Source organism: Scyliorhinus canicula, chromosome 13 (assembly GCF_902713615.1).
Source record: "Scyliorhinus canicula chromosome 13, sScyCan1.1, whole genome shotgun sequence".
In the NCBI taxonomy this organism is placed as follows: domain Eukaryota; kingdom Metazoa; phylum Chordata; class Chondrichthyes; order Carcharhiniformes; family Scyliorhinidae; genus Scyliorhinus; species Scyliorhinus canicula.
Genome location: NC_052158.1, coordinates 19850801 through 19922889, shown reverse-complemented (window position 1 = coordinate 19922889; position 72089 = coordinate 19850801). Strand labels below are relative to the sequence as shown.

Sequence of the window (72089 nt, the reverse complement as noted above, 5' to 3'; positions counted from 1 at the left end):
ACCCCTCTCCCCCCTCCCACCTTCGCTCCCTCCCTCTCCTCCCCCTCCCACCTCACCCCCCCCAACACACACACACCGCCCCCCCCGCCCCGTTGGCCGCAGTGTCCCCCCATTGGCCGCAGCGTTTTCGGAGAAGCCTTCCCCAGTCTGAGGAGACTCCGGGACAGTCCGCCCACCTCCTCAGCAGCCAACGTCAGCCAGGACGACTGGCTCATGACTAAAAAAAACTAGGGTCACGCCGTCGGGACTTCGGCCCATCCGGGCCGGAGAATAGAGGGGGTAACGGAGAATCACCAGTTTCGGTGCCTCGAGCGAGTCTCCGGCTTGCGCCGCGATGAACCAGACGGGACCGATTTCGCCTGTTGGGAGAATCGCGGTGAAAAAGTGGCGCGGCCTCGGAGAATCGCGCCCTGTATCCGCTGGTTCTAGATTTCCCAATTAGGGAAAATATTCTCCCTGCATTTTATGTGTCCAGCCCTGTTAGAATTTTATACATTTGAATCAGATCTCCTCTCATTCTTATAATCTCTGGTAAATACAGGCCCAGTTGAACCAATCTCTCCTCATAGGACAGTCCCGCCAATCCTGGTGTCAGCCTAGTGAACCTCCGCTGCACTCCCTCTATAGCAAGTATATATTTTCTTAGATAAGGAGACCAAACCTGCACACAATACCCCAGGTGTGGTCTCACCAAGGCCCTGCATAACTGCAGTAAGACATTCCTACTTCAGCACGGTAGCATTGTGGATAGCACTGTGGCTTCATAGCACCAGGGTCCCAGGTTCGATTCCCTGCTGGGTCACTGTCTGTGCAGATTCTGCACGTTCTCCCCGTGTCTGTGGGTTTCCTCCGGGTGCTCCGGTTTCCTCCCACAGTCCAAAGATGTGCAAGTTAGGTGGATTGGCCATGATAAATTGCCCTTTGTGTCCAAAACGGTTGGGAGAGGCTATTGGGTTATTAGGTTACAGGGACAGGGTGGAAGTGAGGGCTTAAAATGGTACAGTGCAGACTCGATGGGCCAAATGGCCTCCTTCTGCACTGTATGTTCTATGAAATCCAATCCTCTTGCAATGAATGCTGACAAATCATTTGCCTTCCTAATTGTTGGCTGCACTTTCATTGACAAGGACACCCAGATCCCTTCGTACATCCACACTTCGGTGCAGACCCAACCTGGACTGATGGGAAGCCTTACTCACCTGTATAGGTTCATTCCCTCACCTCTTCTCTCCCTCTCACATCGTAAACCAGCTACTGCTGTCAATGTTAACCTTCAAAAGGGAATTGGACAAATAATTAAAGGCAAGGATTATTATCGGAAGAAAAAAGAAAAATATCACTTCAGGAGCTAATTTGGCATTGGGAGGTAAAAGTAATTTTAGAAGTAGCTGGCCGCTGCAATGGAAGGTCATTTATTTCTGGGTGAATGAATGAAAAAGTGGTCAAAGCATTTCTTCCACAAAGCCTGTTTCTCTGGCGTCTGAGGACAATGGTGCAACGCCGCCCTCTGCTGGCCAGTGAACAAGTGGATGCGTGAATGAAAATGACAAAGGTGAATCACAGAAGGCGAGTAAGCAGACGGGAAGCACAGTGACACAGTGGTCAGCCCTGCTGCCTCACGGCGCCAAGGACCCGGTTTGATCCCGGCCCGGGTCACTGAACGTTGGAGTTTCTACATTGTCATCGTGAATAGAGGTTTATAAGATGATGAGGGGGGATAGATAGAGTGGACTTTCAGAGACTATTTCCTCGGGTGGATGTAGCTGTTACAAGGGGGCATTACTATAAGGTTCGGGGTGGGAGATATAGGAGGGATGTCCGAGGTAGGTTCTTTACTCAGATAGTGGTTAGGATGTGGAATGGACTGCCTGCTGTGACAGTGGAGTTGGACACTTTAGGAACTTTCAAGCGGTTATTGGATAGGCACATGGAGCACCCCAGAATGACAGGGAGTGGGATAGCTTGATCTTGGTTTCGGACAATGCTCGGCGCAACATGGAGGGCCGAAGGGCCTGTTCTGTGCTGTACTGTTCTATGTTCTATGACTGCGTGGGTCTTACCCCACAACCCAAAGAAGTGCAGGGTCGGAGGATTGGCCATGTTCAATTGCCCCTTAATTGGATAAAAAAATAATTGGGTACTTAAATGTTTGTCTTTAAAAAGGCTTGTATGCAGACACAGCAATTAATTAGGAAAGCTAATCAAATGGTATAATTTATTGCTAGGGGAATTGAACACAAAAGTGGGCCTGCTTCAGTCAGGCACCAGTGAGATCACATTTGGAGTACTGGTTAAGGAAGGATGTAAATGTGCTGGAAGCAGTTCAGGAACGTTTTACCAGACTAATAACTGGAGTGAGATGGGTGGGTTGTCTCATGAAGAAAGGCTAGACAGGCTTGGCTTGTTTCTGCTGGAGTTGAAGGCAACGTGATTAAAACATACAAGATCCTGAGGGGTTTTGACAGGGTGGATGGGGAGAGGATGTTTCCTCTTGTGGGACAGTCTAGAACTAGAGATCTCTGTTTTAAGGGATTGCTCATTTAAAACAGAGATTAGGCTAATTATTTTCTCTGAGGACCATGAGCCTTTGGAAAACTCTTGCTCAAAAGATGGCGGAAGCGGAGTCTTTGAATAATTTTATTCAAGAATGTTTATTAAGGTTTTGCATTTTAACAAACAACACAAATTTACAAAAACAATACATCGCCATGGGCAAGGACCAGCATGCATGAGGGGGGCAGGAGAACAACAATGTGACTGGCTCAATACAATCATTAGAGATAGCTAAATGCCTCCATAGCCCCACCAGAGACCAAGGGAGAAAGAGGATGAAGCCATGAAAACCTGATGAAATAGCACCGCTCAGCTCGCAATTACCATGAGAGCTCAGAATAGATTTTCCGTGCCTTGCACGGACGTGCACCAATATATATCTCCCTCAACTCTAGCAGTAATGACACACCACAGCCTCCTCTCCTCGGATACCAAACCCGTCTACACCCATGCAGGAACCAATCACGGGTTCTGCAGGTTACCACCCCTCGAGTGAAGAAATTTCTCCTCATCTCAGTCCTAAATGATCTACCCCGCATCCTGAGACTGTATCCGCTGGTTCTAGATTCCCCAACCAGGGAAAATATTCTCCCTGCATCTAGTCTGTCCAGTCTTGTTAGAATTTTATACGTTTCAATCGGATCTCCTGTCATTCTTCTCATCTCCAGGAAATGCAGGCCTAATTGAACCAAACTCTTATGAAAAGTAACGAACAAAGAAAATATGCGCCAACTCCAGTTGGGCAGAACGGTAGCATTCTGGATAGCATAATTGCTTCACAGCTCCAGGGTCCCAGGTTTGATTCCGGCTTGGGTCACGGCCTGTGCGGACTCTGCACATCCTCCCTGTGTGTGCGTGGCTTTCCTCCGGGTGCTCCGGTTTCCTCCCACAGTCCAAAGATGTGCAGGTTAGGTGGATTGGCCATGACAAATTGCCCTTAGTGTCCAAAATAGCCCTTAGTGTTGGGTGGGGTTACTGGGTTATGGGGATAGGGTGGAGGTGTTGACCTTGGGTGGGGTGCTCTTTCCGAGAGCCGGTGCGGACTCAATGGGCCGAATGGCTTCCTTCTGCACTGTGGATTCTGTGATAATCTAAAGGGGAGTTACGTTTGCCACACAACACAATACCCAGTCTCAGGCCCAGTACAGAAGCAGCATCATTCCATACATTTGTACAGAGAAGACCGGCATCAACTTGTTCAGATTATGACCAAATCTTCAGGTCACTGTCTGTGTGGGGTTCTCCCCGCGTCTGCATGGGTCTCACCCTTATAACCCAAAGAGATGTGCAGGTTAGGTGAATTGGCCATGCTAAATTGCCCTTTCATTGGAAAAAAAAGAATTGGGCACTCTAAATTTATTTTAAAAAGTAATGAACCTACTCGACCCCAGGACACATAACCTATCCAGCCCATCAAAGGAAAAAGGCCCAGATTCTTAAGTTCAAAATAAAAACCTGATCGGTTAGCTCTAACTGGGGGGCCATTCTCAATCCCAGTGAGGACTTAACTAACCCTGGCACCCAACACCAACCCAACCATCCATCCATCAACCCACCCTGACTCCACTAATCTTCATTATAAACGGGGCAAGGGAGTGACAAAAACCATCACCCTCCCATAACCACAAGGATTATGACACTCAATGACAGAAAGGAGTAAAATTGTGCACAGACCACATTTCACAAAATCAACTCAATCTAATTTTTACAAACAGAAGATAACAGATGACACCCGCCTCGTGCTCACACCTCACACGCCCTTGCAGGAGAAAAAAAACAACAATAAGTAATCAACAGCATAATCGCAAGGGAGTAACGTCCAAGATTATAGAAGAATTGCGGTATAATAACAGCATCTATGTTGCTTGAGAAGGCCAAAGCCAAGACAGGGTCATTGAACACTCCTCAGGATCTCGCAAAGATTCCAACAAACAAAGCACTTTCACTTCCACCATGCTGCCGCTCTGTCAGCCAAACCACCCTGGGCCCCAGCCGGGGGGATGGCTCAACAAACGGCCACCGCCAACCCCTCAGACAAGCACCAAGAATGGAACAGCACAAGGCTAGTGGTCAGCGGGCCCAAATGGCCCCAGGCCTCTCAAATCAAATACTCTGTGCTTCTTGAAGCCTGATGCAGCCAGCCTCCAAATCAAGATGACTAAAGCATGGCAACCACTTTTCATACTTTAAAAAAATTTTTTAGAGAACCCCATTCATTTTTTCCAATTACGGGACAATTTAGCATGTTCAATCCACCTACCTTGCACATCTTTGGGTTGTGGGGGGCAAGACCCACGGGGAGTATGTGCAAACTCCACACGGACAGTGACCCAGAACCGGGATCGAACCTGGGACCTCAGCGCCGTGAGACTGCAGTGCTACCACTGCGCCGCCCACTTTTTATACTCAATCGGGAACTCGCCTCCCACTTCTTGACAGGGATCAGGCTCACGGACACACCTTGTCCAGCCTCTGCCTCCCAAACCTGTCAGGATAGGCAACATGCCATACAACAGGATCTTTTTAAAAATTAATTTAGAGTACCCAATTCTTTTTTTCCAATTAGGGGGCAATTCAGTGTGGCCAATCCACCTAAGTTGACATCTTTAGATTGTGAGGGTGAGACTTGGGGAGAATGTGCAAACTCCACATGGACAGAGACCCAAGGCCAGGATGGAACCCGGGTCCTCAGTGCCGTGAGGCAGCAGTGCTTTCTTTTTTTTAAAATTTAGAGTACCCAATTAATTTTTTCTAATTAAGGTACAATTTAGCGTGGCCAATCCACCTAGCCTGCGCATCTTTGGGTTGTGGGGCAAGACCCACGCAAACACAGGGAGAATGTGCAAACTCCACACGGACAGTGACCCAGAGCCGGGATCGAACCTGGGACCTCAGCGCCGTGAGGCAGCAGGGCTGTGTCACCATGCTGCCCTATATAATAGGATCTTTACGACTCAAAGGGAACATGCCCTTTCGAATTCAAGCAGTCTCATGCACCTCCACCATTCTCCCAAGGATAACTCGCAAATCTTCAAACTGAGCTCTAAAGACCTGAAATACAGTCAAGATCCTCATCCAGAAAAACATACTCAATAGCGGCACTCATTCGGAAGCACACAGAGCGAAAGTCTGTTCACCGGCAACAATGCCACTGCAGTCTGGGTCCCCCCCCCCCCCCCCCCCCCCGCCCAGCCCTACCTGACTGCCACAATCAAATGAGGATTCCTACAATTTATCACAGTTCCTCTTCGCAAAAATACCAATCAGGATGCCCAACGCAAGACATATATCCCTGGAAAAGTTAAACATGAGTGCAGCACGGTAGTAAAATGGTTAGCACTGTTGCCTCACAGCTCCAGGGTCCCAGGTTCGATTCCCGGCTAGGTCACTCTCTGTGCGAAGTGTGCACATTCTCCCCCTGTCTGCATGAGTTTCCTCCGGGTGCTCCGGTTTCCTCACACAGTCCAAAGATGTGCGGGTTAGGTGGATTGGCCATGCTGAATTGCCCTTAGTGTCGAAATGTTAAGTAGGGGTTACGGGGATAGGATAGATATGCGGGCTTCAGTAGGGTGCTCTTTCCAAAGGCCAGTGCAGATGGGCGGCAAAACCAGGACACTGTGAACTAGGACAAAATAAAGGATTGCAAGATAAGCAGCAGAAAAATACAGTCAACTCCTTAACTTTGCAACAATCACATGAGACTCCGAGTTTGAATATTTTCAAGGCAAAGGTGGATAGATTCTTGGCAAAGATGGATAAATAAGGAGGATGCAAACTACGAGCAGAACGAATAATTGTCCGGTGACAATGGGAGGGAGCAAAATAATGGACGTAGTCAATTACTGGGTGGAAAAATACATAACTGCAGCAAAGATAAATCTAAAAATAGTTCAGCGTCCTATTGGTAACTCTGTGAATAGCAGTTCTATTTTTGATTTGTAAATCAGGGGAGAGCGCGAACGCAGTCCCCCACTACCACAAATTTTGCAGTCGAGTATCCCGCATTTGGGGACATCGCAGGCGTCAGCACACCCGAAGTGCAATGGGCTAGCCTCGTCCTGGGCGAACCACCTTCTTGATCATGGTTTCACCCCTGCCAGGTAAGTATGCTTAAAAACGCTCACAGCCTCCAAGCCCACACCACACATCACATCTTACACTCACACTTACTGCATTTACACCGCCAAACTATTACTTTACTGACAATATCCTCTCACCAAAAATGCCGGAACTTCTGTATTATTCTGACAAATGTTGGAGTATTCCTCTCTAGTAGGACATACGTTGCTTAAAAAGCCCGCTAAGCTCATTTGCATATTGTCCTTAAAAGGAGGTGAACCGCCCCTTAACGTACCTGTCCGTCAAACTGAGGGACCGTTTTTGGAATTAAAACCTCTGCCGAGTTTTGTTCAGCAAAGAAAGAATTAATTTTTCTGAAACTGGGAGAGACAGAAAAATTGAGTAGGGTATTTTTAGAGTCACGAGGATGATTGTTTTTAGAGACATGAGGAGATTATTGAGATAGAATCTGAGGAGGACTTTTTTGAGGCTTCAGGTTAATGTTAATGTCGATACAACCCCAGCACACACACACCCAACACACACACAGCGCCGAGGATTATATCATTATGAGTGGTATTGGCAGAGTGGGTAATCAGACGCTTTTCCCCACGGTGGAAATTTAATTACTTGAAGTCATACATTTTATGTGCGAGAGGCATGGTGGCGCAGTGGTTGGCACTGCGGCCTCACAGCGTTGAGAACCAGGGTTTAATCCCGGCCCTGGGTCACTGACCATGTGAATTCGCACATTCTCCCCGTGTCTGCGTGGGTCTCACCCCCACAATCCAAAGATGGGCAAAGTGGATTGGCCACGCTAAACTGCCCCTTAATTGAAAAAAAAAGAATTAGGTACTCTACATATATATTCAAAACAAATAATAATAATGTATGAGAAGCAAAGTTTCGAGGAGATGTGTGAGTCAGGTTTTTTACACAGAGAGTAGTGAGTGTGGAACCTGCTGTCCGGGGAGGTGGGGGAAGCAGATATGATAGTGATGTTCAAGAGGCATCCTTGGTAGGAGTAATCTATAGGTCCTCACACTGTAGTTTTACAGTAGAACACAGTATAAACCAGGAAATACAGGGGCTTGCATGAAAGGTACGGCAATAATAATGGGTGCTTTTAATGTGTACATAGACCGGAGGAATCAAATTGGTAAAGGTAGCCTGGAGGCAGAGTTCATTGAATGTATTAGAGATTGTTTCCTGGAACAGTATATTAGGAACCAACCAGGAGCAGGATACTCTGGTTTGGTTTTTAGGATCATGGGCAGGTTATTAAGAAGAATCTGAGAAGGTTTGTTTTGGGGCTTCAGGTTAATGTTCATGGGTACACACCCCCTGCACACACACATATACACAGCATACACAAGGGTACACACAACCCCAACCCGCGTACACACACCCGACACATCTACACACCCTCTCAGAGACACCCCCCAACACACACACACACACACACTCACCTGACACGCACACCTCTAACACACACCCCTGACAAACACACCCCGGCACATACAATCACCCTGACACACATACATACCAGACACACATTTGTTTTTCTTAATAAATTTAGAGTACCCAATTCATTTTTTCCAATTAAGGAAACTTTAGTGTGGCCAATACACCTACCCTGCACATCTTTTGGGTTGTGGGGTGAGACCCAAGCAGACACAGGGAGAACATGCAAACTCCACATGGACAGTGACCCAGGGCCGGGATAGAACCTGGGACCTTGGCGCTGTGAGGCAGCAGTGCTAACCACTGCACCACCGAGCCGCCCACCTGACATGCACATACCGACACACTCAACACACATACATACCCCCCACATACATCCCAACTCACACACACACACAACGCACCCAATACACACACCTCCACGACACACACCCCTGACACACACATACCCACACCCCCAGCACACACACACTCCCTCCACATGCAAACCAACACACACCCACGGTATATACACACACACACACAGACATCCAATGCAGACGCACAGACCAGCACGCACTCCCCGACTCATACAACTCCCCAAACGCATCCCACAACACACACACCCAACATGCACACACACCCTAACACACACATACCCCGGAACACACACTCCCAATGCGCACACACACACCCAACAACACACACACCCCTGACACACAGAATCGCACCGACACACACACACACCGCTGTCACACATATTTATGCATTGCAACACATACACTCCCGCTGTACCATCTGGGGATTCACCTAGACATAGTGGTAGGGCCCGTAAGGCAAGGAAGTTGGACACATAGTAAGTTGGCACGGGTGCAGGGCACAGTTTAGTTGTAGGGGCTAGGCCATCTGTATGTAACATTCACCATTAAACTCACTGTTGCACCTAACTTGTAATGTCCGTTGCCACGGGGCTCCTGATGGTGGCCGAGTGTTGCTGTGGTTGACGAGCGGTTAAACTTCGGTGCCGGGTGTGCAGTCCCTTCTGCCCCCCCCCCCCCCCCCCCCCGGACACCGTAGTCCTCGGCACTCCGACGCCAGCTACCCCACACGGGCATGTGATGGAGTGTCCCTGACCAACGCAGCGACCACCAAGATGGATGGTTCAGCTATTGCCATGAGCCAGATTTTGTCTAACGATTCTGAGCTCACAGCTCATCACAGATGAGCTATCATCATTCAACATGGCACTGATCGTGACTTCCGGTGGCGTGGGTGCGCAGGGGAGCCGCAGCGCGAAGAGCTCCCGCCGGTGGCCGCAAGTCGCGGCGTTTTCGGGGATTTCCCCGAACTTGAACGCACCTCCCAACTATCATCGGCCTTTGGGGCCGTCACGATCAGCCAGCGGGGCCGGTTTAAAAGCCGGTGAAGAACCCCGCGCGGCTGTTGGGCGGCGGGGGCTGAGGCGCTGGACTCAGCACAGCGTTGGGGCCAGAGCAGCGGGGGCGGAGCTACGAGGAGGCCAAGGAGGCAGGCCCGAGTCCAAGGCACCATGTAAGTGGGGTGTCCTACATCGGATGGCTCCCACCTAGGAGGAAGAAAGAAGGCTGAATCCTGGTCCCAGGGGAGTTCTGGATGAGGACAGGGGTGTTCTGGATGAGTACAGAGCAGAAAGAAAGAAAGCTGGAAGATTTAAAGAAATTTAAAGAAGTTTGGTGAAGTTTTTTTTCCCTCTCCTTTTCTTTTAAAAAAAGAATAATTCAGATTGATAAAGGACAGACGTGTGGAGGGAGAGAGAGGAGAAGAGAAAGAAAGTAAAAAAACAATAAGCCATACGACACGGTGGCACAGTGGTTAGCATTGTTGCCTACGGCGCTGAGGACCCGGGTTCGAATCCCGGCCCTGGGTCACTGTCCGTGTGGAGTTTGCACATTCTCCCCGTGTCTGCGTGGGTTTCGCCCCCACAACCCAAAAGATGTGCAGGATGGGTGGATTGGCCACACTAAATTGCCCCTTAGTTAAAAAAGGTAATTGGGTACGCTAAATTTATTAAGTTTTAAAAAAAAAACAATAAGCCTCTAAAGGACGCAAACAGCAGCGTCAAAGAAAGGAGGAAACGCGGGGTCGCCGCTGAAGGAGAAGACGAATAAAAGTGATGATAGGATGGCGGAAGCCGAACTGCAAGGCAGGGCCGCACTATTTACGGTGGAGAAGATGACCGAGGTGATGGCGGTGGAGCTGGAAAAACAGTTTGCGAGGCACATGGAGGCCTGGAAAAAGGAGACAGCGGTCGCATTGAAGTTGCTGGTGGAGGAGGCAATCGCCCCCATAATTGCCCCGATGAAGGTGGCGGTGGCAAAGGCATTGGCCGAGGTGAGAGAGCAGGGCGAGAAGATGAAAGAAGTGGAGGAAGCCATGTCACGGCACAGCGACCAGGTCACCTCGATGGGAGATGAGTTGCGGAGGGCTGTGGAGATTAATAGAGGTCTCCGAGCAAAGCTGGAAGACTTGGAAAATCGTTCAAGGCGGCATAATTTGAGAATTGTGGGCTTGCCTGAAGGGACAGAGGGCCCAAGCCCAACACAATACTTCGCTAAGAAGTTGGCGGAGCTGATGGGGGAGGGTGAGAGCTCCTCACAGTATGAGCTAGACCGATCCCATCAGTCATTAAGGCCAAAGCCCAAAGTGAACGAGGCGCCAAGGGCAGTAATTATCTGCTTCCATAAGTTTTGCGTGAAGGAGAAGGTGTTAAACTGGGCGAAGCAGAAGCGGGAGGTACTATGGGATGGTACTACGGTCCGGATCTACCAGGATTTGGCAGTGGAGTTGGCAAAAAGACCAGCGGCGTTTGGGCGAGTGAAGGCGACGTTGTATAAGAAGGGGGTACGGTTTGGTATGGTGTACCCAGCGAGGTTGAGGGTAACGTATAACGGCAAAGACTTTTATTTTGAGACAGCGGATGCGGCTGAGGCGTTCGTGAAGGCAGAAGGCTTGGGACAGACATGAAGAGCGGAACTGGAAGAGAGACTGTGGACTGTGTTTGAACAGCCGGAAAATGTATAAATGTTATAACTTTCTTTTTACGGATTTGTATTGTAATCTACTTCTCTTTGTATTGTTATAGAGTTTAAGTTAATGGTGGGTTGATGGGCGCTCTGTGTTGCGACAGTTAAATGTTATGTTAGTGAATTGAATGGGTTGGATTGTTGGGTTTGTTTTTTTGTTCTCTGGGACTGGGTGGAAGGGGATATGACTTGGTGGGGGGAGCCACCCGCACTAGCTAGCTAAAGTCAGCTAGTGAACGGAGGTGAGAGGAGAGGAGGGCTGCGGACATTGGAGCCTGGATAGCAGGTGTCAATGGGCCTACGAGGCGAGCGAGAGGGGGGGGAAGGTTGGATGCTGGGGGATGATGTTTCAGGGGGAAAGGTAGGGGGGGGTTTTGGTCGGGGGGAAGGGGTTCGATGTTAACAATGGACAGGGGCGGGTCAGGCTTATGGGGCAGGGCCTGGCGGTATTTTGATGGTGGATAAGAAAGGTGGGGTGTGAGAGACCCCCAGTCAGGATAGTCACGTGGAACATGAGAGGGCTAGGAGGTCCGGTCAAGAGGTCAAGGGTGCTTGCGCATCTTAAAAGTCTGAAAACCGATGTGGCAATGCTGCAGGAGACTCACTTGAGGGTGAAGGACCAGGTGAGACTTAAAAAGGATTGAGTTAGCCAAGTGTTTCACTCTGGATTTGATGGAAGGGCTCGAGAGGTAGCGGTGTTGGTCAGCAAAAGGGTACGCTTCCAGATGGAGGTAGTGGCAGATCAGGGGGTAGATATGTGATTGTGGCCGAGGCGCTGGACGGGAGATTAGTGGCGCTGGTAAGTGTATACGGTCCCAACTGGGACGATGCGGGATTTGCGAGGAAGGTGTTTGGAGCCATTCCTGACTTGGACACACACGAGCTGATTGTGGGGGGGGGACTGGAACCTGGTGCAGGAGCCAAGGTTGGACAGATCACGGCCGCGCTCGCTGGTCCCATCAGGGGGGGCAAAGGCGCTAGCTGGGCTAATGGTGGAAATGGGAGGGGTGGACACTTGGAGGTTCCTACACCCAGGGGAACGGGAGTACTCGTTTTTCTCAGCAGTCCATAGGGTATACTCGCGTATTGACGTTTTTGTGGTGGGAAAGGCTTTGCTGGCTGGAGTCAAGGGGCCGGAATACTCTGCAATTCCTGTGTCAGATCACGCGCCACATTGGGTGGATATGGTGCTGGAGAAGTGGGTAGTGCAGAGGCCGGGGTGGAAACTGAATGTGGGGCTTTTGGGGAACCAAGTATTCTGTGAAAAAATTAAAGAGGTAAAAAGGTAATTAATGTAAGATTCAACTGTACGGGTGAGGTGTCAATGGCAGTCGTCTGGGAGGCTCTAAAGGCGGTAGTGAGGGGTGAGGTAATTTTGTTTAAGGCCAGGGTGGACAAAGAGGAGAGGTTGGAGTGGCAGAGGCTAATAGATGAGATGTTGGAGGCAGATAGGAGTTACGCGGAGGATGGGGACCCAGCGATGCTGGGAAAGAGGAAGGAACTACAGGCGAGCTTCGACCGACTATCCACCAGGAAGGCAGTGCGCCAACTGGGATGAGCGAGGGGAGCAGTTTATGAACATGGAGGTCAGCTCCGGAGGGAGGCAGCAGCAAGGGAAATTCTTCAGGTAAGGGATAGGGCCGGGAAGTTGGTGATGGCTCCGGAGCTGATTAACAAGGTTTTTGAGGAATTCTACAAGAGGTTGTACAGGTCAGAGCCACCCGAGGGAGACCGTGAGATGCTGGAATTTCTAGATGGGTTGGAGTACCCGAGGCTAGAGGAGGGGGACAGGGCTACATTAGAAGGAGCAATACTGGAGCAGGAGATAAAAGACGCGATTGGGAGGATGCAGTCGGGGAAGGTGGCAGGGCCGGATGGGTTTCCGGTGGAATATTATAAAAAATTTAAGGATAATTTGGCACCCCTGATGGTAGGGATGTTTGAAGAGGCAATAGGGAAGGGAGTGCTGGCGCAAACCTTGGGGCAGGCATCGATTTCACTTAAAAAGGATAAGGATCCGACGGAGTGTGGGTCATATAGGCCCATTTCACTTCTTAATGTAGACGCAAAGGTATTGGCGGGTAGGCTGGAGGGGTGCCTCCCGAAGATGATAGGTAAGGATCAGACAGGGTTCGTGAAAGGGAGACAGCTGTTTTTGAATATTAGGAGCGTTTTGAACGTCGTTATGGCACCGGCGGAAGGGAAGGAAACAGAGATGGTGGTGGCACTGGACGCCGAGAAGGCGTTTGATCGGGTGGAATGGGGGTACCTAATGGCAGTGCTGGAACGGTTTGGGATTGGACCAAGATTTGTGAACTGGGTAAAGTTATTATACAAGGAGCCGAAGGCAAGTGTCCGCACGAACAATATCAGCTCGCGATACTTTTCTCTCCACCCGTGGGATGAGGCAGGGATCTCCCATGTCCCCCCTGTTATTTGCGATTGAGCCGTCGGCCATCGCATTAAGAAGTTCGGGAGCATGGAAAGGAATAGTGAGGGGGGGGGATAGAACATAGGGTGTCCTTGTATGCCGACGACTTGCTGCTGTATGTGTCGGAGCCGAGTGCGTCGATAGGAGGAATATTGGAGTTGCTGCAGGTATTTGGGTCTTTCTCTGGGTACATGCTCTACCTGGACAAGAGTGAGTATTTCGTGGTGTCTCAACCGGGGGTGGGGGCAGGGGTGGGGGGGCTGCCATTCCGTAGGGCAGGGACTCACTTTAGGTAATTGGGGGTGCAGGTTGCCCGGGAGTAGGGAAGGCTTCGCAGATACAACATCACTAGTTTAGTGGGGAGAATGAAAGCCGACCTGGCGAGGTGGGGTGGTCTCCCTCTGTCACTGGCGGGTCAGGTACAGGTGGTTAAAATGAATGTGTTGCCGCGATTTCTGTTTATTTTTCAATGCCTACCGATTTTCCTGCCAAAGTCTTTTTTCAGGGAGATTGAGGGAAGGATTACCTTGTTTATATGGGGAGGGAAGGTGGCCAGAGTGAGGAAGGGGAAGGCAGGCAGGGGGTTTGGGTCTCCCGAACCTGATGTACTACTACTGGGCGGCGAATGTGGAGAAGGTGCGGAGCTGGGTCAGAGGGGTTGATTCCCAGTGGGTCAGAATGGAGGAGAGTTCATGCAGGGGGTCGGGGCTGAAGGCACTAGCAATGGCCCCGCTCCCATTAGCCCCGGGAAAATACTCAGGGAGTACGGTAATAGCTTCATTGAAAATCTGGAGGCAGTTTCGCCAACACTTCGGATTGGGGGCAGGGTCAAGGGAAATGCCGATCCGGGAGAACCACAGATTTGAGCCAGGGAGGTGGGACGGAAGCTTTCGGAAATGGGAAGAGAAGGGGATTAAGACTCTAAAAGATTTGTTTCTTCGGGGTCGATTTGCAGGATTGAGGGAGCTGGAAGTGAAGTATGGGCTGGAGCAGGGAGCAGTGTTTAGATATATGCAGGTTCGAGACTTTGCCAGGAAGGAGATACAGAGCTTTCTGGAGGAAACGGCCTCCACGTTGTTGGAGGAGGTACTGACGACAAGTGGACTGGAGAAGGGGACAGTGTCAGCGGTATACGGAGCTATGTTGGAAAAGGATAAGGCACCACTGGAGGGGATCAAAGCGAAGTGGGAGGAAGAGTTAGGAGAGGTTATAGAGGAGGGGGTCTGGTGTGAGGTGCTCCAGAGAGTGAATGCCTCCACCTCGTGTGCGAGGTTGGAGCTGATACAGCTGAAGGTGGTATATAGAGCGCACCTCACGAGGGCGAGGATGAGCCGATTCTTTGAAGGGGTAGAAGATGTGTGTGAGCGTTGTGTGTGTGTGTGTGAGGGGGGTGGGGGGGACCCGCTAATCACGTTCATATGTTTTGGTCCTGTCCAAAGCTTGGGGAGTACTGGAAGGAGGTGTTTAGGGTAATTTCCAAGGTGGTGCATGTGAAGCTGGACCCGGGTCCCTGGGAGGCCATATTCAGGGTGTCGGACCAGCCAGGGTTGGAAACGGGTGCGGAGGCAGATATCATAGCCTTTTCCTCATTGATCGCCTGAAGGTGGATCCTGCTGGGATGGAGAGCGGCCTCTCCACCCTGTGCCCTGGAGAGGGGACCTGTTGGAATACTTGACCCTTGAGAAGGTTAAGTTCGAACTGAGGGGAAGCTCGGAGGGTTTCTACAAGTCATGGGCACTATTTATTATGCACTTTCAAGAACGGGATAACATTGAACATTAGTTGGGGGGGGGGGAAGGATGGGAGGGATGCGGGGGGAGGGGGCTATGTATGTTGAAGATGGCTATTGTTAATCCCTGATTCCTTTTTTTTCTTTGTCATTTGTTTATGTTAAGATGCAGGCTGATGTCTGGGCATGGTGGGAGGATGGGATGGTTGTTACTGTTATGGGGTTTGAGATATTTGTTGTTGGTTATTGATTGTTGTTGGGTGTAAATTCGGGAGAAAAATTGTGAAAAAGGAGGAGAATAAAAATATTTTTTAAAAAACATGGCACTGATCACACCCTCTGACACTGTCACCAATGTAGTGCTATCCCGTATTGCCGCAGTGGTAAGGTGATGTCAAATTGGAGCAGTGCACGCGGTGCGGGGGTTCTGGGGGTGGGGGGGCTGGTGGGGGTTGTGTGCTGTCCGTGTCGATGACGATGACGATGCAAGTGGTAGTGTTCAGCGCTCCCCTCCCACGCGATGCGTGAACCTTGCGGACACCAACGCATCGCGTGCCCGCTGTCCTCGACGGTGCCGTCGTGCAGCCTCCTGGACATTACCAGCACCCGGGTCGTGTCTGTGTCCTGCACCCCACACCCCACCCTGCTGCACGCCTCCTCCTTCACCTCCTCCTCCTCATCCTCCTCCTCATCCTCCTCCTCATCCTCCTCCTCTTCATTAGTGTTAGCACCGCTGCCATCGGCTTCTCCCTCCGACTCCTCCACCAGGGCATCTCCCCTCTGCATCGCGATGTTGTGCAGCGCACAGCAGACCACAACAATGCGACCGGCCCTCTCGGGCCGGTACTGCAGGGCCCCTCCGGAGCGGTCCAGGCATCTGAATCTCATCTTCAGCAGGCCAAAGCACCGCTCCAACACACCCCTGGTTGCTGCATGGACCTCGTTGTATAGGGTCTCTGCGTTGGTCTGAGGCCTCCGTATCGGCATCATCAGCCATGACCACAATGGATAACCCCTGTCGCCCAGCAACCAGCCCCTCAGCCGGGGGGGAGGCATCCCTCGAACATTGCGGGGATGAACGACTGCGCAAGAATGTAGGCGTCATGCACACTCGCGGGGAACCTTGCGCACACGCGCATGATACTCATGTGGGGGTCGGAGACCACCTGGATATTCATGGAGTATGTGCCCTTCCTGTTGGTGAACACTTCCCTGTTGCCTGCAGGCGGGTGCATGGGGACGTGAACATCATCGATCAGTCCCTGGACCATCGGTATTCCGGCCACCTTGGCGAATCCACAGGCTCGTGCTTCCTGATGTGCTCGGTCCTCGGGGAATGTAATGTAACGGTCCGCGATGGCCAACAGGGCGTCAGTCACGTCCCGGTTGCTTCTGTGGACCGATGCCTGTGAGATCCCAGATAGGTCCCCGCTCGGAGCCTGGAAGGAACCGGTCGCGTAGAAGTTTAGGGTCACCGTCACCTTGATGGATACCGGTATAGCGTGTCCTCCTCCCGTTCCACGTGGGGCAAGGTGCGCCACGAGGTGGCAGATATGTGCGACCGTCTCCCTGCTGAATCGTAGTCTCCTCCTGCATGTGAGGTCCGGTAGGGATTCGAACGACATTCGGTCACGGTACACCCTAGGCTTTGATGGCCGCCTGTGGCGCCCTGGCTCCACCATCAGTGGCTCCTCCTCCTCCACCCCCCTATCCACTTTGACATCAGTGCCCGCAGCCTGTGCCTTCCTCAGCGTTTAGGGGTCAATGTTCCCCTCGGCATCCCCCTGAACATCCCGGCCATGAGGGCCTGCAGCCTGCGCGGTGACGACGGGTCACTCCGCGGCCATCCCCTCTGCTGCAGCAGCAGCCCCTGCATCTGTATTCACTGTGGGCTGTCGCTGCCGATGCTGCTGGATGGCCAGCTGCAGTGCAGCGGCTCCAACCACTGCGGTGAACATCGCCGTCTGGTTGGCGTACATGATGACCTACAGAAGGGTGGTGGGGGGCAGAGAAACGACATGTTACACGGAGGTTCTTCGACACCTCGGCAGCCGGCTGCCACGGGATACCTGTGTGCCCCGGTGGCCTGGTCGCGCTGCTGACACGCGGCCAGCCTAACCCCTGGTCACTGTCTGCGTCCAACGATCAGTTAACAACGTCCTCCTCACCGCTGCATCAGTGGGCTCTGCCCATCAGCTACACTGCAACCTGCGGGCGTGTCCTCATCACCGTCCTGCCATGGCAGGGCGGCTGACATGTGGCATCAACGGATGGACGACCCACCCCACTCACTCCCTCTCCCCCCTCCCACCTCCACTCCCTCCCAGCCCCCCCTCCCACCTCCACTCCCTCCCTCTGCCCCCTCCCACCACTCCATCCCTCTCCCCCTCCCACTCCACTCCCTTCCACCCCCCTTCCACCTCCACTCACTCCCTCTGCCCCCTCCCACAACTCCACTCCTCTCCCCCCTCCCACCTTCGCTCCCTCCCTCTCCCCCCTCCCTCCCATCCCCCTCCCACCTCACCCCCCCAACACACCCCCCCCCCCGTTGGCCGCAGCGTTTTCGGAGAAGCCTCCCCCAGTCTGAAGAGACTCCGGGACAGTCCGCTCACGTCCTCAGCAGCCAACGTCAGCCAGGACGACTGGCTCATTTTTTTTTTCATTTTTTTTTTAAATATTTACCCCACCTAACCATAGACTATTACAAAATATTCCCTCTTAACAAATATCCCCCCCCGCCCGACCCCCCGCGCACGCTGTCCCTCCCCCCCTCCCCCCCCAAAAACAAACAAAGCAACAATTAACATCAAACATGAACTGCGAACAAATTTGCCCGCATTACAACCTTAAATGACCCACCACACCCGTTGTTGCCACCCCCCCCCCCCCGGGTTGCTGCTGCTGCGACCTCTGCACCCTATCTTTGAGCCAAAAAGTCGAGGAAAGGCTGCCACCGCCTGAAGAACCCTTGTACCGACCCTCTCAGGGCGAATTTGACCCTTTCCAACTGGATAAAGCTTGCCATGTCATTAATCCACGTTTCCACGCTTGGAGGCCTCGCGTCCTTCCACTGTATCAGTATCCTTCTTCGCGCAACTAGGGACGCAAAGGCCAGTACTCCGGCCTCTCTCGCCTCCTGTACCCCCGGCTCCACCCCAACCCCAAAGATCGCTAGTCCCCATCCTGGTTTGACCCTGGATCCCACCACCCTCGACACCGTCCTTGCCACCCCCTTCCAGAACTCCTCCAGTGCCGGACATGCCCAAAACATATGGACATGGTTCGCTGGACTTCCCGAACACCTGACCTCACCCCCAAAGAACCGACTCATCCTTGTCCCCGTCATATGGGCTCAATGTAGCACCTTAAATTGAATGAGGCTAAGCCTCGCACACGAGGAGGAAGAATTAACCCTCTCCAGGGCATCAGCCCATGTCCCATCCTCTATCTGTTCTCCCAGCTCCCCCTCCCACTTGGCTTTCAGCTCCTCTACTGATGCCTCCTCAGCCTCCTGCATTACTTTGTATATGTCCGATATCCTCCCCCCTCCGACCCAGACCCCCGAGAGCACCCTATCGCTCGCCCCCCTGCTGGGGAGCAAGGGAAACCCTTCCACCTGGCGTCTAGCAAATGCCTTCACCTGCAAATGTCTAAACACGTTTCCCGGGGGGAGCCCGAATTTCTCCTCCAGCTCTCTCAGGCTCGCAAACCTCCCATCTACAAACAGATCCTTCAGCTGCCTGATGCCCACCCTGTGCCAGCTCTGGAATCCCCCGTCCATGTTCCCCGGGATGAATCTATGGTTCCCTCTTAACGGTGCCTCCATCAGACCTCCCACTTCCCCCCTGTGTCGCCTCCACTGCCCCCAGATCTTGAGGGTGGCCGCCACCACCGGGCTCGTGGTGTACCTCGTGGGAGGGAGCGGCCATGGCGCCGTTACTAGGGCCCCCAGGCTTATGTTGCCACAGGACGCCCTAGGACGACTGGCTCATGACTAAAAAAACTAGGGTCATGCCGTCGGGACTTTGGCCCATCCGGGCCGGAGAATAGAGGGGGTACCGGAGAATCACCATTTTGGGTGCCTCAAGCGATTCTCCGGCTTGCGCCACGATGAACCAGACGGGACCGATTTCGCCTGTTGGGAGAATCGCGGTGAAAAAGTGGCGCGGCCTCGGAGAATCGCGCCCTGTATCCGCTGGTTCTAGATTTCCCAATCAGGGAAAATATTCTCCCTGCATTTTGTGTGTCCAGCCATGTTAGAATTTTATACATTTCAATCAGATCTCCTCTCATTCTTATCATCTCTGGTAAATACAGGCCCAGTTGAACCAATCTCTCCTCATAGGACAGTCCCGCCAATCCTGGTGTCAGCCTAGTGAACCTCCGCTGCTCTCCCTCTATAGCAAGTATATATTTTCTTAGATAAGGAGACAAAAACTGCACACAATACCCCTGGTGTGGTCTCACCAAGGCCCTGCATAACTGCAGTAAGACATTCCTACTTCAGCACGGTAGCATTATGGATAGCACTGTGGCTTCACAGCGCCAGAGTCCCAGGTTCGATTCCCTGCTGGGTCACTGTCTGTGCAGATTCTGCACGTTCTCCCCGTGTCTGAGTGGGTTTCCTCCGGGTGCTCCGGTTTCCTCCCACAGTCCAAAGATGTGCAAGTTAGGTGGATTGGCCATGATGTAGCCACCTAAGATGGACACTGGGCTACCAAAATGGAGAACTGCTAAGGCTGCAGGGTGAAAACAGTCTTAGTAAGGACAAGCAGTTCGCAGAAGGCTAATTAGCATTCTGCACGTACAAAACCAGTTTATGGCCAGGTGCAGGATCTCAGCTTAAGGTGTAAATGGCAACAACGATTTGCATAGTAATGAGGTGATCCAGATCTAGGCCCACACAATAGAAACATTTGGGTTTGAATGGATACTTTGAGTGGACACCCAGACGAAACGGCACCAGAAGTATCCATCACAAAGAACCCCAGAGACCGCCCTACCCATCGAGAAGAGGCCCTCAGATTGGGGGGTTTGGAAAATATCGATTGAGAGAAGACCCAATCGATATACAGCAGGTAGAGACCGCCCCGAAGAGGCACGGACTTTAGAGGGGGGACCTATAAAAGTAGACCCCACACATGGTCCGTTCTGTTGACTCCGGCCCAGATCTGCTGTTTTGCTCCGGCTCTGTTGCATCCTGACTCCGACCCCAGCCTCCAGATCCTGTCTTTCATCACCAGCCGTTGAGCACCAGCCATCATTCAGTAAGTGCCAAAACGACGCTCGCTACGTGACCCGGCATTGCTTATACTCTAGTCGACTATTAGTGAACAGAAGGTGCAGTCCAGAAAGGAACAAAGGCCTTATCCCCTGACCTTGCTGGTTCCTACTTAGATAAGTATTTAGTCATTTAATAGTAGAAATAAGTATTAGTCTTTAGCGTATGCATGTATATTTATTATATTGGTTATAATAAATATTAATCGTTTGAACTTACAGTTTTATTACTTTGAACCTGACCTTGATATACTTGTGAGGTGTCTAAATACGGCACCTGGCGACTCCGAGCAGAATTACACACACAGAGCTGTAGTAGTGTTAAGCACACGGCCTTTAAACGGAGACGTGTTAATACACTCCAATAAACGCGTAATACACTCAAGTAAAACGTGCAAGAATGATAAATTGCCCTTTGTGTCCAAAACGGTTGGGAGAGGCTATTGGGTTATTAGGTTACAGGGACAGGGTGGAAGTGAGGGCTTAAAATGGGACAGTGCTGACTCGATGGGCCAAATGGCCTCCTTCTGCACTGTATGTTCTATGAAATCAAATCCTCTTGCAATGAATGCTGACAAATCATTTGCCTTCCTAATTGTTGGCTGCACTTTCATTGACAAGGACACCCAGATTCCTTTGTACATCCACACTTCGGTGCAGACCCAGCCTGGACTGATGGGGAGCCTTACTCATCTGTATAGGTTCATTCCCTCACCTCTTCTCTCCCCCTCACATCGTAAACCAGCTGCTGCTGTCAATGTTAACCTTCAAAAGGGAATTGGACAAATAATTAAAGGCAAGGATTATTATCGGAAGAAAAAAGAAAAATATCACCAGGAGCTGATTTGGCATTGGGAGGTAAAAGTAATTTTAGAAGTAGCTGGCCGCTGCAATGGGAGGTCATTTATTTCTGGGTGAACAAATGAAAAAGTGGTCAAAGCATTTCTTCCACAAAGTCTGTTTCTCCGGCGTCTGAGGACAATGGTGCAACGCCGCCCTCTGCTGGCCAGTGAACAAGTGGATGCGTGAATGAAAATGACAAAGGTGAATCACAGAAGGCTAGTAAGCAGGCGGGAAGCACAGTGACACAGTGGTCAGCCCTGCTGCCTCACGGCGCCAAGGACCCGGTTTGATCCCGGCCCGGGTCACTGAACATTGGAGTTTCTACATTGTCATCGTGAATAGAGGTTTATAAGATGATGAGGGGGGATAGATAGAGTTGATGTTCAGAGACTATTTCCTCGGGTGGATGTAGCTATTACAAGGAGGCATAACTATAAGGTTCAGGGTGGGAGATATAGGAGGGATGTCTGAGGTAGGTTCTTTACTCAGAGAGTGGTTAGGGTGTGGAATGGACTGCCTGCTCTAATAGTGGAGTCGGACACTTTAGGAACTTTCAAGCGATTTTTGGATAGGCACATGGAGCACACCAGAATGACAGGGAGCGGGATAGCTTGATCTTGCTTTCGGACAATGCTTGGTGCAACATGGAGGGCCGAAGGGATGTTTCCTCTTGTGGGACAGTCTAGAACTAGAGATCTCTGTTTTAAGGGATTGCTCATTTAAAACAGAGATTAGGCGAATTCTTTTCTCTAAGGACCATGAGCCTTTGAAAAACTTGCTCAAAAGATGGCGGAAGCGGAGTCTTTGAATAATTTTATTCAAGAATGTTTATTAAGGTTTTGCATTTTAACAAACAACACAAATTTACAAAAATAATACATCGCCATGGGCAAGGACCAGCATGCATGAGGGGGGCAGGATAACAACAATGTGACTGGCTCAATACAATCATTAGACATAGCTAAATGCCTCTATCGCCCCACCAGAGACCAAGGGAGAAAGAGGATGAAGCCGTGAAAACCTGATGAAATAGCACCGCTCAGCTCGCAATTACCATGAGAGCTCAGAATAGATTTTCTCTGCCATGCACGGACGTGCACCAATATATATCTCCCTCAACTCTAGCAGTAATGACACACCACAGCCTCCTCTCCTCGGATACCAAACCCCTCTACACCCATGCAGGAACCAATCACGCGTTCTGCAGGTTACCACCCCTCGAGTGAAGAACTTTCTCCTCATCTCAGTCCTAAATGATCTACCCCGCATCCTGAGACTGTATCCGCTGGTTCTAGATTCCCCAACCAGGGAAAATATTCTCCCTGCATCTAGTCTGTCCAGTCTTGTTAGAATTTTATACTTTTCAATCGGATCTCCTGTCATTCTTCTCATCTCCAGGAAATGCAGGCCTAATTGAACCAAACTCTTATGAAAAGTAACGAACAAAGAAAATATGTGCCAACTCCAGTTGGGCAGCATGCTAGCATTCTGGATAGCATAATTGCTTCACAGCTCCAGGGTCCCAGATTGGATTCCGGCTTGGGTCACTGCCTGTGCGGACTCTGCACATCCTCCCCGTGTGTGCGTGGGTTTCCTCCGGCTGCTCCGGTTTCCTCCCACAGTCCAAAGATGTGCAGGTTAGGTGGATTGGCTATGATAAATGACCCTTAGTGTCCAAAATTGCCCTTAGTGTCCAAAATTGCCCTTAGTGTTGGGTGGGGTTACAGGGTTATGGGGATAGGGTGGAGGTGTTGACCTTGGGTGGGGTGCTCTTTCCGAGAGCTGGTGCGGACTTGATGGGCCGAGTGGCCTACTTCTACACTGTGGATTCTGTGATAATCTAAAGGGGAGTTACGTTTGCCACACAACACAATACCCTGTCTCAGGCCCAGTACAGAAGCAGCATCATTCCATACATTTGTACAGAGAAGACCGGCATCAACTTGTTCAGATTATGACCAAACCTTCAGGTCACTGTCTGTGTGGGGTTCTCCCCGCGTCTGCATGGGTCTCACCCTTATAACCCAAAGAGATGTGCAGGTTAGGTGAATTGGCCATGCTAAATTGCCCCTTCATTGGAAAAAAAGAATTGGGCACTCTAAATTTATTTTTAAAAGTAATGAACCTACTCGACCCCAGGACACATAACCTACCCAGCCCATCAAAGGAAAAAGGCCCAGATTCTTAAGTTCAAAACAACAAAAGGAGCCAAAATAAAAACCCGATCGGTTAGCTCTAACTGGGGGGCTATTCTCAATCCCAGTGAGGACTTAACTAACCCTGGCACCCAACTCCAACCCAACCATCCACCCATCAACCCACCCTGACTCCACTAATCTTCATTATAAACGGGGTAAGGGAGTGACAAAAACCATCACCCTCCCATAACCACAAGGGTTATGACAATGACAGAAAGGAGTAAAATTGTGCACAGACCACATTTCACAAAATCAACTCAATCTAATTTTTACAAACAGAAGATAACAGATGACACCCGCCTCGTGCTCACACACCCTTGCAGGAGAAAAAAAACAACAATAAGTAATCAACAGCATAATCGCAAGGGAGTAACGTCCACGATTATAGAAGAATTGCAGTACAATAACAGCATCTATGTTGCTTGTGAAGGCCAAAGCCAAGACGGGGTCATTGAACACTCCTCAGGATCTCGCAAAGATTCCAACAAACAAAGCACTTTCACTTCCACCATGCTGCCGCTCTGTCAGCCAAACCACTCTGGGCCCCAGCCGGGGGGATGGCTCAACAAACGGCCACCGCCAACCCCTCAGACAAGCACCAAGAATGGAACAGCACAAGGCTAGTGGTCAGCGGGCCCAAATTGCCCCAGGCCTCTCAAATCAAATACTCTGTGCTTCTTGAAGCCTGATGCAGCCAGCCTCCAAATCAAGACGACTAAAGCATGGCAACCACTTTTCATACTTTTAAAACATTTTTAGAGAACCCCATTCATTTTTTCCAATTAAGGGACAATTTAGCGTGTTCAATCCACCTACCTTGCACATCTTTGGGTTGTGGGGGACGAGACCCACGGGGAGTATGTGCAAACTCCACACGGACAGTGACCCAGAACCGGGATTGAACCTGGGACCTCAGCGCCGTGAGACTGCAGTGCTACCACTGCGCCGCCCACTTTTCATTCTCAATCGGGAACTCGCCTCCCACTTCTTGACAGGGATCAGGCTCACGGACACACCTTGTCCAGCCTCTGCCTCCCAAACCTGTCAGGATAGGCAACATGCCATACAACAGGATCTTTTTAAAAATAAATTTAGAGTACCCAATTCTTTTTTTCCAATTAGGGGGCAATTCAGTGTGGCCAATCCACCTAAGTTGACATCTTTAGATTGTGAGGGTGAGACTTGGGGAGAATGTGCAAACTCCACATGGACAGAGACCCAAGGCCAGGATGGAACCCGGGTCCTCAGTGCCGTGAGGCAGCAGTGCTTTCTTTTTTTTTAAATTTAGAGTACCCAATTAATTTTTTCTAATTAAGGTACAATTTAGCGTGGCCAATCCACCTATCCTGCGCATCTTTGGGTTGTGGGGCGAGACCCACGCAAACACAGGGAGAATGTGCAAACTCCAGACGGACAGTGACCCAGAGCCGGGATCGAAACTGGGACCTCAGCGCCGTGAGGCAGCAGGGCTAATCCACTGTGTCACCATGCTGCCCTATATAATAGGATTTTTACGACTCAAAGGGAACATGCCCTTTCGAATTCAAGCAGTCTCATGCACCTCCACCATTCTCCCAAGGATAACTCGCAAATCTTCAAACTGAGCTCTAAAGACCTGAAATACAGTCAAGATCCTCATCCAGAAAAACATACTCAATAGCGGCACTCATTCGGAAGCACACAGAGCGAAAGTCTGTTCACCGGCAACAATGCCACTGCAGTCTGGGTCCCCCCCCCCCCCCCCCCCCGCCCAGCCCTACCTGACTGCCACAATCAAATGAGGATTCCTACAAATTATCACAGTTCCTCTTCGCAAAAATACCAATCAGGATGCCCAACGCAAGACATATATCCCTGGAAAAGTTAAACATGAGTGCAGCACGGTAGTAAAATGGTTAGCACTGTTGCCTCACAGCTCCAGGGTCCCAGGTTCGATTCCCGGCTAGGTCACTCTCTGTGCGAAGTGTGCACATTCTCCCCCTGTCTGCATGAGTTTCCTCCGGGTGCTCCGGTTTCCTCACACAGTCCAAAGATGTGCGGGTTAGGTGGATTGGCCATGCTGAATTGCCCTTAGTGTCCAAATGTTAAGTAGGGGTTACGGGGATAGGATAGATATGCGGGCTTCAGTAGGGTGCTCTTTCCAAAGGCCAGTGCAGATGGGCGGCAAAACCAGGACAATGTGAACTAGGACAAAATAAAGGATTGCAAGATAAGCAGCAGAAAAATAGTCAACTCCTTAACTTTGCAACAATCACATGAGACTCCGAGTTTGAATATTTTCAAGGCAAAGGTGGATAGATTCTTGGCAAAGATGGATAAATAAGGAGGATGCAAACTACGAGCAGAACTATTGTCCGGTGACAATGGGAGGGAGCAAAATAACGGACTTAGGCAATTACTGGGTGGGAAAAATACATAACTGCAGCAAAGATGACTCTAAAAATAGTTCAGCGTCGTATTGGTTACTCGGTGAATAGCAGTTCTATTTTTGATTTGTAAATCAGGGGAGAGCGCGAACGCAGTCCCCCACTACCACAAATTTTGCAGTCGAGTATCCCGCATTTGGGGACATCGCAGGCGTCAGCACACCCGAAGTGCAATGGGCTAGCCTCGTCCTGGGCGAACCACCTTCTTGATCATGGTTTCACCCCTGCCAGGTAAGTATGCTTAAAAACGCTCACAGCCTCCAAGCCCACACCACACATCACATCTTACACTCACACTTACTGCATTTACACCACCAAACTATTGCTTTAATTACAATTTCTCTCACCAGGAAAGCCGGAACTTCTGTATTATTTTGTCAAATGTTGGAATGTTCCTCTCTAGTAGGACAACCATTGCTAAAAAGACCGCTAAGCTCATTTGCATATTGTCCTTAAAAGGAAGTGAACCGCCCCTTAACGTCCCTGTCCGTCAAACTGAGGGACCGTTTTTGGAATTAAAACCTGTGCCGAGTTTTGTTCAGCAAAGAAAGAATTAATTTTTCTGAAACTGGGAGAGACAGAAAAATTGAGTAGGGTATTTTTAGAGTCACAAGGATGATTGTTTTTAGAGACATGAGGAGATTATTGAGATAGAATCTGAGGAGGACTTTTTTGAGGCTTCAGGTTAATGTTAATGTCGATACAACGCCAGCACACACACACCCAACACACACACAGCGCCGAGGATTATATCATTTTGAGTGGTATTGGCAGAGTGGGTAATCAGACGCCTTTCCCCACGGTGGAAATTTAATTACTTGAAGTCATACATTTTATGTGCAGAGGCATGGTGGCGCAGTGGTTGGCACTGCGGCCTCACAGCGTTGAGAACCAGGGTTTAATCCCGGCCCTGGGTCACTGACCATGTGAATTCGCACATTCTCCCCGTGTCTGCGTGGGTCTCACCCCCACAATCCAAAGATGGGCAAAGTGGATTGGCCACGCTAAACTGCCCCTTAATTGAAAAAAATAGAATTAGGCAGCAGGGTAGCATGGTGGTTAGCATAAATGCTTCACAGTTCCAGGGTCCCAGGTTCGATTCCCGGCTGGGTCACTGTCTGTGTGGAGTCTGCACGTCCTCCCCCTGTGTGCGTGGGTTTCCTCCGGGTGCTCCGGTTTCCTCCCACAGTCCAAAGATGTGCGGGTTAGGTGGATTGGCCATGCTAAATTGCCCGTAGTGTCCTAATTAAAAAGTAAGGTTAAGGGGGGGTTGTTGGGTTACGGGTATAGGGTGGATACGTGGGTTTGAGTAGGGTGATCATGGCTCGGCACAACATTGAGGGCCGAAGGGCCTGTTCTGTGCTGTACTGTTCTATGTTCTATGTTGTACTCTACATATATATTCAAAACAAATAATAATGTATGAGAAGCAAAGTTTTGAGGATATGTGTGAGTCAGGTTTTTTACACAGAGAGTAGTGAGTGTGGAACCTGCTGTCCGGGGAGGTGGGGGAAGCAGATATGATAGTGATGTTCAAGAGGCATCCTTGGTAGGAGTAATCTATAGGTCCTCACACTGTAGTTTTACAGTAGAACACAGTATAAACCAGGAAATACAGGGGCTTGCATGAAAGGTACGGCAATAATAATGGGTGCTTTTAATGTGTACATCGACCGGAGGAATCAAATTGGTAAAGGTAGCCTGGAGGCAGAGTTCATTGAATGTATGAGAGTTTTTTTCTTGGAACAGTATATTAGGAACCAACCAGGAGCAGGATACTCTGGTTTGGTTTTTAGGATTATGGGCAGGTTATTAAGAAGAATCTGAGAAGGTTTGTTTTGGGGCTTCAGGTTAATGTTCATGGGGACACACCCCCTGCACACACACACATATACACACCATACACAAGGGTACACACATCCCGAAACACACAACCCCAACCCGCGTACACACACCCGACACATCTACACACCCTCTCAGAGACACCCCCCAACACACACACACACTCACCTGACACGCACACCTCCAGCACACACCCCTGACAAACACACCCCGACACATACAATCACCCTGACACACATACATACAAGACACACATTTGTTTTTCTTAATAAATTTAGAGTACCCAATTCATTTTTTCCAATTAAGGAAACTTTAGTGTGGCCAATACACCTACCCTGCACATCTTTTGGGTTGTGGGGTGAGACCCAAGTAGACACAGGGAGAACATGCAAACTCCACATGGACAGTGACCCAGGGCCGGGATAGAACCTGGCACCTTGGCGCTGTGAGGCAGCAGTGCCACTGCACCACCGAGCCGCCCACCTGACATGCCGACACACTCAACACACATACATACCCCCCACATACATCCCAACTCACACACACACACATACGCACCCAATACATACATCTCCACGACACACACCCCTGACACACACATACCCACACCCCCAGCACACACACACTCCCTCCACATGCAAACCAACACACACTCACGGTATATACACACACACACAGACATCCAATGCAGAAGCACAGACCAGCACGCACTCCCCGACTCATACAACTCCCCAAACGCATCCCACAACACACACACCCAACATGCACACACACCTCAACACACACATACTCCGGAACACACACTCCCAATGCGCACACACACACCCAACAACACACACACCCCTGACACACATAATCACCCCGACACACGCACACACCGCTGTCACACATATATATGCATTGCAACACATACACTCCCGCTGTACCATCTGGGGATTCACCTAGACATAGTGGTAGGGCCCGTAAGGCAAGGAAGTTGGACACATAGTAAGTTGGCACGGGTGCATGGCACAGTTTAGTTGTAGGGGCTAGGCCATCTGTATGTAACATTCACCATTAAACTCACTATTGCACCTAACTTGTAAGACTCTGTGCTATGTCCGTTGCCACGGGGCTCCTGATGGTGGCCGAGTGTCGCTGGGGTTGACGAGCGGTTAAACTTCGGTGCTGGGTGTGCAGTCCCATCTCCCCCCCCCCCCCCCCCCCAGTCGGACACCGTAGTCCTCGACACTCCGACACCAGCTACCCCACACGGGCACGTGATGGAGTGTCCCTGACCAACGCAGCGACCACCGAGATGGATGGTTCAGCTATTGCCATGAGCCAGATTATGTCTAACGATTCTGAGCTCACAGCTCATCGCAGATGAGCTATCATCATTCAACATGGCACTGATCGGGACTTCCGGTGGCGTGGGTGCGCAGGGGAGCCGCAGCGCGAAGAGCTCCCGCCGGTGGCCGCAAGTCGCGGCGTTTTCGGGGATTTCCCCGAACTTGAACGCACCTCCCGACTATCGTCGGCCTTTGGGGCCGTCACGATCAGCCAGCGGGGCCGGTTTAAAAGCCGGTGAAGAACCCCGCGCGGCTGTTGGGCGGCGGGGGCTGAGGCGCTGGACTCAGCACGGCGTTGGGGCCAGAGCAGCGGGGGCGGAGCTACGAGGAGGCCAAGGAGGCAGGCCCGAGTCCAAGGCACCATGTAAGTGGGGTGTCTCACATCGGATGGCTCCCACCTAGGAGGAAGAAAGAAGGCTGAATCCTGGTCCCAGGGGAGTTCTGGATGAGTACAGGGAAGTTCTGGATGAGTACAGAGCAGAAAGAAAGAAAGCTGGAAGATTTAAAGAAATTTAAAGAAGTTTGGTGAAGTTTTTTTTTCCTCTCCTTTTCTTTTAAAAAAAGAATAATTCAGATTGATGAAGGACTGACGTGTGGAGGGAGAGAGAGGAGAAGAGAAAGAAAGTAAAAAAACAATAAGCCTCTAAAGGACGCAAACAGCAGCGTCAAAGAAAGGAGGAAACGCGGGGTTGCCGCTGAAGGAGAAGACGAATAAAAGTGGTGAGAGGATGGCGGAAGCCGAACTGCAAGGCAGGGCCGCACTATTTACGGTGGAGAAGATGACCGAGGTGATGGCGGTGGAGCTGGAAAAACAGTTTGCGAGGCACATGGAGGCCTGGAAAAATGAGACAGCGGTCGCATTGAAGTTGCTGGTGGAGGAGGCAATCGCCCCCATAATTGCCCCAATGAAGGTGGCGGTGGCAAAGGCATTGGCCGAGGTGAGAGAGCAGGGTGAGAAGATGAAAGAAGTGGAGGAAGCCATGTCACGGCACAGCGACCAGCTCACCTCGATGGGAGATGAGTTGCGGAGGGCTGTGGAGATTAATAGAGGTCTCCGAGCAAAGCTGGAAGACTTGGAAAATCGTTCAAGGCGGCATAATTTGAGAATTGTGGGTTGCCTGAAGGGACAGAGGGCCCAAGGCCAACATAGTACTTCGCTAAGAAGTTGGCGGAGCTGATGGGGGAGGGTGAGAGCTCCTCCCAGTACGAGCTAGACCGATCCCATCAGTCATTAAGGCCAAAGCCCAAAGTGAACGAGGCGCCAAGGGCAGTAATTATCTGCTTCCATAAGTTTTGCATGAAGGAGAAGGTGTTAAACTGGGCAAAGCAGAAGCGGGAGATACTATGGGATGGTACTACGGTCCGGATCTACCAGGACTTGACGGTGGAGTTGGCAAAAAGATGAGCGGCGTTTGGGCGAGTGAAGGCGACGTCGTATAAGAAGGGGGTACGATTTGGTATGGTATACCCAGCGAGGTTGAGTGTAACGTATAACGGCAAAGACTTTTATTTTGAGACAGCGGATGCGGCTGAGGCGTTCGTGAAGGCAGAAGGCTTGGGACAGACATGAAGAGCGGAGCTGGAAGAGAGACTGTGGACTGTGTTTGAACAGCCGGAAAATGTATAACTGTTATAACTTTCTTTTTACGGATTTGTATTGTAATCTACTTCTCTTTGCATTGTTATAGAGTTTAAGTTAATGGTGGGTTGATGGGCGCTCTGTGTTGCGACAGTTAAATGTTATGTTAGTGAATTGAATGGGTTGGATTGTTGGGTTTGTTTTTTTGTTCTCTGGGACTGGGTGGAAGGGGATATGACTTGGTGGGGGGAGCCACCCGCACTAGCTAGCTAAAGTCAGCTAGTGAACGGAGGTGAGAGGAGAGGAGGGCTGCGGACATTGGAGCCTGGATAGCAGGTGTCAATGGGCCTACGAGGCGAGCGAGAGGGGGGAGGGTTGGATGCTGGGGGATGATGTTTCAGGGGGAAAGGTAGGGGGGGTTTTTGGTCGGGGGGAAGGGGTTCGATGTTAACAATGGACAGGGGCGGGTCAGGCTTATGGGGCAGGGCCCGGCAGTGTGTTGATGGTGGATAAGAAAGGTGGGAGGGGCAGCAGGGTAGCATGGTGGTTAGCATAAATGCTTCACAGCTCCAGGGTCCCAGGTTCGATTCCCGGCTGGGTCACTGTCTGTGTGGAGTCTGCACGTCCTCCCCCTGTGTGCGTGGGTTTCCTCCGGGTGCTCCGGTTTCCTCCCACAGTCCAAAGATGTGCGGGTTAGGTGGATTGGCCATGCTAAATTGCCCGTAGTGTCCCAATGAAAGTAAGGTTAAGGGGGATGTTGTTGTGTTACGGGTATAGGGTGGATACGTGGGTTTGAGTAGGGTGATCATGGCTCGGCACAACATTGAGGGCCGAAGGGCCTGTTCTGTGCTGTACTGTTCTATGTTCTATGAGGGGTGAGAGAGCCCCAGTAAAGATAGTTACATGGAATGTGAGAGGGCTAGGAGGTCCAGTCAAGAGGTCCAGGGTGCTTGCGCATCTTAAAAGTCTGAAAACCGATGTGGCAATGCTGCAGGAGACTCACTTGAGGGTGAAGGACCAGGTGAGACTTAAAAAGGGTTGGGTTAGCCAAGTGTTTCACTCTGGATTTGATGGAAGGGCTCGAGGGGTAGCAGTGTTGGTCAGCAAAAGGGTACGCTTCCAGATGGAGAAGGTAGTGGCAGATCAGGGGGGTAGATATGTGATTGTGGCCGAGGCGCTGGACGGGAGATTAGTGGCGCTGGTAAGTGTATACGGTCCCAACTGGGACGATGCGGGATTTGCGAGGAAGGTGTTTGGGGCCATCCCCGACTTGGACACACACAAACTGATTGTGGGGGGGGGGGACTGGAACCTGGTGCAGGGGCCAAGGTTGGACAGATCACGGCCGCGCTCGCTGGTCCCATCAGGGGGGGGGCAAAGGCGCTAGCTGGGCTAATGGTGGAAATGGGAGGGGTGGACCCTTGGAGGTTCCTACACCCAGGGGAACGGGAGTACTCATTTTTCTCAACAGCCCATAGGGGTATACTCGCGGATTGACGTTTTTGTGGTGGGAAAGGCTTTGCTGGCTGGAGTCAAGGGGTCGGAATACTCTGCAATTGCTGTGTCAGATCACGCGCCACATTGGGTGGATATGGTGCTGGAGAAGGGGGTAGTGCAGAGGCCGGGGTGGAAACTGAATGTGGGGCTTTTGGGGAACCAAGTATTCTGTGAAAAAATTAAAGAGGTAAAAAGGTAATTAATGTAAGATTCAACTGTACGGGTGAGGTGTCAATGGCAGTCGTCTGGGAGGCTCTAAAGGCGGTAGTGAGGGTGAGGTAATTTTGTTTAAGGCCAGGGTGGACAAAGAGGAGAGGTTGGAGTGGCAGAGGCTAATAGATGAGATGTTGGAGGCAGATAGGAGTTATGCGGAGGATGGGGACGCAGCGATGCTGGGAAAAAGGAAGGAACTACAGGCGAGCTTCGACCGACTATCCACCAGGAAGGCAGTGCGCCAACTGAGATGAGCGAGGGGAGCAGTTTATGAACATGGAGGTCAGCTCCGGAGGGAGGCAGCAGCAAGGGAAATTCTTCAGGTAAGGGATAGGGCCGGGAAGTTGGTGGTGGCTCCGGAGCTGATTAACAAGGTTTTTGAGGAATTCTACAAGAGGTTGTACAGGTCAGAGCCACCCGGGGGAGACCGTGAGATGCTGGAATTTCTAGATGGGTTGGAGTACCCGAGGCTAGGGGAGGGGGACAGGGCTACATTAGAAGGAGCAATACTGGAGCAGGAGATAAAAGACGCGATTGGGAGGATGCAGTCGGGGAAGGTGGCAGGGCCGGATGGGTTTCCGGTGGAATATTATAAAAAATTTAAGGATAAGTTGGCACCCCTGATGGTAGGGATGTTTGAAGAGGCGATAGGGAAGGGAGTGCTGCCACAAACCTTGGGGCAGGCATCGATTTCACTGTTGCTTAAAAAGGATAAGGATCCGACGGAGTGTGGGTCGTGTAGGCCCATTTCACTTCTTAATGTAGACGCAAAGGTATTGGCGGGTAGGCTGGAGGGGTGCCTCCCGAAGATGATAGGTGAGGATCAGACAGGGTTCGTGAAAGGGAGACAGCTGTTTTTGAATATTAGGAGCGTTTTGAACGTCATTATGGCACCGGCGGAAGGGAAGGAAACAGAGATGGTGGTGGCACTGGACGCCGAGAAGGCGTTTGATCGGGTGGAATGGGGGTACCTAATGGCAGTGCTGAAACGGTTTGGGATTGGACCAAGATTTGTGAACTGGGTAAAGTTATTATACAAGGAGCCGAAGGCAAGTGTCCGCACGAACAATATCAGCTCGCGATACTTTTCTCTCCACCCGTGGGATGAGGCAGGGATCTCCCATGTCCCCCCTGCTATTTGCGATTGAGCCGTCGGCCATCGCATTAAGAAGTTCGGGAGCATGGAAAGGAATAGTGAGGGGGGGGGGGGGATAGAGCATAGGGTGTCCTTGTATGCCGACGACTTGCTGCTGTTTGTGTCGGAGCCGAGTGCGTCGATAGGAGGAATATTGGAGTTGCTGCAGGTATTTGGGTCTTTCTCTGGGTACATGCTCTACCTGGACAAGAGTGAGTATTTCGTGGTGTCTCAACCGGGGGTGGGGGCAGGGGTGGGGGGGCTGCCATTCCGTAGGGCAGGGACTCACTTTAGGTAATTGGGGGTGCAGGTTGCCCGGGAGTAGGGAAGGCTTCGCAGATACAACATCACTAGTTTGGTGGGGAGAGTGAAAGCCGACCTGGTGAGGTGGGGTGGTCTCCCTCTGTCACTGGCGGGTCAGGTACAGGTGGTTAAAATGAATGTGTTGCCGCGATTTCTGTTTATTTTTCAATGCCTACCGATTTTCCTGCCAAAGTCTTTTTTCAGGGAGATTGAGGGAAGGATTACCTTGTTTATATGGGGAGGGAAGGTGGCCAGAGTGAGGAAGGGGAAGGCAGGTAGGGGGTTTGGGTCTCCCGAACCTGATGTACTACTACTGGGCGGCGAATGTGGAGAAGGTGCGGAGCTGGGTCATAGGGGTTGATTCCCAGTGGGTCAGAATGGAGGAGAGTTCATGCAGGGGGTCGGGGTTGAAGGCACTAGCAATGGCCCCGTTCCCGTTAGCCCCGGGGAAATACTCAGGGAGTACGGTAATAGCTTCATTGAAAATCTGGAGGCAGTTTCGCCAACACTTCGGGTTGGGGGCAGGGTCAAGGGAAATGCCGATCCGGGAGAACCACAGATTTGAGCCAGGGAGGTGGGACGGAAGCTTTCGGAAATGGGAAGAGAAGGGGATTAAGACTCTAAAAGATTTGTTTCTTCGGGGTCGATTTGCAGGATTGAGGGAGCTGGAAGTGAAGTATGGGCTGGAGCAGGGAGCAGTGTTTAGATATATGCAGGTTCGGGACTTTGCCAGGAAGGAGATACAGAGCTTTCTGGAGGAAACGGCCTCCACGTTGTTGGAGGAGGTACTGACGACAAGTGGACTGGAGAAGGGGACAGTGTCAGCGGTATACGGAGCTATGTTGGAAAAGGATAAGGCACCACTGGAGGGGATCAAAGCGAAGTGGGAGGAAGAGTTAGGAGAGGTTATAGAGGAGGGGGTCTGGTGTGAGGTGCTCCAGAGAGTGAATGCCTCCACCTCGTGTGCGAGGTTGGAGCTGATACAGCTGAAGGTGGTATATAGAGCGCACCTCACGAGGGCGAGGATGAGCCGATTCTTTGAAAGGGTAGAAGATGTGTGTGAGCGTTGTGTGTGTGTGTGTGAGGGGGGTGGGGGGGACCCGCTAATCACGTTCATATGTTTTGGTCCTGTCCAAAGCTGGAGGAGTACTGGAAGGAGGTGTTTAGGGTAATTTCCAAGGTGGTGCATGTGAAGCTGGACCCGGGTCCCCTGGAGGCCATATTCAGGGTGTCGGACCAGCCAGGGTTGGAAACGGGTGCGGAGGCAGATATCATAGCCTTTTCCTCATTGATCGCCTGAAGGTGGATCCTGCTGGGATGGAGAGCAGCCTCTCCACCCTGTGCCCTGGCATGGCGGGGGGGGGGGACCTGTTGGAATACTTGACCCTTGAGAAGGTTAAGTTCGAACTGAGGGGAAGCTCGGAGGGTTTATACAAGTCATGGGCACTATTTATTATGCACTTTCAAGAACGGGATAACATTGAACATTAGTTGGGGGGGGAAGGATGGGAGGGATGCGGGGGGAGGGGGCTATGTATGTTGAAGATGGCTATTGGTAATCCCTGATTCCTTTTTTTTCTTTGTCATTTGTTTATGTTAAGATGCAGGCTGATGTCTGGGCATGGTGGGAGGATGGGGTCGTTGTTACTGTTATGGGGTTTGAGATATTTGTTGTTGGTTATTGATTGTTGTTGGGTGTAAATTCGGGAGAAAAATTGTGAAAAAGGAGGAGAATAAAAATATTTTTTTAAAAACATGGCACTGATCACACCCTCTGACACTGTCACCAATGTAGTGCTATCCCGTATTGCCGCAGTGGTAAGGTGATGTCGAATTGGAGCAGTGCACGCGGTGCGGGGGTTCTGGGGGTGGGGGGGCTGGTGGGGGTTGTGTGCTGTCCGTGTCGATGACGATGACGATGCAAGTGGTAGTGTTCAGCGCTCCCCTCCCACGCGATGCGTGAACCTTGCGGACACCAACGCATCGCGTGCCCGCTGTCCTCGACGGTGCCGTCGTGCAGCCTCCTGGACATTACCAGCACCCGGGTCGTGTCTGTGTCCTGCACCCCACGCCCCACCCTGCTGCACGCCTCCTCCTTCACCTCCTCCTCCTCATCCTCCTCCTCATCCTCCTCCTCATCCTCCTCCTCTTCATTAGTGTTAGCACCGCTGCCATCGGCTTCTCCCTCCGACTCCTCCACCAGGGCATCTCCCCTCTGCATCGCGATGTTGTGCAGCGCACAGCAGACCACAACTATGCGATCGACCCTATCGGGCCGGTACTGCAGGGCCCCTCCGGAGCGGTCCAGGCATCTGAATCTTATCTTCAACAGGCCAAAGCACCGCTCCACCACACCCCTGGTTGCTGCATGGGCCTCGTTGTATAGGGTCTCTGCGTTGGTCTGAGGCCTCCGTATCGGCATCATCAGCCATGACCACAATGGATAACCCCTGTCGCCCAGCAACCAGCCCCTCAGCCGGGGGGAGGCATCCCTCGAACATTGCGGGGATGAACGACTGCGCAAGAATGTAGGCGTCATGCACACTCGCGGGGAACCTTGCGCACACGCGCATGATACTCATGTGGGGGTCGGAGACCACCTGGATATTCATGGAGTATGTGCCCGTCCTGTTGGTGAACACTTCCCTGTTGCCTGCAGGCGGGTGCATGGGGACGTGAACATCATCGATCAGTCCCTGGACCATCGGTATTCCGGCCACCTTGGCGAATCCACAGGCTCGTGCTTCCTGATGTGCTCGGTCCTCGGGGAATGTAATGTAACGGTCCGCGATGGCGAACAGGGCGTCAGTCACGTCCCGGTTGCTTCTGTGGACCGATGCCTGTGAGATCCCAGATAGGTCCCCGCTCGGAGCCTGGAAGGAACCGGTCGCGTAGAAGTTTAGGGCCACCGTCACCTTGATGGATACCGGTATAGCGTGTCCTCCTCCCGTTCCACGTGGGGCAAGGTGCGCCACGAGGTGGCAGATATGTGCGACCGTCTCCCTGCTGAATCGTAGTCTCCTCCTGCATGTGAGGTCCGGTAGGGATTCGAACGACATTCGGTCACGGTACACCCTAGGCTTTGATGGCCGCCTGTGGCGCCCTGGCTCCACCATCAGTGGCTCCTCCTCCTCCACCCCCCATCCACTTTGACATCAGTGCCCGCAGCCTGTGCCTTCCTCAGCGTTTAGGGGTCAATGTTCCCCTCGGCATCCCCCTGAACATCCCGGCCATGAGGGCCTGCAGCCTGCGCGGTGACGACGGGCCACTCCGCGGCCATCCCCTCTGCTGCAGCAGCAGCCCCTGCATCTGTATTCACTGTGGGCTGTCGCTGCCGACGCTGCTGGATGGCCAACTGCAGTGCAGCGGCTCCAACCACTGCGGTGAACATCGCCGTCTGGTTGGCGTACATGATAACCTACAGAAGGGTGGTGGGGGGCAGAGAAACAACATGTTACACGGAGGTTCTTCGACACCTCGGCAGCCGGCTGCCATGGGATACCTGTGTGCCCCGGTGGCCTGGTCGCAGTGCTGACACGCGGCCAGCCTAACCCCTGGTCACTGTCTGCGTCCAACGATCAGTTAACAACGTCCTCCTCACCGGTGCATCAGTGGGCTCTGCCCATCAGCTACACTGCAACCTGCGGGCGTGTCCTCGTCACCGTCCTGCCATGGCAGGGCGGCTGACATGTGGCATCCAAGGATGGACGACCCACTCCACTCACTCCCTCTCCCCCTCCCACCTCCACTCCCTCCCACCCCCCTTCCACCTCCACTCACTCCCTCTGCCCCCTCCCACAACTCCACCCCTCTCCCCCTCCCACCTTCGCTCCCTCCCTCTCCCCCCTCCCTCCCATCCCCCTCCCACCTCACCCCCCCAACACACACACACCCCACCCCCCGCCCCGTTGGCCGCAGTGTCCCCCCATTGGCCGCAGCGTTTTCGGAGAAGCCTTCCCCAGTCTGAGGAGACTCCGGGACAGTCCGCTCACCTCCTCAGCAGCCAACGTCAGCCAGGACGACTGGCTCATGACTAAAAAAAACTAGGGTCACGCCGTCGGGACTTCGGCCCATCAAGGCCGGAGAATAGAGGGGGTACCGGAGAATCACCATTTTGGGTGCCTCGAGCGATTCTCCGGCTTGCGCCACGATGAACCAGACGGGACCGATTTCGCCTGTTGGGAGAATCGCGGTGAAAAAGTGGCGCGGCCTCGGAGAATCGCGCCCTGTATCCGCTGGTTCTAGATTTCCCAATCAGGGAAAATATTCTCCCTGCATTTTGTGTGTCCAGCCCTGTTAGAATTTTATACATTTCAATCAGATCTCCTCTCATTCTTATAATCTCTGGTAAATACAGGCCCAGTTGAACCAATCTCTCCTCATAGGACAGTCCCGCCAATCCTGGTGTCAGCCTAGTGAACCTCCGCTGCACTCCCTCTATAGCAAGTATATATTTTCTAAGATAAGGAGACCAAAACTGCACACAATACCCCAGGTGTGGTCTCACCAAGGCCCTGCATAACTGCAGTAAGACATTCCTACTTCAGCACGGTAGCATTGTGGATAGCACTGTGGCTTCACAGCACCAGGGTCCCAGGTTCGATTCCCTGCTGGGTCACTGTCTGTGCAGATTCTGCACGTTCTCCCCGTGTCTGAGTGGGTTTCCTCCGGGTGCTCCGGTTTCCTCCCACAGTCCAAAGACGTGCAGGTTAGGTGGATTGGCTATGATAAATTGCCCTTTGTGTCCAAAACGGTTGGGAGAGGCTATTGGGTTATTAGGTTACAGGGACAGGGTGGAAGTGAGGGCTTAAAATGGGACAGTGCAGACTCGATGGGCCAAATGGCCTCCTTCTGCACTGTATGTTCTATGAAATCCAATCCTCTTGCAATGAATGCTGACAAATCATTTGCCTTCCTAATTGTTGGCTGCACTTTCATTGACAAGGACACCCAGATTCCTTCGTACATCCACACTTCTGTGCAGACCCAGCCTGGACTGATGGGGAGCCTTACTCACCTGTATAGGTTCATTCCCTCACCTCTTCTCTCCCCCTCACATCGTAAACCAGCTGCTGCTGTCAATGTTAACCTTCAAAAGGGAATTGGACAAATAATTAAAGGCAAGGATTATTATCGGAAGAAAAAAGAAAAATATCACTTCAGGAGCTGATTTGGCATTGGGAGGTAAAAGTAATTTTAGAAGTAGCTGGCCGCTGCAATGGGAGGTCATTTATTTCTGGGTGAACAAATGAAAAAGTGGTCAAAGCATTTCTTCCACAAAGTCTGTTTCTCCAGCGTCTGAGGACAATGGTGCAACGCCGCCCTCTGCTGGCCAGTGAACAAGTGGATGCGTGAATGAAAATGACAAAGGTGAATCACAGAAGGCTAGTAAGCAGGCGGGAAGCACGGTGACACAGTGGTCAGCCCTGCTGCCTCACGGCGCCAAGGACCCGGGTTTGATCCCGGCCCGGGTCACTGAACGTTGGAGTTTCTACATTGTCATCGTGAATAGAGGTTTATAAGATGATGAGGGGGGATAGATAGAGTTGATGTTCAGAGACTATTTCCTCGGGTGGATGTAGCTATTACAAGGAGGCATAACTATAAGGTTCAGGGTGGGAGATATAGGAGGGATGTCTGAGGTAGGTTCTTTACTCAGAGAGTGGTTAGGGTGTGGAATGGACTGCCTGCTCTAATAGTGGAGTCGGACACTTTAGGAACTTTCAAGCGATTTTTGGATAGGCACATGGAGCACACCAGAATGACAGGGAGCGGGATAGCTTGATCTTGCTTTCGGACAATGCTCGGTGCAACATGGAGGGCCGAAGGGATGTTTCCTCTTGTGGGACAGTCTAGAACTAGAGAACTCTGTTTTAAGGGATTGCTCATTTAAAACAGAGATTAGGCGAATTCTTTTCTCTAAGGACCATGAGCCTTTGAAAAACTTGCTCAAAAGATGGCGGAAGCGGAGTCTTTGAATAATTTTATTCAAGAATGTTTATTAAGGTTTTGCATTTTAACAAACAACACAAATTTACAAAAACAATACATCGCCATGGGCAAGGACCAGCATGCATGAGGGGGGCAGGATAACAACAATGTGACTGGCTCAATACAATCATTAGACATAGCTAAATGCCTCTATCGCCCCACCAGAGACCAAGGGAGAAAGAGGATGAAGCCGTGAAAACCTGATGAAATAGCACCGCTCAGCTCGCAATTACCATGAGAGCTCAGAATAGATTTTCTCTGCCATGCACGGACGTGCACCAATATATATCTCCCTCAACTCTAGCAGTAATGACACACCACAGCCTCCTCTCCTCGGATACCAAACCCCTCTACACCCATGCAGGAACCAATCACGCGTTCTGCAGGTTACCACCCCTCGAGTGAAGAACTTTCTCCTCATCTCAGTCCTAAATGATCTACCCCGCATCCTGAGAGTGTATCCGCTGGTTCTAGATTCCCCTACCAGGGAAAATATTCTCCCTGCATCTAGTCTGTCCAGTCTTGTTAGAATTTTATACTTTTCAATCGGATCTCCTGTCATTCTTCTCATCTCCAGGAAATGCAGGCCTAATTGAACCAAACTCTTATGAAAAGTAACGAACAAAGAAAATATGTGCCAACTCCAGTTGGGCAGCATGCTAGCATTCTGGATAGCATAATTGCTTCACAGCTCCAGGGTCCCAGATTGGATTCCGGCTTGGGTCACTGCCTGTGCGGACTCTGCACATCCTCCCCGTGTGTGCGTGGGTTTCCTCCGGCTGCTCCGCCCTCCCACAGTCCAAAGATGTGCAGGTTAGGTGGATTGGCTATGATAAATGACCCTTAGTGTCCAAAATTGCCCTTAGTGTCCAAAATTGCCCTTAGTGTTGGGTGGGGTTACAGGGTTATGGGGATAGGGTGGAGGTGTTGACCTTGGGTGGGGTGCTCTTTCCGAGAGCTGGTGCGGACTTGATGGGCCGAGTGGCCTACTTCTACACTGTGGATTCTGTGATAATCTAAAGGGGAGTTACGTATGCCACACAACACAATACCCAGTCTCAGGCCCAGTACAGAAGCAACATCATTCCATACATTTGTACAGAGAAGACCGGCATCAACTTGTTCAGATTATGACCAAATCTTCAGGTCACTGTCTGTGTGGGGTTCTCCCCACGTCTGCATGGGTCTCACCCTTATAACCCAAAGAGATGTGCAGGTTAGGTGAATTGGCCATGCTAAATTGCCCCTTAATTGGAAAAAAAGTATTGGGCACTCTAAATTTATTTGACAAAGTAATGAACCTACACGACCCCAGGACACATAACCTACCCAGCCCATGAAAGGAAAAAGGCCCAGATTCTTAAATTCAAAACAACAAAAGGAGCCAAAATAAAAACCCGATCGGTTAGCTCTAACTGGGGGGCTATTCTCAATCCCAGTGAGGACTTAACTAACCCTGGCACCCAACTCCAACCCAACCATCCACCCATCAACCCACCCTGACTCCACTAATCTTCATTATAAACGGGGCAAGGGAGTGACAAAAACCATCACCCTCCCATAACCACAAGGATTATGACAATGACAGAAAGGAGTAAAATTGTGCACAGACCACATTTCACAAAATCAACTCAATCTAATTTTTACTAACAGAAGATAACAGATGACACCCGCCCCGTGCTCACACCTCACACACCCTTGCAGGAGAAAAAAACAACAATAAGTAATCAACAGCACAATCACAAGGGAGTAACGTCCAAGATTATAGAAGAATTGCGGTATAATAACAGCATCTATGTTGCCTGAGAAGGCCAAAGCCAAGACGGGGTCATTGAACACTCCTCAGGATCTCGCAAAGATTCCAATAAACAAAGCACTTTCACTTCCACCATGCTGCCGCTCTGTCAGCCAAACCACTCTGGGCCCCAGCCGGGGGGATGGCTCAACAAACGGCCACCGCCAACCCCTCAGACAAGCACCAAGAATGGAACAGCACAAGGCTAGTGGTCAGCGGGCCCAAATGGCCCCAGGCCTCTCAAATCAAATACTCTGTGCTTCTTGAAGCCTGATGCAGCCAGCCTCCAAATCAAGATGACTAAAGCATGACAACCTCTTTTCATACTTTCCTTTTAATTTTTAGAGTACCCAAATCATTTTTTCCAATTAAGGAATAATTTAGCATGTTCAATCCACCTACCTTGCACATCTTTGGGTTGTGGGGGACGAGACCCATGGGGAGTATGTGCAAACTCCACACGGACAGTGACCCAGAACCGGGATCGAACCTGGGACCTCAGCGCCGTGAGACTGCAGTGCTACCACTGCGCCGCCCACTTTTTATACTCAATCGGGAACTTGCCTCCCACTTCTTGACAGGGATCAGGCTCACGGACACACCTTGTCCAGCCTCTGCCTCCCAAACCTGTCAGGATAGGCAACAGGCCATATAACAGGATCTTTTTAAAAATAAATTTAGAGTACCCAATTCTTTTTTTCCAATTAAGGGGCAATTCAGTATGGCCAATCCTTTGGGTTGTGGGGCAAGACCCACGCAAAAACAGGAAGAATGTGCAAACTCCAGACGGACAGTGACCCAGAGCCGGGATCGAACCTGGGACCTCAGCGCCGTGAGGCAGCAGGGCTAATCCATTGTGTCACCATGCTGCCCTATATAATAGGATCTTTACGACTCAAAGGGAACATGCCCTTTCAAATTCAAGCAGTCTCATGCACCTCCACCATTCTCCCAAGGATAACTCGCAAATCTTCAAACTGAGCTCTAAAGACCTGAAATACAGTCAAGATCCTCATCCAGAAAAACATACTCAATAGCGGCCATCATTCGGAAGCACACAGCACACCGAGCGAAAGTCTGTTCACCGTCAACAATGCCACTTCAGGCTGCGTTCCCCCCCCCCCCCCCCCCCCCACCACCCCAGCACAACCTGACTGCCACAATCAAATGAGGATTCCTACAATTTATCACAGTTCCTCTTCGCAAAAATACCAATCAGGATGCCCAACGCAAGACATATATCCCTGGAAAAGTTAAACATGAGTGCAGCACGGTAGTAAAATGGTCAGCACTGTTGCCTCACAGCTCCAGGGTCCCAGGTTCGGTTCCCGGCTAGGTCACTCTCTGTGCGGGGTGTGCACATTCTCCCCGTGTCTGCATGAGTTTCCTCCGGGTGCTCCGGTTTCCTCACACAGTCCAAAGATGTGCGGGTTAGGTGGATTGGCCATGCTGAATTGCCCTTAGTGTCCAAAAAATGTTAAGTGGGGGTTACTGGGATAGGATAGATATGCGGGCTTCAGTAGGGTGCTCTTTCCAAAGGCCAGTGCAGATGGGTGGCATGACCAGGACAATGTGAACTAGGACAAAATAAAGGATTGCAACTCCTTAACTTTGCAACAATCACATGAGACTCCGAGTTTGAATATTTTCAAGGCAAAGGTGGATAGATTCTCGGCAAAGATGGATAAATAAGAAGGATGCAAACTACGAGCAGAACGAATAATCGTCCGGTGACAATGGAAGGGAGCAAAATAATGGGCGTAGTCAATTACTGGGTGGCAAAATACATAACTGCAGCAAAAAGATAGCTCTAGAAAGAGTTCAGCGCCCTATCGGTAAGCCCGTGAATAGCAGTTCTATTTTTGATTTGTAAATCAGGGGAGAGCGCGAACGCAGTCCCCCACTACCACAAATTTTGCAGTCGAGTATCCCGCATTTGGGGACATCGCAGGCGTCAGCACACCCGAAGTGCAATGGGCTAGCCTCGTCCTGGGCGAACCACCTTCTTGATCATGGTTTCACCCCTGCCAGGTAAGTATGCTTAAAAACGCTCACAGCCTCCAAGCCCACACCACACATCACATCTTACACTCACACTTACTGCATTTACACCGCCAAACTATTACTTTACTTACAATTTCCTCTCACTAGAAAAGCTGGAACTTCTGTATTATTCTGACAAATGTTGGAATGTTCCTCTCTAGTAGGACATACGTTGCTTAAAAAGCCCGCTAAGCTCATTTGCATATTGTCCTTAAAAGGAGGTGAACCGCCCCTTAACGTATTTGCCCATCAAACTGAGGGACCGTTTTTGCAATTAAAACCTCTGCCGAGTTTTGTTCAGCAAAGAAAGAATTAATTTTTCTGAAACTGGGAGAGACAGGAAAATTGAGTAGGGCATTTTTAGAGTCACGAGGATGATTGTTTTTAGAGACATGAGGAGATTATTGAGATAGAATCTGAGGAGAACTTTTTTGAGGTTTCAGGTCGTTCATGTCGATACAACCCCAGCACACACATACCCAACACACACACAGCGCCGAGGATTATATCATTATGAGTGGTATTGGCAGAGTGGGTAATCAGACGCTTTTCCCCATGGTGGAAATTTAATTACTTGAAGTCATAGATTTTATGTGCGAGAGGCATGGTGGCGCAGTGGTTGGCACTGCCTCCTCACAGCGTTGAGAACCAGGGTTTAATCCCGGCCCTGGGTCACCGACCATGTGAATTCACACATTCTCCCCGTGTCTGCGTGGGTCTCACCCCCACAACCCAAAGATGGGCAAAGTGGATTGGCCACGCTAAACTGCCCCTTAATTGAAAAAAAAAGAATTAGGTACTCTACATATATATTCAAAACAAATAATAACAATGTATGAGAAGCAAAGTTTCGAGGAGATGTGTGAGTCAGGTTTTTTACACAGAGAGTAGTGAGTGTGGAACCTGCTGTCCGGAGAAGCAGATATGATAGTGATGTTCAAGAGGCATCCTTGGTAGGAGTAATCTATAGGTCCTCACACTGAAGTTTTACAGTAGAACACAGTATAAACCAGGAAATACAGGGGCTTGCATGAAAGGTACGGCAATAATAATGGGTGCTCTGAACACCAATATACGTAGGCTTCTGAATGTTATAATGATGCCGGCGGTGGAAGGGGAGGCGGAGATAGTGGTAGCATTAGACGCGGAGAAGGCCTTTGATAGGGTTGAGAGGGGGTACTTGTGGGAGATGCTGGAAAGGTTTGGGTTCGGGGAGGGGTTTATCAGTTGGGTGAGGCTGTTATATGAAGCCCCGATAGCGAGCGTAGCCACAAATAGGAGGAGATCAGAGTACCTTTGGTTGTACCGGGGGACGAGACAGGGGAGTCCCCTGTCCCCCTTGCTCTTTGCATTGGCAATTGAGCCCCTGGCCATGGCGTTGAGGGAGTCGAGGAATTGGAGGGGTCTGGTGCGGGGTGGGGAGGAGCACCGAGTGTCATTATACGCAGATGACTTGTTGCTATATGTGGCGGACTCAGTGGGAGGAATGCCGGAGGTGATGAAGATCCTTAGGGAATTTGGGGGCTTTTCTGGGTACAAGCTCAACCTGGGTAAGAGTGAGCTGTTCGTCGTGCACCCGGGGGATCAAGAGGAGGGGATTGGTAGGCTCCCACTGAAAAGGCCAGGGAGGAGCTTTCGGTACCTGGCAGTCCAGGTGGCTAGGAGCTGGGGGGCCCTTCACAAATTTAACCTCATTAGGGTGGTGGAGCAAATGGAGGAGGAGTTTAAAAGATGGGACATGTTGCCGCTGTCGCTGGCGGGCAGGTCCAGTCCGTCAAGATCACGGTGCCCCCGAGGTTTATCCCCATCCATATTCCGAAGGCCTTTTTTAGGAGGGTCAACAGGAGTATTACGGGATTTGTATGGGTGCATGGGACTCCGAGGGTGAGAAGGGTGTTTTTGGAGCGGGGCAGGGATGGGGGGGCTGGCGTTGCCCACCCTCTGTGGGTACTATTGGGCTGCCAAAGCAGCGATGGTGCATAAGTGGGTAATGGATGGGGCAGGGGCAGCATGGAGGAGGATGGAGATGGCGTCCTGCGTGGACACGAGCCTGGAGGTGCTGGTAACGGCGCCGTTGCCGTTCCCTCCAACGAGGTATACCACGAGCCCGGTGGTGGCGGCTACCCTCAAAATTTGGGGGTAACGGAGACGGCATAGGGGGGAGGTGGGGGGCTCGATGGAGTCCCCGATACAGGGGAACCACCCGTTTGTTCCAGGGAGCATCGATGGCGGGTTTCTTGGCTGACAGGGTAGATATTAGGAGATTGAGGGACCTGTTTGTGGAGGGGAGGTTCGCGAGCTTGGGCTCCCCCGGGGAACATGTTTAGGTACATGCAGGTTAGGGCGTTTGCCAGGTGGCAGGTGGAGGGGTTCCCTCTGCTGCCCCTATGTGGGGTACGGGACAGGGTGCTCTCGGGGGTGTGGGTTGGAGGGGGGAGGATTTCGGACGTGTACCACGTCATGCAGGTGGTGGATGAGGCCTCGGTGGAGGAGCTGAAGGGTAAATGGGAAGAGGAGCTGGGTGAGGAGATTGAGGAGGGGACGTGGGCAGGTGCCCTGAAATGAGTGAATTCCTCCCCTTCCAGTGCGAGGCTTAGCCTCATACAGTTCAAGGTGCTGCACAGGGCCCACATGACCGGGACGAGGATGAGTAGGTTTTTCGGGGGCAAAGACAGGTGTGCTAGGTGCTCGGGGAGCCCAGCGAACCACGCCCATATGTTCTGGGCATGCCCAGCGCTGGGGTAATTTTGGTGGGGGTAGCAAGGACGGTGTCGAGGGTGGTGGGATCCAGGGTCAAGCCAGGCTGGGGACTCGCAATTTTTGGGGTTGCAGTGGAGCCGGGAGTGCAGGAGGTGAAAGAGGCTGGTGTTCTGGCCTTTGCGTCCCTAGTAGCCCGGCGGAGGATTTTGCTTCAATGGAAGGTTGCGAGGCCCCCAAGCGTGGAGGCCTGGATCAATGATATGGCGGGGTTTATCAAATTGGAGAGGGTGAAATTTGCCCTGAGGGGATCAGTACAGGGGTTCTTTAGGCGGTGGCAGCCATTCCTGGACTTCCTGGCAGAACGGTAGGAAAATAGGCCGGCAGCAGCAGCAACCCCGGGGGGGGTGGGTTTCGGGGGAGGGAGAAATGTATATATGTGTTTATTGAATATGCCGGGTGCTTATCTATTTCTTCTTTTTGTAGTTACTGGGGGGGGGGGGGGGGGGGGGGGGTTGGTTTTGGGGGTTATTGTATTTTTCTTTTTGTTGTTTAGCTCACTCGGCTAAATCGCTGGCTTTTAAAGCAGGCCTGCAGCACAGTTCGATTTCCGTACCAGCCTCCCCGGACAGGCTCCGCAATGTGGCGACTAGGGGCTTTTCACAGTAACTTGATTGAAGCCTACTTGTGACAATAAGCGATTTTCATTTCATTTTTTCATTTGTTGTTAATACTGTTTTCTTGTTGTTATTTTCTGTTTTTGATATGTTTTTGATAATCTCAATAAAAATTATTTTTTAAAAAATAAAATAATAATGGCTGCTTTTAATGTGTACATAGACTGGAGGAATCGAATTGTTAAAGGTAGCCTGGAGGCAGAGTTCATTGGCTTTGATGGCCGCCTGTGGCGCCCTGGCTCCACCATCAGTGGCTCCTCCTCCTCCTCTTCCTTCCACCCACCCATCCACTTCGACATCAGTGCCCGCATCCTGTGCCTTCCTCAGCATTTAGGGGTCAATGTTCCCCTCGGCATCCCCCTGGACATCACGGCCATGAGGGCCTGCAGCCTGCGCGGCGACGACGGGCCACTCCGCGGCCATCCCCTCTGCTGTTGGCCACAGCGTCCCCCCATTGGCCGCAGTTTCTCGGGGAAGCCTTCTCCAGTCTGAGGAGACTCTGGGACAGTCCGCTCACCTCCTCAGCAGCCAACGTCAGCCAGCACGACTGTCTCACGACTAATAAAAGCTGGGGTCACGCCGTAGGGACTTCGGCCCATCCGGGCCGGAGAATAGAGGGGGTACCTGAGAATCACCATTTTCGGTGCTTCGGGCGATTCTCCGGCTTGCGCCGCGATGAACCAGACGGGACCGATTTCGCCTGTTGGGAGAATCGCGGTGAAAAAGTGGCGCGGTCTCGGAGAATCGCGCCCTGTATCCGCTGGTTCTACATTTCCCAATCAGGGAAAATATTCTCCCTGCATTTTGTGTGTCCAGCCCTGTTAGAATTTTATACATTTCAATCAGATCTCCTCTCATTCTTATCATCTCTGGTAAATACAGGCCCAGTTCAACCAATCTCTCCTCATAGGACAGTCCCGCCAATCCTGGTGTCAGCCTAGTGAACCTCCGCTGCACTCCCTCTATAGCAAGTATATATTTTCTTAGAGAAGGAGACCAATACTGCACACAATACCCCAAGTGTGGTCTCACCAAGGCCCTCCATAACTGCATTAAGACATTCCTACTTCAGCACAGTAGCACAAGTGGATAGCACTGTGGCTTCACAGCACCAGGGTCCCAGGTTCGGTTCCCGGCTGGGTCACTGTCTGTGCGGAGTCTGCACGTTCTCCCTGTGTCTGCGTGGGTTTCCTCCGGGTGCTCCGGTTTCCTCCCACAGTCCAAAGACGTGCTGGTTAGGTGGATTGGCCATGATAAATTGCCCTTGGTGTCCAAAATGGTTGGGAGAGGTTATTGGGTTATTAGGTTACAGGGACCGGGTGGAAGTGAGGGCTTAAAATGGGTCAGTGCAGACTCAACGGGCCAAATGGCCTCCTTCTGCACTGTATGTTCTATGAAATCAAATCCTCTTGCAATGAATGCCGACATACCATTTGCCTTCCTAATTGTTGGCTGCACTTTCATTGACAAGGACACCCAGATTCCTTCGTACATCCACACTTCTGTGCAGACCCAGCCTGGACTGATGGGGAGCCTTACTCACCTGTATAGGTTCATTCCCTCACCACATCTCTCCCCCTCACATCGTAAACCAGCTACTGCTGTCAATGTTAACCTTCAAAAGGGAATTGGACAAATAATTAAAGGCAAGATTTATTATCAGAAGAAAAAAGAAAAATATCACTTCAGGAGCTGATTTGGCATTGGGAGGTAAAAGTCATTTTAGAAGTAGCTGGCCGCTGCAATGGGAGGTCATTTATTTCTGGGTGAACGAATGAAAAAGTGGTCAAAGCATTTCTTCCACAAAGCCTGTTTCTCTGGCTTCTCAGGACAATGGTGCAACGCCGCCCTCTGCTGGCCAATGAACAAGTGGATGCGTGAATGAAAATGACAAAGGTGAATCACAGAAAGCCAGTAAGCAGGCGGGAAGCACAGTGACACAGTGGTCAGCTCTGCTGCCTCACGGCTCCAAGGACCCGGGTTTGATCCCGGCCCGGGTCACTGAACGTTGGAATTTCTACATTATCACCGTGAATAGAGGTTTATAAGATGATGAGGGGGATAGATAGAGTGGACTTTCAGAGACTATTTCCTCGGGTGGATGTAGCTGTTACAAGGGGGCATAACTATAAGGTTCAGAGTGGGAGATATAGGAGGGATGTCTGAGGTCGGTTATTTACTCAGAGAGTGGTTAGGGTGTGGAATGGACTGCCTGCTGTGACAGTGGAGTTGGACACTTTAGGAACTTTCAAGCGGTTATTGGATAGGCACATGGAGCACACCAGAATGACAGGGAGTGGGATAGCTTGATCTTGGTTTTGGACACTGCTCGGCGCAACATGGAGGGCCGAAGTTCTGTGCTGTACTGTTCTATGTTCTATGACTGCGTGGGTCTTACCCCACAACCCAAAGATGTGCAGGGTAGGTTGATTGGCCATGTTAAATTGCCCCTTAATTGGATAAAAAAAGAATTGGGTACTTAAATGTTTGTCTTTAAAAAGGCTTGTATGCAGACACAGCAATTAATTAGGAAAGCTAATCAAATGGTAAAATTTATTGCTAGGGGAATTGAACACCAAAGTAGGCCAGCTTCTGTCAGGCACCAGTGAGATCACATTTGGAGTACTGGCTAAGGAAGGATGTAAATGTGCTGGAAGCTGTTCAGGAACGTTTTACCAGACTAATAACTGGAGTGAGGTGGGTGGGTTGTATCATGAGGAAAGAGAGGAGGAGGAGCAGTCTCTGGGTGAGTATAAAAACTCACTTTAACCCGGGGATCGAGGCCTAGTTTCGGGAGCCGTTCAGAGGAGGAGGAGCAGTCTCTGGGTGAGTATAAAAACTCACTTTAACGCGGGGATCGAGGCCTAGTTTCGGGAGCCGTTCAGAGGAGGAGGAGCAGTCTCTGGGTGAGTATAAAAACTCACTTTAACCCGGGGATCGAGGCCTAGTTTCGGGAGCCGTTCAGAGGAGGAGGAGCAGTCTCTGGGTGAGTATAAAAACTCACTTTAACCCGGGGATCGAGGCCTAGTTTCGGGAGCCGTTCAGAGGAGGAGGAGCAGTCTCTGGGTGAGTATACAGACCAAACGGTAACTTCCTGTTTTCCACTTTTTTTTTTCAAAAGTGACGTCAGAGGGAAGCTGTGATCTGATTGGTTGATAACCAATCTGCCCCAAATTTAAAACTCGTAAACTTAAATTAAACAAATTAATTAATTAGAGATGGCTGGTCAGGTGATGTGCTTAAGCTGCTTGATGTGGGAGCTGGCAGATCTCATTGCGACCTGCAGCGACCACATCTGTAGTAAGTGTTGGCTGCTCGAAGAACTCCGGCTCAGACTTGATGAGCTGGAGTCTGATCTTCACACACTGAGGCACATCCGGGAGGGGGAGGCTTACCTGGACACTTTGTTTCAGGAGGCAGTCACACCTGTCAGAGTAAATAGTTTAAATCCTGCCAGTGGCCAGGGACAGCAGGGTGTGACTGCAAGTCAGGCAGGTAAAGGGAACCAGCAGTCAGGAACTCAGGAGCCTCAGCCCTTGACCCTGTCCAACAGGTACGAGGCACTTGCTCCCTGTGTGGATGGCGAACAGGGCTGCAGGAAGGATGAGTAAGCTGACCAAGGCACCATGGTTCAGCAGGCCATTCAAGGGGAGGAAGTAAATAGGCAAGTTGTAGTTGTAGGGGATTCTATTATCAGAGGGATAGATAGTATCCTTTGTGAGCAGGATAGAGGGTCCCGCATGGTATGTTGCCTGCCCGGTGCTAGGGTGCGGGACATCTCTGACCTGCTTGAAAGGATATTGGAGAGGGAGGGGGAGGATCCAGTTGTTGTGGTCCATGTCGGTACCAACAACATAGGCAAGTCTAGGAAAGAGGACCTGTTTAGAGATTATAAAGAGCTAGGATTCAAATTAAAAAACAGGTCCTCAAGGGTCATAATCTCCGGATTACTGCCCGAGCCACGTGCAAATTGGCATAGGGAGGCAAGAATAAGGGAAGTTAACACGTGGCTGAAAGAGTGGTGTGGGAAAGAGGGGTTCCTTTTCATGGGACACTGGCATCAGTTTTGGGACAGGGGGGACCTATACCGTTGGGATGGTCTCCACCTGAACCGAGCTGGGACTAGTGTTCTGGCGAAAAGAGTAAATAGGGTGGTCAATAGGACTTTAAACTAGAGATTGGGGGGAAGGGAAAGTCAGGGAACCAAGAGGTGAAGGAATCAGTGGGAAGCGTAGCTGCTTAGGATTACAAAAAATCACGAAAAGACAGAGCTCAGGAGAGGTTACGATAGTCCCCATCTCACAAAATATGACACAGTGTATGGAAAGGCTCAGTAAACCAAGGTCCACCACACTAAGAAAACAAAAAGGGACAGTCAATAGGGAATTATAGGTGCTATATTTAAATGCCCGCAGTGTACGGAACAAGGTTTAGGGCAGCATGGTAGCATGGTGGTTAGCATAAATGCTTCACAGCTCCAGGGTCCCAGGTTCGATTCCCGGCTGGGTCACTGTCTGTGCGGAGTCTGCACGTCCTCCCCGTGTGTGCGTGGGTTTCCTCCGAGTGCTCCGGTTTCCTCCCACAGTCCAAAGATGTGCGGGTTAGGTGGATTGGCCATGCTAAATTGCCCGTAGTGTCCTAAAAAGTAAGGTGGGGGTGTTGTTGGGTTACGGGTATAGGGTGGATACGTGGGTTTGAGTAGGGTGGTCATTGCTCGGCACAACATCGAGGGCCGAAGGGCCTGTTCTGTGCTGTACTGTTCTATGTTCTATGTTCTAAGGTAGATGAGCTTGTGGCCCAGATTGTGACTGGCAGGTATGATGTGGTAGGCATCACAGAGACGTGGTTGCAGGGGATTCAGGACTGGCAGTTAAACATCCAGGGATTCACAACCTATCGAAAAGACAGAGAGGTGGGTAGAGGGGGCGGGGTTGCCTTGTTAATTAGAAATGAAATTAAATCAATAGCACTAAACGACATAGGGTCAGACGATGTGGAGTCTGTGTGGGTAGAGTTGAGGAACCACAAAGGCAAAAAAACCATAATGGGAGTTATGTACAGGCCTCCTGACAGTGGTCAGGACCAGGGGCACAAAATGCACCACGAATAGAAAGGGCATGTCAGAAAGGCAAGGTCACAGTGATCATGGGGGACTTCAATATGCAGGTGGACTGGGTAAATAATGTTGCCAGTGGACCCAAAGAAAGGGAATTCATTGAATGTTTACAGGATGGCTTTTTGGAACAGCTTGTGATGGAGCCCACGAGGGAACAGGCTATTCTGGACTTAGTGTTATGTAATGAGCCAGAATTGATAAAAGACCTTAAAGTAAGGGAACACTTAGGAAGCAGTGATCATAATATGGTAGAATTCAGTCTGCAATTTGAAAGAAGGAAGGTAGAATCAGATGTAAAGGTTTTACAGTTAAATAAAGGTAATTACAGGCGCATGAGGGAGGAACTGATGAAAATCGACTGGAAGCAGAGCCTAGTGGGAAAGACAGTAGAACAGCAATGGCAGGAGTTTCTGGGAGTAATTGAGGACACAGTGCAGAGGTTCATCCCAAAGAAAAGAAAGGTTATCAGAGGGAGGATTAGGCAGCCATGGCTGACAAAGGAAGTCAGGGAATGCATCAAGGCAAAAGAGAGAGCCCATAATGTGGCAAAGAGTAGTGGGAAGTCAGAAGATTGGGAAGGCTACAAAAACAAACAGAGGATAACAAAGAGAGAAATAAGGAAGGAGAGGATCAAATATGAAGGTAGGCTAGCCAGTAACATTAGGAATGATAGTAAAAGTGTCTTTAATACATTAAAAACAAACGGGAGGCAAAAGTAGACATTGGGCCGCTCCAAAATGACGCTGGTAATCTAGTGATGGGAGACAAGGAAATAGCTGAGGAACTTAATAAGTACTTTGCGTCGGTCTTCACAGTAGAAGACATGAGTAATATCCCAACAATTCAGGAAAGTCAGGGGGCAGAGTTGAATATGGTTGCCATCACAAAGGAGAAAGTGCTAGAGAAACTAAAAGGTCTGAAAATTGATAAATCTCCGGGCCCAGATGGGCTACATCCTAGAGTTCTAAAGGAGATAGCTGAAGAAATAGTGGAGGCGTTAGTTATGATCTTTCAAAAGTCACTGGAATCAGGGAAAGTCCCAGAGGATTGAAAAATCGCAGTTGTAACCCCCCCTGTTCAAGAAGGGAACAAGAAAAAAGATGGAAAATTATAGGCCAATTAGCCTAACCTCGGTTGTTGGCAAAATTCTAGAATCCATCGTTAAGGATGAGATTTCTAAATTCTTGGAAGTGCAGGGTCGGATTAGGACAAGTCAGCATGGATTTAGTAAGGGGAGGTCGTGCCTGACAAACCTGTTAGAGTTCTTTGAAGAGATAACAAATAGGTTAGACCAAAGAGAGCCAATGGATGTTATCTATCTTGACTTCCAGAAGGCCTTTGACAAGGTGCCTCACGGGAGACTGCTGAGTAAATAAGGGCCCATGGTATTCGAGGCAAGGTACTAACATGGATTGACGATTGGCTGTCAGACGGAAGGCAGAGAGTTGGGATAAAAGGATCTTTTTCGGAATGGCAACCGGTGACAAGTGGTGTCCCGCAGGGTTCAGTGTTGGGGCCACAGCTGTTCTCTTTTATATATTAACGATCTAGATGACGGGACTGGGGGCATTCTGGCCAAGTTTGCCGATGATACAAAGATAGGTGGAGGGGCAGGTAGTATTGAGGAGGTGGGGAGGCTGCAGAAAGATTTAGACAGTTTAGGAGAATGGTCCAAGAAGTGGCTGATGAAATTCAACGTGGGCAAGTGCGAGGTCTTGCACTTTGGAAACAAGAATAGAGGCATGGACTATTTTCTAAACGGTGACAAAATTCATAATGCTAAAGTGCAAAGGGACTTGGGAGTCCTAGTCCAGGATTCTCTAAAGGTAAACTTGCAGGTTGAGTCAGTAATTAAGAAAGCAAATGTAATGTTGTCATTTATCTCAAGAGGCTTGGAATATAAAAGCAGGGATGTACTTCTGAGGCTTTATAAAGCACTAGTTAGGCCCCATTTAGAATACTGTGAGCAATTTTGGGCCCCACACCTCAGGAAGGACATACTGGCACTGGAGCGGGCCCAGCGGAGATTCACACGGATGATCCCAGGAATGGTAGGCCTAACATACGATGAACGTCTGAGGATCGTGGGATTATATTCATTGGAGTTTAGGAGGTTGAGGGGAGATCTAATAGAAACTTACACGATAATGAATGGCTTGGATAGGATGGACATAGGAAAGTTGTTTCCATTAGCAGGGGTGACTAGGACGCGGGGGCACAGCCATAGAATAAAAGGGAGTCACTTTAGAACAGAGATGAGGAGAAATTTCTTCAGCCAGAGAGTGGTAGGTCTGTGGAATTCATTGCCACAGAGGGCGGTGGAGGCTGGGACGTTGAGTGTCTTTAAGACAGAAATTGATAAATTCTTGATTTCTCGAGGAATTAAGGGCTATGGGGAGAGAGCGGGTAAATGGAATTGAAATCAACCATGATTGAATGGTGGAGTGGACTAGATGGGCCGAATGGCCTTACTTCCGCTCCTATGTCTTATGGTCTTATGGAAAGGCTAGACAGGCTCAGCTTGTTTCTGCTGGAGTTGAAGGCAACGTGATTAAAACATACAAGATCCTGAGGGGTTTTGACAGGGTGGATGGGGAGAGGCTGTATCCTCTTGTGGGACAGTCTAGAACTAGAGATCTCTGTTTTAAGGGATTGCTCATTTAAAACAGAGATTAGGCGAATTCTTTTCTCTGAGGACCATGAGCCTTTGGAAAACTCTTGCTCAAAAGGTGGCGGAAACGGAGTCTTTGAATAATTTTATTCAAGAATGTTTATTAAGGTTTTGCATTTTAACAAACAACACAAATTTACAAAAACAATACATCGCCATGGGCAAGGACCAGCATGCATGAGGGGGGCAGGAGAACAACAATGTGACTGGCTCAATACAATCATTAGACATAGCTAAATGCCTCTATAGCCCCACCAGAGACCAAGGGAGAAAGAGGAAGAAGCCATGAAAACCTGATGAAATAGCACCGCTCAGCTCGCAATTACCATGAGAGCTCAGAATAGATTTTCCGTGCCATGCACGGACGTGCCCCAATATATATCTCCCTCAACTCTAGCAGTAATGACACACCACAGCCTCCTCTCCTCGGATACCAAACCCTCTACACCCATGCAGGAACCAATCACGGGTTCTGCAGGTTACCACCCCTCGAGTGAAGAAATTTCTCCTCATCTCAGTCCTAAATGATCTACCCCGCATCCTGAGACTGTATCCGCTGGTTCTAGATTCCCCAACCAGGGAAAATATTCTCCCTGCATCTAGTCTGTCCAGTCTTGTTAGAATTTTATACGTTTCAATCGGATCTCCTGTCATTCTTCTCATCTCCAGTAAATGCAGGCCTAATTGAACCAAACTCTTATGAAAAGTAACGAACAAAGAAAATATGCGTCAACTCCAGTTGGGCAGAACGGTAGCATTCTGGATAGCATAATTGCTTCACAGCTCCAGGGTCCCAGGTTCGATTCCGGCTTGGGTCACTGCCTGTGCGGACTCTGCACATCCTCCCCGTGTGTGCGTGGCTTTCCTCCGGGTGCTCCGGTTTCCTCCCACAGTCCAAAGATGTGCAGGTTAGGTGGATTGGCCATGACAAATTGCCCTTAGTGTCCAAAATTGCCCTTATTGGGTGGGGTTACTGGGTTATGGGGATAGGATGGAGGTGTCGACCTTGGGTGGGGTGCTCTTTCCGAGAGCCGGTGCGGACTCAATGGGCCGAATGGCTTCCTTCTGCACTGTGGATTCTGTGATAATCTAAAGGGGAGTTACGTTTGCCACACACCACAATACCCAGTCTCAGGCCCAGTACAGAAGCAACATCATTCCATATATTTGTACAGAGAAGACCGGCATCAACTTGTTCAGATTATGACCAAACCTTCAGGTCACTGTCTGTGTGGGGTTCTCCCCGCGTCTGCATGGGTCTCACCCTTATAACCCAAAGAGATGTGCAGGTTAGGTGAATTGGCCATGCTAAATTGCCCCTTAATTGGAAAAAAAGAATTGGGCACTCTAAATTTATTTTACAAAGTAATGAACCTACTCGACCCCAGGACACATAACCTATCCAGCCCATCAAAGGAAAAAGGCCCAGATTCTTAAATTCAAAACAACAAAAGGAGCCAAAATAAAAACCCGATCGGTTAGCTCTAACTGGGGGGCTATTCTCAATCCCAGTGAGGACTTAACTAACCCTGGCACCCAACTCCAACCCAACCATCCACCCATCAACCCCCTGACTCCACTAATCTTCATTATAAACGGGGTAAGGGAGTGACAAAAACCATCACCGACCATAACCACAAGGATTATGACAATGACAGAAAGGAGTAAAATTGTGCACAGACCACATTTCACAAAATCAACTCAATCTAATTTTTACTAACAGAAGATAACAGATGACACCCGCCTTGTGCTCACACCTCACATGCCCTTGCAGGAGAAAAAAAACAACAATAAGTAATCAACAGCACAATCACAAGGGAGTAACGTCCAAGATTATAGAAGAATTGCGGTATAATAACAGCATCTATGTTGCTTGAGAAGGCCAAAGCCAAGACGGGGTCATTGAACACTCCTCAGGATCTCGCAAAGATTCCAACAAACAAAGCACTTTCACTTCCACCATGCTGCCGCTCTGTCAGCCAAACCACTCTGGGCACCAGCCGGGGGGATGGCTCAACAAACGGCCACCGCCAACCCCTCAGACAAGCACCAAGAATGGAACAGCACAAGGCTAGTGGTCAGCGGGCCCAAATGGCCCCAGGCCTCTCAAATCAAATACTCTATGCTTCTTGAAGCCTGATGCAGCCAGCCTCCAAATCAAGACGACTAAAGCATGGCAACCACTTTTCATACTTTTTAAAACATTTTTAGAGAATCCCATTCATTTTTTCCAATTAAGGGACAATTTAGCGTGTTCAATCCACCTACCTTGCACATCTTTGGGTTGTGGGGGACAAGACCCACGGGGAGTATGTGCAAACTCCACACGGACAGTGACCCAGAACCGGGATCGAACCTGGGACCTCATCGCTGTGAGACTGCAGTGCTACCACTGCGCCGCCCACTTTTCATACTCAATAGGGAACTCGCCTCCCACTTCTTGACAGGGATCAGGCTCACGGACACACCTTGTCCAGCCTCTGCCTCCCAAACCTGTCAGGATAGGCAACATGCCATACAACAGGATCTTTTTAAAAATTAATTTAGAGTACCCAATTCTTTTTTTCCAATTAGGGGGCAATTCAGTGTGGCCAATCCACCTAAATTGACATCTTTAGATTGTGAGGGTGAGACTTGGGGAGAATGTGCAAACTCCACATGGACAGAGACCCAAGGCCAGGATGGAACCCGGGTCCTCAGTGCCGTGAGGCAGCAGTGCTTTCTTTTTTTTAAAATTTAGAGTACCCAATTAATTTTTTCTAATTAAGGTACAATTTAGCGTGGCCAATCCACCGATCCTGCGCATCTTTGGGTTGTGGGGCGAGACCCACGCAAACACAGGGAGAATGTGCAAACTCCAGACGGACAGTGACCCAGAGCCGGGATCGAAACTGGGACCTCAGCGTCGTGAGGCAGCAGGGCTAATCCACTGTGTCACCATGCTGCCCTATATACAGTAATAGGAACTTTACGACTCAAAGGGAACATGCCCTTTCGAATTCAAGCAGTCTCATGCACCTCCACCATTCTCCCAAGGATAACTCGCAAATCTTCAAACTGAGCTCTAAAGACCTGAAATACAGTCAAGATCCTCATCCAGAAAAACATACTCAATAGCGGCCATCATTCGGAAGTACACAGCACACCGAGCGAAAGTCTGTTCACCGTCAACAATGCCACTTCAGGCTGCGTTCCCCCCCCCCCCCCCCCCCCCCCCCCCCCCAACCACCACCCCAGCACAACCTGACTGCCACAATCAAATGAGGATTCCTACAATTTATCACAGTTCCTCTTCGCAAAAATACCAATCAGGATGCCCAACGCAAGACATATATCCCTGGAAAAGTTAAACATGAGTGCAGCACGGTAGTAAAATGGTTAGCACTGTTGCCTCACAGCTCCAGGGTCCCAGGTTTGATTCCCGGCTAGGTCACTCTCTGTGCGGGTGTGCACATTCTCCCTGTGTCTGCATGAGTTTCCTCCGGGTGCTCCGGTTTCCTCACACAGTCCAAAGATGTGCGGGTTAGGTGGATTGGCCATGCTGAATTGTCCTTAGTGTCCAAAAAATGTTAAGTGGGGGTTACTGGGATAGGATAGATATGCGGGCTTCAGTAGGGTGCTCTTTCCAAAGGCCGTGCAGATGGGTGGCATAACCAGGACACTGTGAACTAGGACAAAATAAAGGATTGCAAGATAAGCAGCAGAAAAATACAGTCAACTCCTTAACTTTGCAACAATCACATGAGACTCCGAGTTTGAATATTTTCAAGGCAAAGGTGGATAGATTCTTGGCAAAGATGGATAAATAAGGAGGATGCAAACTACGAGCAGAACGAATAATTGTCCGGTGACAATGGAAGGGAGCAAAATAATGGACGTAGTCAATTACTGGGTGGAAAAATAAATAATTGCAGCAAAGATAGCTCTAAAAAGAGTTCAACGCCCTATTAGTAATTCTTTGAATAGCAGTTCTATTTTTGATTTGTAAACCAGGGGAGAGCGCGAACGCAGTCCCCCACTACCACAAATTTTGCAGTCGAGTATCCCGCATTTGGGGACATCGCAGGCGTCAGCACACCCGAAGTGCAATGGGCTAGCCTCGTCCTGGGCGAACCACCTTCTTGATCATGGTTTCACCCCTGCCAGGTAAGTATGCTTAAAAACGCTCACAGCCTCCAAGCCCACACCACACATCACATCTTACACTCACACTTACTGCATTTACACCGCCAAACTATTGCTTTACTTACAATTTCCTCTCACCAGAAAAGCCGGAACTTCTGTATTATTCTGACAAATGTTGGAATGTTCCTCTCTAGTAGGACATACATTGCTTAAAAAGACCACTAAGCTCATTTACACATTGTCCTTAAAAGGAAGTGAACCGCCCCTAACGTACTTGCCCGTCAAACTGAGGGACCGTTTTTGGAATTAAAAAAAAAGAATGAGGTATTCTAAATATATATTCAAAACAAATAATAATAATGTATGGGAAGCAAAGTTTCGAGGAGATGTGTGAGTCAGGTTTTTTTACACAGAGAGTAGTGAGTGTGGAACCTGCTGTCGGGGGTGGTGGTGGAAGCAGATATGATAGTGATGTTCAAGAGGCATCCTTGGTAGGAGTAATCTATAGGTCCTCAAACTGTAGTTTTACAGTAGAACACAGTATAAACCAGGAAATACAGGAGCTTGCATGAAAGGTACGGCAATAATAATTGGTGATTTTAATGTGTACATAGAATTTCATAGAATTTCACCGAATTTACAGTGCAGAAGGAGGCCATTCGGCCCATCGAGTCTGCACCGTCTCTTGGAAACAGCAAGGTCAACACCTCCACCCTATCCCCATAACCCAGTAACCCCACCCAACACTAAGGGCAATTTTGGACACTATGGGCAATTTATCATGGCCAATCCACCTACCCTGCACATCTTTGGACTGTGGGAGGAAACCGGAGCACCCGGAGGAAACCCACGCACACACGGGGAGGATGTGCAGACTCCGCACAGACAGTGAACCAAGCGAGAATCGAACCTGGGACCCTGGAGCTGTGAAGCATTTGTGCTATCCACAATGCTACCTGTGCTGCCCTTACATAGACCGGAGGCAGAGTTCATTGAATGTATTAGAGATTGTTTCCTGGAACAGTATATTAGGAACCAACCAGGAGCAGGCTACACTGGTTTGGTTTTAGGATCATGGGCAGGTTATTAAGAAGAATCTGAGAAGGTTTCTTTTGGGGCTTCAGGTTAATGTTCATGGGGACACACCCCCTGCACACACACACATATACACACCATACACAAGGGCACACACATCCCGAAACACACAACCACAACCCGCGTACACACACCCGACACATCTACACACCCTCTCAGAGACACCCCCAACACACATACACACTCACCTGACACGCACACCTCCAGCACACACTCCTGACAAACACACCCCGACACATACAATCACCCTGACACACATACATGCCAGACACACATTTAGAACATAGAACATAGAACAGTACAGCACAGAACAGGCCCTTCGGCCCTCAATGTTGTGCCGAGCCATGATCACCCTACACAAAACCACGTATCCACCCTATACCCGTAACCCAACAACCCCCCCTTAACCTTACTTTTATTAGGACACTACGGGCAATTTAGCATGGCCAATCCACCTAACCCGCACATCTTTGGACTGTGGGAGGAAACCGGAGCACCCAGAGGAAACCCACGCACACAGTGGGAGGACGTGCAGACTCCACACAGACAGTGACCCAGCCGGGAATCGAACCTAGGACCCTGAAGCTGTGAAGCATTTATGCTAACCACCATGCTACCCTGCTGCCCTAATTTGTTTTTCTTAATAAATTTAGAGTACCCAATTCATGTATTCCAATTAAGGGGCAATTTAGCGTGGCCAATTCACTTCCCCTGCACATCTTTTGGCTGTGGGGGCGAAACTCACGCAAACACGGGGAGAATGTGCAAACTTCACACGGACGTTTACCCAGAGCCAGGATCGAACCTGGGACCTTGGCACCATGAGGCAGCAGCAGTGCCCACTGTGCCACCGTGCTGTCCTCTGACCGACATTTTTTTTCAATAAATTTAGAGTATCCAATTATTTTTTTCCAATTAAGGGGCAATTTAGCGTGGCCAATACACCTACCCTGCACATCTTTGGGTTGTGGGGTGAGACCCAAGCAGATACAGGGAGAACATGCAAACTCCAGATGGACAGTGACCCAGGGCCGGGATCGAACCTGGGACCTAGACGCTGTGAGGCAGCAGTGCTAACTACTGCGCCATCGAGCCGCCCACCCAACATGCACATACCGACACACTCAACACACATACACCCCCTCCACATACATCCCAACACACACATACGTACCCGCGACACACACCCCTGACACACACATACCCACACCCCCAGCACACATACACTCCCTCCACATGCAAACCAACACACACCCACAGTATATACACACACTCTCGACACACACACACAGACATCCAATACAGACGCACACATCAGCAAGCACTCCCCGGCTCATACAACTCCCCAAACGCATCCCACAATACACACACCAACATGCACACACACCCCAAAACACACACATACCCCGGAACACACACTCCCAATGCGCACACACACACCCAACAAACACACACACCCCTGACACACACAATCACCCCGACACACGCACAGACACACACACCGCTGTCACACATATACATGCATTGCAATACATACACATGCACACATACCCCAACACACACACAATATGACACACACACAAGCATATCCCTGACACATACTTACAGACACCCGACACAGCCACACACACATTCAGATGCCCTGACACACACACACCCAACACACAATTACCATCCGGAAACACACACTACTGTAGCCACACACACATACCCCTGACACACTCACAATCCCTCGACACACACAAACACACCCCCAACATACACACAGCCCTAACACACACATACACATCTGCTGGCACACATCCCCTGAAACACACATACCCGACGCACTCACACGCCAGGGGCAGGATTCTCCGACCACCCCCCCCGCCCCCCCCCCCCCCCCCCCCCCCCGCCCCCCCGGGCCGGGTCGGAGAATCGCCGGGGGCCGGCGTCAATCCTGGCCCACGATTGGGGCCCACCGATCGGCGGGCGGCCCTGTGTCGTGGGGGCACTCTTTTCCTTCCGCCTTCGCCATAGCCTTCACCATGGCGGAGGCGGAAGTGACCCCCCTCCGCTGTACATGCGGGGGGATGACATCAGCATCCGCTGATGCTCCGGCGCATGTGCGGACTTCCGCCGGCTGGCCGGTTCACGCCACTCCATCACGCCGGGACCTCCTGCCCCGCCGAGTACAGGAGAATCCCGGCCCAGGTCAGTGACATGGTGGCACAATGGTTACCATTGCTTCCTCACAGCACCGGGGACCTGGGTTGAATTCCGGCCTAGGGTGACTGTGTGGTGTTTGCACTTTCTCCCCGTTATCTGAGTGGATTTCCTCCAGGTGCTCCAGTTTCCACCGACAATCAAAGATGTGCAGGTTGGGTGGATGGGCTATGCTAAATTGTCCCAGTGTTGAAGACAAATGTTTAGGTTAGGTTAAGGCACGCAATGTCAAACCCGGGGGCATGACCCATGGGTGGGTCGCGGGCAGGTGGCGGGAGGGACGCGGAGCCGTCCGTCGCAGCGCTCCCGATTGCTCAAATCCATGAGCAACAGCCGGCTTTTAATAATGCCGCTGCGAGTGGCCTTCAAAATGGCCAGGAACAGATTTTTAAAATTTGGCCGCACTCCACATGTGTGCCCGATCATCAATGCGTATGCGCAAAACTATGCGCATGGCACCGATGATCAGGCACGCATGCGCAGTGGGGCCACATTTGTTTTTATATGGTCCTAGCCTTTATTTTTCAAGGTCGGGGGGGCCAAAAGGACAAAGGGACCATTGGGGCCAAAGGGACCCAAAGCCATTTCCTCCAGTTTTGTCAGCAACAAACAAGGTCAGAGAAAATGGTGGGTCGCTAAGTTTGGCCGGTGTGGGTTGCGAAGGTAGGCAGGTGTGGGTCACAAAGGTCGGCCGGCGTGGGTCGCGAAGGTCGGCCGTCGTGGGTCGTGGAGGTCGGCCGGGTTGGGTCCCGAAGTTTGGCCGGTTGATAATAATGGGTCCCCGGACAAAAAGTTTGAAAAACACTGGGATTAAAAAAAAAAATTTAGAGTACCCAATTCATTTTTTCCAATTAAGGGGCAATTTAACTTAGCCAATCCACCTACCCTGCACATCTTTGGGTTGTGGGGGCGAAACCCACACAGACACGGGGAGAATGTGCAAACTCCACACGGACAGTGACCCAGAGCCGGGAACGAACCTGGGACCTCGGCACTGTGAGGCCGCAGTGCTAACCCACTGCGCCACCGTGCTGCCATGAAAAACACTGGGTTAAGGGATTATTGGAATAGGGCAGGGAAGTGAGCCTGGGCTGAATGGCCTCCTTCAGCACTGCTATGTTTATATGGCACACACCCCAAATACACATACACACAACACACACACAAATCACCCCCTAGGACACACTCACACACACACAAAGACCCCCTTGGACACACACACACACACACACACACACAAAGACCCCCTTGGACACACTCACAAACACATACACACAAACCCCCCCCCCCCCCCTTGGACACACACACACACACACACACACACACACAAAGCCCCCCTTGGACACACTCACACACACACACACACAAACCCCCCCTTGGACACACTGACACACACGCACAAGCCACAGCGCTATCCATCAGAGTCATCGTGGTTTTATGAAGGGAAAGTCACGTTTGACTAATTTGCAAAGCTGTAACAAGCAAAGTCGATCATGGGGATCTTTTAGATGTAATATAGTAGACTTCCGGAATGTGTTTGAATAGGTGCTGCAAAGAAGGTTAATTCACAAGGTGAGATCACATGGGATTAGGGGTAATTTATTAACTTGGATAGAAGACTGGCTGACAGACAGGAGACAGGGTCGGGATAAATGGGTCTTTTTCTGGGTGGCAAGATGTAATTAGTGGGGTGCCACGGGGTTCGGTCCTTGGGCCCCAGCTATTTACAATCTATATTAACGACTTGGATACAGGGATAGAAGGTTCTATAGCCAAATTCGCAGATGATGCAAAAATAGGTGGGACAGTAAGTTGCAATGAGGAAACCAGAACCTTACAAATGGATATTTATAGATTAGGAGAGTGGGCCAAAATGCGACAGATAGACTTTCATGTGGATAATGTGTGAGGCCATGCATTTTGATCGATAAAATAGGATAGAAACTTATCACCTAAATGGTGAAAGACTTCCGGGTGCTCCAATGCAGAGGGACCTTGGTGTCCTTGTGTAAGATTCACAGAAAACTCGCATGCAGGTGCTGCAGACAATAAAGGAAGCAAATGGAATGTTGCCATTTATAGCAAAAGGAATTGAGTATAAAGGTAGGGAAGTGTTGTGGCAACTGTGTACGGCATTGGTGAGGCCACACCTGGAGTATTGTGCACAGCTTTGGTCTCCTTATTTGACAAAAGATGTAGTGGCATTGGAGGCAATTCAGAGAATGTTCACTCAATTGATTACAGAGGGTGTTGTATGAAGAGAGATTGCACAGTTCAGGCCTTTCTCACCACCAGCCAAGCTAGGTCTTGGTGCTTGTTTGTAAGTTCTGGTGATGAGGCATTCTGCCAGATGACTCTGACAGTCTGCTCAGGGAACCATCCAACATCCTCCACAGTCTCCTTTTCCCTGAGGGCCTCGAGGACATTACGTGCTGACCACTGCTTCATTGTCTTTTGGTTAAAGGTGTTTTTCTTCAAAACTTTTTCCACAAGGGACAGGTGGTACAGCACGGTCCAACTACTTGGAGCGTTCCCGACAATGAGGCCAGGCCCATCCTTCGTAACACCGGGGACAGGTAGAATCTCAGTATGTAGTGACACTTGGTGTTTGCATACCGGGGGTCCACGCACAGCTTGATGCAGCTGCACACAAAGGTCACCATCAGGATGAGGGCGACATTAGGCACGTTCCTCCCTCCTTTATCCAGAGATTTGTACATGATGTCCCTTTGGACACGGTCTATGTTGGATCTCCAGATGAATTTGAAGATGACCCGGGTGACTGCTGCGGCGTAGGGTCAGGTAATGGGCCAAACCTGCGCCATGTACAGTAACACCAAGAGTACCTCACACCTGATGACCAGGGTTTTGCCCGCAATGGAGAGGGAGCGTTGCTCCCACCAGCCCAGTTTCTGTTTTACCTTGGCAATGTGCTCCTCCCAGTTTTTGGTGCACACCCCAGCCACTCCAAACCATATCCCCAGCATCTTCAGGTAACCTGACCTGACAGTGAAGGGGACAAATTACCAGTCGGCCCAGTTCCCAAAGAACATGACTTCGCTCTTGCCGCAGTTTACCTTGGCTCCCGAGGCCAGTTCAAACTTGGCGCAAGCATTCAACAGTCTACGAGCAGACGCGGGATCCAAGCAGAAAACGACGACATCGTCCATGTACAGGGAGGCCTTGACTTGCACACCTCCGCTGCCTGGGATTGTCACTCCTTTTATACCTGGATCCTTCCTGATGGACGCGGCAAAAGGTTCTATGCAGCACACATATGGGTGGCTGCAGCTTGTCAGCCCTGCGTCTGTGCAGCACGGGACCTGGCGATTCTCCAACCATTTTCCGCGCAACGCCAGTGCTAACCTTGAGTAGGGTGATCATGGCTCGGCACAACATTGAGGGCCGAAGGGCCTGTTCTGTGCTGTACTGTTCTATGTTCTAACCACTCACCCATTCTGGAATTGGTGAGGGTTTCGCGCCAATTTTCCCGTCATGAAACTCCACGGATCTTCCATTGGCGCCAGCCTCAGGAATGGAGAATCCAGCCCACGGTGCTTGGAATTTGCTGGCCACAAAATATAATGGCAGGGGGAGAATTGTGTGGGGTGAGGGCAATTTTTTCTGGGGAAATAAATCCTAGCTGTGGGTCGATTGCAGGCAGAAGTAATAAAGTATGAGCAGAACGAATAATTGTCCAGTGACAATCGAAGGGAGCAAAATAATGGACACGGGCAATTACTGGGTGGAAAGACGACATAACAGCAGCAAATGCAAAGGACTGGATGGGTGTAAAAAGAGTTCAGCGTCCTATTGGTAAGTCCGTGAATTCAGTTCTATTTTTGATTTGTAAATCAGGGGAGAGCGCGAACGCAGTCCCCCACTACCACAAATTTTGCAGTCGAGTATCCCGCATTTGGGGACATCGCAGGCGTCAGCACACCCGAAGTGCAATGGGCTAGCCTCGTCCTGGGCGAACCACCTTCTTGATCATGGTTTCACCCCTGCCAGGTAAGTATGCTTAAAAACGCTCACAGCCTCCAAGCCCACACCACACATCACATCTTACACTCACACTTACTGCATTTACACCGCCAAACTATTGCTTTACTTACAATTTCCTCTCACCACAAAAGCCGGAACTTCTGTATTATTCTGACAAATGTTGGAATGTTCCTCTCTAGTAAGACATACGTTGCTTAAAAAGCCCACTAAGCTCATTTGCATATTGTCCTTAAAAGGAAGTGAACCGCCCCTTAACGTACCTATCTGTCAAACGCAGGCTCAGCTTTCCGGAAAGGAAACTTTCTCTGTCTAACTTTGTTCAGCAAGGAAAGATTTAACTTTTCTGACACTGGGAGAGAGAGAGAGATTGATGAGGAGGTTTTTGAAGGCACGAGTGTCCCCAGGAGAGGTTTTCAGAGTCATGAGGAGGTTTTTTTGGAAGCTTCATGTTCATGGGTGGCCGCCCCCCCTCCTCCCCAGCACACCCACACCCCTCAGAGATTCACAAAATTGTGAATGGCATGGACAGATTGGACAGTCAGACGCTTTTTCACATGTTGGAAAAGTCAATGACTCGGAGATATAAGTTTAATATGCGAGAGGCAGAGGGGCATGATGGCGCAGTGGTTAGCACTGCTTCCTCACAGCGCTGAGGATCTTGGTTCGAATCCTGGTCCCGAGTCACTCTCCATTTGGAGTTTACACATTCTCCTCGTGTCTGCGTGGGTCTCACCCATGACGACCCAATGATGTGCAGAGAGCCCCTTAATTGGGGGAAAAAAAGAGAATTGGATACTCTAAATTTATATTTTTAAAAATAATAATAATGTGCGAGACGCAAAATTTAGAGGACATGGGGAGCCAGGTCTTTACAGAGAAGGTGGTGAGAGCCTGGACCACGCTGCCGGGGACGTGGCGGAAGCAGATACGATAGTGATGTTTACATAGAACAAACAGTGCAGAAGGAGGCCATTCGGCCCATCGAGTCTGCACCGACCCACTCAAGCCCTCACTTCCGCCTTCTCCAATTTATCATTTTGTTTTTATAAATTTAGAGTACCCAATTCATTTTTTTTCCAATTAAGGGGCAATTTAACGTGGCCAATCCACCTCCCCGGCACATCTTTGGGTTGTGGGGCGAAACCCACGCGAACACGGGGAGAATGTGCAAACTCCACATGGATAGCAACCCAGAGCTGGGATCGAACCTGGGACCTCGGCGCCGTGAGGCAACAGGGCTAATCCACTGCGTCGCCATGCCACCCCAGGGCAATTTATCATTTTAAAAATAATTTTTATTGAAATTTTTACGAAATATAAACAGCTCAACTCTTTAACAAAACAACTGCGGTAACACCCCAAGAACAATTCCCACCCAACTTCAAAAGCAACTACAAACAAGAGAAAAAAACCCAAAAGAACACCCAACGACAAAAGGGAAAGAGATAACACCCGCCACATCCCACAGACCCATGTACACAGTTCTCCCTCCCCCGATCCAAACCCCCCCACTCCCCCCCCCGGGGTTGCTGCTGCTGCCGGCCTATTTCCCTACCGTTCTGCCAGGAAGTCCAGGAAAGGCTGCCACCGCCTAAAGAACCCCTCTGTACTGATCCCCTCAGGGTAAATTTCACCTCCTCCAATTTAATGAACCCTGCCATATCATTGATCCAGGCCTCCACGCTTGGGGGCCTCGCATCCTTCCACTGAAGAAGAATCCTCCGCCGGGCTACTAGGGACGCAAAGGCCAGAACACCGGCCTCTTTCGCCTCCTGCACTCCCGGCTCCACTGCAACCCCAAAAATTGCGAGTCCCCAGCCTGGCTTGACCCTGGATCCCACCACTCTCGACACCGTCCTTGCTACCCCCTTCAAAAACTCCCCCAGCGCTGGCACGCCCAAAACATATGGGCGTAGTTCGCTGGGCTCCCCGAGCATCTAGCACACCTGTCCTCGCCCCCGAAAAACCTACTCATCCTCGTCCCAGTCATGTGGGCCCTCTGCAGCACCTTGAACTGTATGAGGCTGAGCCTCACATAGGAAGAGGAGGAATTCACTCTCTCCAGGGCATCAGCCCACGTCCCCTCCTCAATCTCCTCACCCAGCTCCTCTTCCCATTTACCCTTCAGTTCCTCCACCGAGGCCTCGTCTACCTCCTGCATCACCCGGTATATGTCCGAAATCCTCCCTCCTCCAACCCACACCCCCGAGAGCAACTGATCCCGCACCCCTCGTGGGGGCAGCAAGGGGAACCCCTCCACCTGCTGCCTGGCAAACGCCCTCACCTGCATGTACCTAAACATGTTCCCCGGTGGGAGCCCAAACTTACCCTCTAACTCCCCCAAGCTCGCGAACCTCCCCTCCACAAACAGGTCCATCAGCCTCCTAACTCCTGCCCTGTGCCAGCCCAGGAATCCGCCATCAATGCTCCCTGGGACAAACCGATGGTTCCCCCATATCGGGGCCTCCATCGAGCCCCCCACTTCTCCCCTATGCCGTCTCCATTGCCCCCAAATTTTGAGGGTAGCCGCCACCACCAGGCTCGTGGTATACCTTGTTGGAGGGAGCAGCAACGGCGCCGTTACCAGTGCCTCAAGGCTCATGCCCACACATGACGCCGCCTCCATCCTCTTCCATGCTGCCCCTTCCTCGTCCATTACCCACTTACGCACCATCGCTGCCTCGTTCCAGGAACACGCTTCACACCCTCGGAGTCCCATGCGCCCACACAAATCCCGTGATACTCCTGTTGACCCTCCTAAAAAAGGCCTTCGGGATAAGGATGGGGAGGCACTGCAACAGGAACAAAAACCTCGGGAGCACCGTCATCTTAACGGACTGCACCCTCCCCGCCAGTGACAGCGGTAACATATCCCACCTCTTAAACTCCTCCTCCATCTGCTCCACCAACATTGTGAGGTTGAGCTTGTAAAGGGCCCCCCAACTCCCAGCCACCTGGACCCCTAGGTACCTAAAGCTCTTCCCTGCCTGCTTCAATGGGAGCCTACCAATCCCCTCGTCTTGATCCCCCGGATGCACCACAAACAACTCACTCTTGCCCAGGTTCAACTTATACCCCGAGAAACCCCCAAATTCACTAAGAATCCTCATCACCTCTGGCATCCCCCCCACCGGGTCCGCCACATACAGCAACAGGTCGTCCGCATACAGCGACACTTGATGCTCCTCCCCACCCCGCACCAGGCCCCTCCAGTTCCCTGACTCCCTCAATGCCATGGCCAGGGGCTCAATCGCCAACGCGAAGAGCAAGGGGGACAGGGGGCACCCCTGTCTCGTCCCACGGTACAGCCGAAAGTACTCCGACCTACTCCTATTTGTGGCTACACTCGCCATCGGGGCCTCGTAGAGCAGCCTCACCCACCGGATAAACCTCTCCCCAAACACAAACCTCTCCAGCACCTCCCACAAATACTCCCACTCAACCATATCAAAGGCCTTCTCCGCATCCAATGCCACCACTTTCTCCGCCTCCCCTTCCATGGCCGGCATCATAATGACATTGAGGAGCCTTTGCACGTTCGCATTCAACTGCCTTCCCTTCACAAACCCCGTCTGGTCCTCGTGAATGACCCGGGCACGCAATCCTCTATTCTAGTGGCCAGGATCTTTGCCAGCAGCTTAGCATCGGCGTTCAGAAGCGAAATCAGCCTCTATGACCCATACTGCAGAGGGTCCTTGTCCCGCTTCAGGATCAAGGAAATCAGCGCCTGTGACATAGTTGGGGGCAAAGCCCCCCCTCCCTTGCCTCGTTAAAGGTCCGGACCAACAGGGGGCCCAACAGGTCCAAATACCTTTTATAAATTTCTGCCGGGAACCCATCCGGGCCCGGCGCCTTCCCCGACTGCATGCTCCCCATCCCTTTGACCACCTCCTCCAGCTCGATCGATGCCCCCAGTCCTTCCACCTGCTCCTCCTCCACCCTCGGGATTCGCAGCTTGTCCAAGAAGCACCCAATCCCCCCCCCCCCCCCCCCCTCCACCGGGGGCTCCGACCGGTACAGTTCCCCATAGAAGTCCCTGAAGACCCCATTAACATCTACTCCCCTCCGCACCACCTTCCCAGCTCTATCCGTCACTCCCCCAATCTCCCTGGCCGCATCCCGCTTTCGGAACTGGTGTGCCAGCATCCTGCTCGCCTTCTCCCCGTATTCATACACCGCCCCCTGTGCTTTCCTCCACTGAGCTTCCACCTTTCTGGTAGACAATAGGTCGAATCTGGCCTGAAGGCTACGCCTCTCCCCCAGAAATCCCTCCTCTGGAGCCTCCGCATATCTCCTATCCACCCGCACCATCTCCCCTATCAGTCTCTCCCTATGGGTTCGGATGGAGATGAATTCCCCCCTCATCACCACCTTCAATGCCTCCCAGACCATCCCCACTCGGACCTCCCCGTTATCATTGGCCTCAAGGTACCTCTCGATACACCCCCGAACCCTCCCGGCCACCTCCTCATCTGCCAGCAGCCCCACCTCCAAGCGCCAGAGCGGACGTTGGTCCCTCTCTTCCCCCAGCCCGAGGTCCACCCAGTGCGGGGCATGATCTGAAATGGCAATGGCGGAGTATTCCGCATCCTCCACCCTCGAAACCAACCCCCTACTCAGGACAAAAAAAATCAATCCTCGAGTAGGCTTTATGTACGTGGGAGAAAAACGAGTATTCCCTGGCCCTTAGCCTCGCAAACCTCCAGGGCTCAACCCCCCCCCCATCTGGTCCATAAATCCCCTCAGCACCTTAGCCGCCGCCGGCCTCCTACCCGTCCAGGACTTGGATCGATCCAATGGGGGATCCAGCACCGTGTTGAAGTCCCCCCCCATGATCAGGCCCCCCACCTCCAGGTCCGGAATGTGGACCAACATACGCCGCATGAACCCCGCATCGTCCCAATTTGGGGCGTAAACATTCACCAACACCACCCGCTCCCCCTGCAGCTTACCACTCACCATCACATATCTCCCCCCACTGTCAGCCACCACCCTCAACGCCTCAAACGACACCTTCTTCCCCACCAGGATCGCCACCCCCCTACTCTTCTCATCCAGCCCTGAGTGAAATACTTGGCCCACCCATCCCTTTCTCAGCCGGACCTGGTCCCCACTCTCAGGTGTGTCTCCTGGAGCATGGCCACATCCGCCTTCAGCCCCTTCAGGTGCGCAAATACCCAGGCCCGTTTGACCGGCCCATTCAGCCCCCTCACATTCCAGGTTATCAGCCGGATCAGAGGGCTCCCTGCCCCCCTCCCCTGCCGATTAGCCATACCCCATCCCTTGCCCACCCCCGGCCAGCGTCTCCTGCTCTGCCAGTTTCCCTCGGTGGCAACTCCCCTCCTCAAGCACCCCCTGCATCCTCCAGCTCCTTCCTGACCATTTCAGCAGCAACCCGGTTTCCCCCCCCCCCCCCCAAGGCTAGGACCCCTCCTAGCCGCGCCCCTCCCTCCATAGCACTCCCGTGAGCCAGCTAACCTCTGCTGACCCCGGCGACTCCTGCCCTACCTCCGACTCCTCCCCACGTGCGACTACCCCTCCTCCATCGTGCCCGTCAACGGGTCCTTCCCCCCGCCATTTTGTCTTCCTTCCCCCGCTTTTACGGGGGTGCTTTCTCCGTTTTTCTCCTTACCCCACTCCTGGTCCGGACCAGGACCTCTTCTGACCTCTTCCCACGTCAGGATTTGCCGCCACGGCTCCGTTGGGGACCCTGAAAAGAGCCCCAAAGTCCGTTCTCAGCGGGAG

At 51.0% G+C, this 72089-nt stretch overlaps 5 non-coding genes across 5 annotated transcripts; all 5 read right to left on the bottom strand.

Annotated features, from left to right (window-relative positions):
* Nucleotides 1-6497: 6497 nt before the first annotated feature.
* Nucleotides 6498-6661, bottom strand: LOC119976949. Its single transcript, XR_005463103.1, has one exon. It is a non-coding gene; the product is annotated as a U1 spliceosomal RNA (small nuclear RNA).
* A 19438-nt stretch (nucleotides 6662-26099) lies between these two features.
* Nucleotides 26100-26263, bottom strand: LOC119976948. The gene has a single exon (XR_005463102.1). It is a non-coding gene; the product is annotated as a U1 spliceosomal RNA (small nuclear RNA).
* A 17322-nt stretch (nucleotides 26264-43585) lies between these two features.
* LOC119976947 lies at nucleotides 43586-43749 on the bottom strand. Its single transcript, XR_005463101.1, has one exon. It is a non-coding gene; the product is annotated as a U1 spliceosomal RNA (small nuclear RNA).
* Nucleotides 43750-58904: 15155 nt separating this feature from the next.
* On the bottom strand, nucleotides 58905-59068 carry LOC119976946. Its single transcript, XR_005463100.1, has one exon. It is a non-coding gene; the product is annotated as a U1 spliceosomal RNA (small nuclear RNA).
* A 7126-nt stretch (nucleotides 59069-66194) lies between these two features.
* LOC119976945 lies at nucleotides 66195-66358 on the bottom strand. The gene has a single exon (XR_005463099.1). It is a non-coding gene; the product is annotated as a U1 spliceosomal RNA (small nuclear RNA).
* Nucleotides 66359-72089: the final 5731 nt, after the last annotated feature.